This window comes from Miscanthus floridulus, chromosome 9 (assembly GCF_019320115.1).
Source record: "Miscanthus floridulus cultivar M001 chromosome 9, ASM1932011v1, whole genome shotgun sequence".
Classification (NCBI taxonomy): domain Eukaryota; kingdom Viridiplantae; phylum Streptophyta; class Magnoliopsida; order Poales; family Poaceae; genus Miscanthus; species Miscanthus floridulus.
In genome coordinates, this window is record NC_089588.1 from 4,884,857 (window position 1) to 4,945,804 (window position 60,948).

At 45.7% G+C, this 60,948-nt stretch overlaps 1 protein-coding gene and 1 pseudogene across 3 annotated transcripts; both read right to left on the reverse strand.

Annotated features, from left to right (window-relative positions):
* Positions 1–38,752: 38,752 nt before the first annotated feature.
* LOC136483318 (uncharacterized) lies at positions 38,753–51,415 on the reverse strand. Of its 3 annotated transcripts, none has more exons than XM_066480334.1 (7): positions 51,058–51,415; positions 47,291–47,615; positions 47,105–47,194; positions 46,908–47,024; positions 45,562–45,696; positions 43,604–45,467; positions 38,753–39,127 (listed from the first exon to the last, which is right to left on the reverse strand). In XM_066480334.1, the coding sequence occupies exons 2-6, from the start codon at positions 47,608–47,610 to the stop codon at positions 43,646–43,648; spliced, it is 2,484 nt and encodes an 827-aa protein (XP_066336431.1). In that variant the 5' UTR covers positions 47,611–47,615; positions 51,058–51,415; the 3' UTR covers positions 38,753–39,127; positions 43,604–43,645. The 3 variants fall into 3 exon arrangements, with proteins under 3 accessions (XP_066336431.1, XP_066336432.1, XP_066336430.1); XM_066480335.1 differs by having other exon boundaries at positions 45,562–45,669; positions 51,050–51,415; XM_066480333.1 differs by having other exon boundaries at positions 51,050–51,415.
* Positions 51,416–54,911: 3,496 nt separating this feature from the next.
* On the reverse strand, positions 54,912–58,519 carry LOC136479116 (F-box protein At5g07610-like; annotated as a pseudogene).
* Positions 58,520–60,948: the final 2,429 nt, after the last annotated feature.

Consider the following 60,948-nt stretch of genomic DNA (forward strand, 5'->3'; position numbering starts at 1 on the left):
CCGCACCCTGACACAGCGATAGCGCGACGCGCGACGCAGCATCGTAGGCTCGTAGCCCCCTCCCCGGCTCCCCCACCCGCTGCATCGGCAGCTACCGGCCGACCGGCCAGGCACCTCCCCAGCTCCAGATCTAGCCCCAAGCCCTCGAGCTCTGCCTTGGGAGTGAGCTCGATGCGCTGGCCCCAGCCCTAGGGATGCCGGACCTGGGAGTGAGCTCGGCGGGCGACGGCCCCAGCGCCCTAAGCTCCACATTCCCATGCCGGCCCTAGCCCCTAGGGACTTGTCGTGGCCTACGAGGTCACCTCCTCTCTCTTTGTCTCTCGTTTCTACGGCCGTCGCCCATCGACTTCTCCAATCTCCATACACCGTCGTCATCTCGAGCTCGGCAGCTAGCTTCGAGCACGCCAGTGGGTGACACAGCACGGCCGTGCCCATCGGGCGGCACAGCACGGCCAAATGGCCCATGGGCCGTGCCTTGGGCTGGAGGCCAGGCACGAGCACGCCAGCGGCATGGCATGACCGGCATGGTGGCCCGGTGAGGCACGACACCGCGTCGGGCAGGCATGGCACGCCGTGCCACCAGGCTAGGCCGACACGGCCCGATGGCCATCTATAGACAGACCCCGCTCTTCTAGCAATTCTTGAGTGAACGAGGCAGGATCAGGCACGCCAGGCCTAGGAGACCACAGCTGCACTAGCATAGGTTCAAGCTAGACAGGATAAGTTCTAGAGATAGCAGCAGGCCATACAGCAGCAGCAGCAGGCCATGCAGCAGTAGTAGCTCCTGATCCAGCAGTAGTTACTTGGTTTTATACAGCATGTCATCACTGCTATTGGGGTTCCTCTGCCATAGTCTACACCTCAGATTAGCTAGCCTGCCACCACTTCAGTGACTCTAGTTGTACAGCCTAGTGGGCTTTAGAGTAAGGATAGCTAGCTACTCTGTTTGCTTCACCTACAAAGCAGGTGTCCTAGTGGTTTGCTTCGCTAGTGACAGCCTAGGGTCCTCACTTCACACCTATTGTTATGGGCTTCACTCCGCCTTAGAGTTCCTCGGTGCTTGTGACTGACACCCTAGTTTCCAAGAGCCTCGGTGCCACTTCAGCGAGCTTATGGGGCAGCCTACACCGCTAGAGCTATGAGTTCCTGCTCCTGCCACAGTTGCTCTAGTTACTAGGACTACTGAGACGCTCCCATCATCTGTTGCATCATCAGAGCCATCGACTATAGTGATACCTCTAGAGTCATAGGCCGCGCCAGTCCCAGAGTAGACCCAAACCGCTTTAGCTTCACTTCCAGCGATAGAGGGTCAGACCACTCAGAGCTCAGGGTTAGAGGATGATGCTGCATAGTTCTAGATTTCTCACCACACCTCAGCGCCCGACTCGTCTGCTCCTGCCCCGCCGTCCGACCCTTAGGTTTTGGTGCTTGATGCCAAAGGGGGAGAGGGATCAAGTATGTTAGATCTATGGGGAGCATTACATCTAGGGGGAGCATATGATTTATTTCTTTTGGCTCTTTATGTGTGATACATTATGCTTTCACGTTTACTTTCATGCATTGAACTACATACGTGTGATTGTGACACTTATGTGACATGTGTGCTCTCTACTTTGATTTATATATATGTCATGTCACTTGGTTATGCTCATTTTCCTTGCTTCCGCGTTTTACTCCGATTCAAATGAGTTTTATTTCTTGTACTCATGCTTATTTCATATCTATTGAGTACACCATGTTGGCTTGGGTCATATAAGTATGTCTAACTCCTTTGCTCTTATTGTCAAAAGCTTATATGAACCAAGCATGTTGAAAACCTCATCTCTTTTACATACTCGAGGTTGTATTGTCATCAATCACCACAAAGGGGGAGATTTAAAGCATCTAGGCCCCTGGTTGGGTTTCGGTGATTAATGACAATTAAGTGACTAGGCTCTGGGTGCCAGCATCCGATCAACATCAGTAAGGTTCCAGAGAGCGTTTTTCATGACCGGACGCATTAGGCCAGTGCTGACCGGACGCAGGTCAGAGTCCGGTCAGAACTTAATGGCTCTTTCTGACACAGTGGTGGGGATAACTGACCGGAGCGTCGAGTTACCGCGTAGAGTAATGACTCAACCTCCAAATATTATGTTTTGAATGAGGGGGTATAAATACTTACTCCACTCGTCCAAGGGAGGGCTCTTGCCCATTTGTTCAGCTGAGAAACACCCTTGAGAGTGCAAAGGAGAGCAAGAGCCTAGTGAGGTGATTGAGATTTGAGAATCCAAGATTAAGGCCTCATTAGTGAAAGGAGAGTAGCAAGTGTGCATCCACCCTTCTCATTTGGCTTGTTGTGGTCAAGTGAGAGTTCGTGCTTGTTACTCTTGGTGATTGCATCACCTAGATGGCTTGGTGGTGATTGGGAGTTTGGTGATCATCCGGTGGAGCTTGTGGATGACCCAACTCAAGTTGTGAGCGGTTGTGGGCGATTCACCACGATGGAGTGTCAAAGAATCAGCCCATAGAGAGCACTTGATCCTTGCGCAGATCAAGGGGGAGCTACACCCTTGCGTGGGTGCTGCAATGAGGACTAGTGGGGAGTGGCGACTCTTTGATACCTCAGCAAAACATCACCGTGTTCCTTCTCCTCTCTTTACTTTAAGCATTATATTTGAGCAATTCATTTCTTGTCTTTATATTCTTAGAATTGTCATGCTAGAGTAGGATTGGAACCTAGGGTGCAAAACTTTTATGCGGTAGAACAATAGGAACACATTCTAGGCACAAGGGGTGAAGTGGGCTAAGTGTAGGGTTTAACTATTGCAAAGAATTTTAGAATTAGCCCAATTCACCCCCCTCTTGGGCATCTTGATCCTTTCACTATCGATTCGTACCGGACTTTTCAAAAATTGCTAAGCCATTGACTGAACTCACAAAGAAAGATAAGAAATTTGTGTGGTCACCGGCTAGATAGGAGGCTTTCCAAACTCTCAAGCAAAGGTTAGTCACAGCTCTAATGTTGGTTCAACCTGACACAACCAAGCCATTTGACATAAATTGTGATGCTTCCAATATTGGTTTTGGCTATGTGCTTATGCAAGATGGGCATGTTATTGCTTATGCATCAAGGCAATTGAAACCAAATGAAGTAAATTATCAAACCCATGATCTTGAGCTAGCAGCAGTTGTCCATGCTCTAAAAATTTGGAGACATGATTTATTTGGCCAACCTTGCAACATTTTCACCGACCACAAGAGCCTGAAATATTTCTTCACTCAATCTAAGTGGAATATGAGGCAAAGGAGATGGTTGGAACTAATCAAGGATTATGACTTGAATATTCAGTATCACCCGGGGAAGGCCAATGTCGTAGCTGATGCATTGAGTAGAAAGGCTAGTTGTGATTATATCCTATTGGAGAGGAATTTGGATTCCTTGTGTCGGGATATGCAGAAGATGAATATATCTCATGTTCCCGAAGGTTTTCTATCCATGCTACAAGTGACTTCTCACTTGTTGAGAGATATTAAAGAAGGGCAACATTTGGATGAAAACCTTGCTAGAATCAAAGAAAGGCTAGAAGACCCAAAGTACAAGAGTTTCCACCTAGACCAATACAAAACCTTGTGATTCGGAAAGAAGTTAGTTGTGCCAAACCAAGAAAAGTTGAAGAGGCAAATTTTAAATGAGGCCCATGAATCTCTTTTCTCTATCCATCCCGGAAGCAATAAAATGTACCAAGATGTGAGGAAGAGTTTTTTGTGGAAAGGTCTCAAGCAAGACATTGCACGATTTGTAGCAGAGTGTGATGTATGTTGTAGAGTCAAAGCCGAGCATCTCAAACCGGCTGGAACTCTCCAACCATTACCGATTCTGGCTTGGAAATGGGAAGACATAACAATGGACTTTATCATAGGTTTGCCAAGAACATCTAGTGGACATGATTCAATTTGGGTAATAGTATATCGGCTTACAAAGTCAGCTCATTTCATACCGATCAGGATCAATTATGCAGTTTCCAAGCTTGCAGAGTTGTATCTCACCAAGATAGTTTGTCTACATGGTATTCCGAAGACTATCATGTTAGATAGAGAGCCACAATTTACTCCTCAGTTATGGGAAGAATTGCACAAGGCAATGGAAACCACTTTGCTATTTAGCACAGCTTATCACCCGCAAACTGCAGGCCAAACTGAGAGAGTCAATTAGATCATAGAAGATATGCTTAGAGTGTGTGCTATTATTTATAGCGGAAGTTTGGACACCTGCCTACCATTTGCCGAGTTTGCCTACAACAATAGTCATCAAATGAGTATCAATATGAGTCCATATGAAGCCTTGTATGGCCGAGATTGTAGGACACCACTTAATTGGTCAGAAGTTGGAGAAAGACGCTTGTATGGCGCGAGACATGTAAATGAAGCCAAAGAAAAAGTTGACCAAATCCATATAGCTTTGAGAGCGGCACAAGAGAGGTATAAGGCTTACACCGACAACCATAGAAGGAAAGTGGAGTACAAAGTTGGTGAATATGTGTATTTGAAAGTTACACCATTCAAAGGTACTCGACGCTTTCAAGAGAAAGGGAAGCTTGCGCCAAGATATGTGGGACCATATAGAATATATGCCAAACGAGGTGAAGTGGCTTATGCACTTGCACTTCTAGATTCGCTTTTGGGAATACACAATGTGTTTCATGTATCTCAACTTAAGCGATGTTTGAAAGTTCCCACCGAAGTGGTCAATTTGGAAGAAATAGATGTGGACAAGAATCTGAGCTATAAGGAGCACCCAATTGCTATCCTTGATTTTTCGAAAAGACAAACAAGAACCAAGACCATTAAGATGCTGAAAGTACAATGGAGTCATCATTTAGTGGAAGAAGCTACTTGGGAAGTTGAGGATGTGACTAGAAAGAAGTATCCTCACCTGTTTGACCAAAGGTACCTTCATTAGCTAAGATTTTAGTTTGGGGAGGTATTTGAGTCCTTAGTGTAGTTTTGGGGGGAATAAAACTCCATTTTTCCTAGATTTTTTTATTCTGGATGCATAAAACCTATTTTGAAGAATCTTGAGGCGCGATTCTTCTAAGGGGGAGGTTTGTCATGACCCGATCATGACATGTTGCTCATCATGATCATCATATGCATTTTAATTTCATTCTTGAAATCAACCCATGCAAGAACTGAACTAAAAAGCTACTCACTGTTAGTTTTGATGGAGTGTCCATCACAAGTGGTGGAGTGTCCATCAGGCCAATTGCACATATCGATAGGATTCAGTCTCTGTTAGTGCTAGATCGAGCACCGACGGAGGATCTGTCGCCCACGATGGAGGGTCCACCAGCCCACCCCATGCAGCAGAATGAGGTGTCACTTTAGAAATCTCCCTGGCCCCACACCACCCCACAGTTGTCTAGCTCATGGAGAGCCAACCCAACACCAGCAGCCAGCTCACCCACTCATTCTCACACTCTCTCTCTAATTCATCCCTCTCTCTCTACACTCTCACACTCTCAAGCAAGAAGGAGGAAGAAGGGAAGGGATTGGAGGAGGTTGCAGCTACTCACCACCATGGAGGTCACCTAGGAGCTGAGCACCACAAGAGATGGGGGTTGGAAGAGGGAGGAGCCCTCTCATCCTCACTATTTGGAGCTAGGAAGAGAAGAAAGCAAGAAGAAGAAGAAGAAGAAGAGCTTGAGTCACCAAGGGAAGATCTAGCTTCTCCATCACCTTGGAAGGCTTGAATCCACCTCTTTCCTGCCCTTGGTAAGGATTAAATTGAGCTAAGCACTATTTCCTGCTTCACATGAGCACAACCCTAGAAATAACAAAAATGTGACTTAGAAGATGTTTGCACACAATGTAGCTTGAACCACCTACCTAGATATGTTCCATAAGATGCTAGGACACTACCCTGAACATGGATTAGACATGCAAGCATCCTAGCCCAAGAATCACATTTTGAGTTGCACAAAAACAGCACTATCGGCCAGTCGGTGGAGTGTCCGTCATTCCCAGCGGAGTGTCCATCAACACTATAGCCCAACTGTTTACACTTAAGCAGAACACTGAGTAATCCCATGGAGAGTCCATCGCCACTAGTGGAGCATCCGTGAGGTTATTTCTAGAGACAGAGAAGAAGAAAGCTACAGACCTATCCTAGCGGAGTCTCCGCCGATTTCCGCGGAGGGTCCGTCATGAATATTTTTGGGATTATTTCCAAACCCGAGAGCAGCCAGTTCGTGGCGGAGCTTTCATCATCCTTGGTGGAACGTTCCGTGAAAAGCTTCAACACTTAGAAAACTTAGAGAAACTAAGTAACCTATAGACCTAGCTAGATGGATGCTCCATCACCCATGACGGAATGTTCTGTTCCCGCCACCAAAGAGCAAAACATTCCAAAGGCTACAGACCTCGACTGACGGAGGGTCCACGCCCATTGGCGGAGTATCTGTTAGCTATACATAGACTTGATTACCAAGAATGCTAAGTCCTAAAAGTGACGGAGTGTCCATGAGATCCCATGGAGGGTCCGTCAAATTATAGAATTGCAACCCGAGGCTAGCAAAGTCGTTGTCCACCTCAATGAAGCTTCTACGACCAGTGACAAGGGTCGGTGAGGTCTGGCGATCACAAAAATCACTAAGTGTCGGTCATGACGGAGTGTCCGTGAGCCATGATGGAGCATCCATCAATCCAAACCAACACACACTAACATTAAGTTATCAACACATGTTACATGTAATCAAACCATGTTTATATACCATCAAATCATGTCATGTCATACCATTTACATTATGCATTGTACTCATCGAGCATCATGCATGTATAAGTGACAAGGCTCTCGAGGAGGTTGTTGTTGAGGAGCCGTAGGAGATTGAGTTAGTCGATGAGCCACCCAAAGTTGCTCAAGGTAGGCCCCTATGCATCCCTATGCTTTGCTAATGCATAATGGACTATGGTTATTTAATAGCATTGATATGTTACTATATGACTAGTTCAACCATGAGTTTCCTAATTGAGCTTTCATACCTTGATACCACCACACCACTCAAACATTGATTGCTTACTTTCAAGTTTTGATAATTCATGCTTAGTTTGCTTAGACTGTAGAAGACGGGATGGGTTTCTCATCTCTCGTGCGTTGTAGGGCATGTTTGTCCACTAAAGCAACATAAATGGATTATGATCCAAAACTTGACCAATGTTGAATGGATGATGATGAATGGTTGGCGAGGGGTTGTGTGGGGGTATTAACCCCTATACCCTTATGGCTAAGCTTGGGCTAGCCCAGATCGGTGGGTCCGGTCCACCAAAAGACGACGTGCGGCCCGGCCAACCTAATCGGAGTCCCACGCAAGGAGTCAAGGCGGATTTGGCGATCAATCAAGATCCTGGTCAGTTAGAATAGGAATCCTTATCCTGCCACATATGGTAATTGTAACTGGCTAGGATTAGTTTCTAGATCTGTAACCCTGCCCCCCAGACTATATAAGGCGGGCAGGGGACCCCTCTAAAAAACATCTCTCATTGACATACAGCAATACAAATCAGACGCAGGACGTAGGTAGTACGCCTTCTTGGCGGCCAAACCTAGATAAAACCTTGTGTCTATCTTGCGTCACCGTCTTGTTTGTGGCTTGCGCATCTGTCTACCGACAATCTACTACCTTGGGTATACCCCTAGGTAGACTGCCGACCATATTTCGTCGACAGTGGCGCGCCAGGTAGGGGGTGTACGTACTGCTCTCCAAGCAAACAAGATGGTCATCATCTCCGGCTCCATGGCTACGCCGAACGGCCTCACGTTCACCCTTGGCCAGATCACCTGGACCACCGGCTCCGACGACTTCATCGCCATGACCCCGAAGGAGGTGTGGATTCAGTCTGCGCCGACCACTGCTTCACCTACATCGGCTACGGCTCCGACCACGATGGATACAGCTCCGACCACGATGGATGCGGCTCCGACCATGATGGATCTGGCTCTGACCATGGTACATCTGGCTCCGACCATGCCTGCATCACCTTCAGCCACGCTGACAACTCATCATCCGCTTCCCCGCTACAAAGGGAAGCAGATCGACAACACCGACCTGCTCGACTCCATCGATCGAGTCGGCACCAAACTCGCTGAAACCCTAGCTCTGGTAAGTACGATTCAAAGTCAACCTAATGAGCAGGTAACCGCTCCCCACAACAGATCTACCCGACCAGCTTGGATTAGTTGTCCTGCACGACTTGGTACAGATCTCGTGGTCACATCTACTCCTGAAGGGCGCTCTGCTCGTCGCCGGCCAGCCTTCGCGATGGGTCTCCGGCTCTCCGAGTATGAAGCCTCAACGGAGAACTACTAGGTCCAGCCCTACGGCCTGTGAAACGCTGCCTCCAGCTACGCCTACAACCTACAACACCGCTTGGATCTGTGTCTTATGCACCGACCTCAGCCGAAGCCACGCAACTTCGTCAACATGATCTAGATTGAAGATTATCAAGAAGGATCCATCCACATAGTCCAAGAGGGCGACTCTAGCTCCTCGTCTGGCACCGCATCTAATGCATCTGTCCACACCGAGCTTCAGCATCATGAGGATGAAGGCGTCAAGTACGATCTGGATATCCCAGACCACGCCCTGGGGTTCTCACAATTCCCGTCTTTCCCACCAAGATGAGGGGGTTTGATCCATGTTGTCAGCAATGACGAACCACCGGCAGTTGGCAAAACAGAACAAGAAAGGACTGCACGCGAAGCACGCAATATTGACCAGTTTAATCGCTGACAAATCGAAGTCAAAGCAGACTAGGTGGCACGACGCATAAGGGTCCAGCCACGTGACCTCAACGATGCTTTCGACAGGGTGGGGGACAAACAGGTCTTCAGAACTCCAAGTGCCAACGTAGCCATCGCCATGGTGACAATGCAACGGCTACCCAACACCCCAGAAACCCAAGCAGTTCGCAATGAAATACAAGCCTATCTGACGGCTGCTATGGCCCAGACCGCGGAGATTGTAAACCAAGCTCGGGCTCCATCCGTCTCGGTCGAGTCAAGCCACAGCCGCCAGCACCCAAGTCGCTCACAGCCACTCAACCAACGTGGCTCGCGCAACAACGACCCATCAGACAACCGTCAAGGTGGAAACGGTGGCCATGATGGTGGCCAGGATGACAACCGCCGTCGGGACGACAACCGCCGTGACGTCCGGGATGATAACCGCTGGGACAACCGCGACAATCGCCGCGATAACCACGGTCGCAGGGCTAATCTAGATGGCAATCGAGATCGTCGCGATGGCAATAACGATCTTCGCCATTACCTCAGGTGGACGCGATCTGCACGCTCGCATCAACCAGAGAGCCGACGATCGAGCATCCCACGAAAGTTATCGCCGTATGGAATATGACACTGCCCACGGCCTGCCAGGTTTGAAGCAGTTTACTCCACACCTTCGCCAAGTCATATGGCCCAAGAATTTCAAGCTCAAGAAACTTTAGAAGTACGACGGCAAGGAAAACCCTGAATTATGGGCCATGCTTTATGAGACTGCGTGCAGATCAGCCATGGCTGACGAGCACGTCATGTCTAACTATTTCCCAGTCGCTGTTGGCCATGCGGGTCACCAATGGCTGGTCAGCTTGCCGGCAAACTATTTTGACTCTTGGCAGGAGCTCAAGCAAGCCTTCATCGACAACTTCATTGCTACTTGTGAACAACCAGGCAACAAATACGATCTGCAACGTATTCGAGATCGAAAAGATGAGCCACTGCGTGAGTACGTCTGGCATTTCTCGGAGATGTGCATCAAGGTCCCATCAATCTCCAACAATGAGGCAATCGAGGCTTTCATCACTAGCCTCCGCTTCCACGACGCCCTAAGCGATAAGCTCCTCCACAAGAGACCTGATTCGGTCACAGCGCTCCTAGCCACCGCTAAGAAATACGCGAACACCGACGACGCTAAAAAGATAATTATTGAAGAAGTAGCAAGGGTTCCACGCTCTGACCACCCCCCACACCGCGATGACTACCATGGCAACCGTGGTCGGAACGACAATTTTGACCGCCACAACTAGCGCAATGACTCCCGCGACCACCGTGACCAACGTAATCAGTGGCGTCACCACCGTGACGATTACAGGAGCAAGCGTGCTCGGGAAGACGACGGCGAGGTCAACACCGTTAAAAAGGGTGGCGGACGTCGTAACTATGAAGACGACTACGCCAAAGCATTGAAAGGGCCCTGCCAGCTCCATCCTAAGTCGAACCATACCATGGAGAATTGCCGCGTCCTTAAGTCTATCTACACGCATCAACAGGCTTCGGATACGTCCGACATGCCTAACGACGCAGGGGAACAGCGCAACGAGGATAACGACGACGACAATGCAGACCCTCATCACAAGTATGTCAAGCCAACCGATCACGTGCACACCATCATCGGAGGCAAAGTGTCCATCAAGACCAAATGAGAACGCAAGCTGCTCGCCCGTGCTTGCTTGAACGTGGCCAACACCGACAATCTCCTCACCGATCCGCGGCTCCCTCTGTGGTCTCATCGCGATATCTCCTTCAGCAGAAAGGACCAATGGGCCGCAATACCTGAGCCAGGGCATTTTCCCATGGTCCTCGATCCTTGTATCAACAAAGTTTAGTTCGACAGAGTACTAATCGACGGTGGTAGCTCCATTGATATACTGTTCAAGAACAGTCTGCTCGCCCTGAAGATAGCTCAGGCGGACCTCAAGCCGTATGAGGCATAGTTCTAGAGTGTTCTCCCCAGATAGAGCTCTATACCTCTCGGGCAGATCACGCTACCTGTGTAGTTTGGGACCCCGGACCACTTCCGCACCGACTACGTCAACTTCATGGTCGCCAACTTCGACGGCACCTATCATGCTATTCTTGGTCGACCGTCGCTCACCATGTTCATGGCCATACCTCATTACAAGTATCTAGTGCTCAAGATGCCTACCGAGAAAGGAGTTCTAACCCTCCGAGGCAACGTGTACGCAGCTTATACCTAGCGAAGATGACAGTTTCAAAATAGCAGAGGCTCACGACCTCTCTATTCGCATGGCCGAGACCGTGCTCGACGCCAAGAAGACCTCGATCGACCACCAGGAGATCCTGGAGCTCGAGGCTCCACGCAAGAACATCAAGTCCAAGGAGCACAAGGTGATCCAGCTGGTCGACGGTGATCCCAGCAAAACGGCCCTTATCGGGGCCAACCTGGATCCCAAATAGGAAGACGCGCTCGTCAGGTTCTTGAGGAGCAACGTGGATGTGTTCGCATGGAAACCTGCTGACATGCCCGGTGTACCTCAGAACTTGATCGAGCACTCCTTGAATGTCAACGGCAAGGCCAAACCTATCAAGCAGAAGCTACGACGGTTCGCTCGCGACAAAAAGGAGGCGATTAGGGTAGAAGTTACACGGCTTTTGGCAGCCGGATTTATCAAAGAAGTGTATCATCCGGAGTGGTTAGCCAACCCAGGTTCTTGTACGCAAAAAGAATAATGAATGGAGAATGTGCGTTGATTACACTGATCTCAACAAACACTGCCCTAAGGACCCCTTCGGCTTACCTCGCATAGACGAGGTCAGTAGATTCAACCGCCGGTTGCGAGCTCCTTTCCTTTCTCGATTGCTACTCTGGTTATCACCTAGATCGCTCTCAAAAAGGATGACCTAGATCAAGACATCTTTTATCACGCCCTTCGGCGCCTACTGCTACACGACCATGTTGTTCGGGCTCAAGAACACCGGGGCTACCTACCAACGCGCTATACAAGCTTGCCTCAAAGACGAGATAAAAGATGACCTCGTCGAGGCTTATGTTGATGATATAGTTGTCAAAACCAAGGAAGCTCATACCCTTGTTGACAACCTAGAACGCACCTTTGCAGCCCTTAATACATTCCAGTGGAAGTTAAACCCAAAGAAGTGCATCTTTGGTGTTCCTTCTAGGCATACTCCTCGGCAACATTCGTCAGTCACGACGGCATACGCCCTAACCCGGAGAAAGTCAAAGCTGTCTTGGACATGAAGCCGCCCAAAAAGGTGAAGGATGTTCAGAAGCTTACCGGATGCATGGCCACCCTTAGCCGTTTCATATCAAGATTAGGCGAAAAAGGATTACCGTTCTTTAAACTACTCAAAGCGTCCGAAAAGTTTGAGTGGTCGGAGGAAGCAGACGTTGCCTTCACACAGCTGAAACAATACCTTACGTCACCTCTGGTCCTCACTGCTCCAAGAGAAGACGAAATACTCCTGCTATACATTGCGGCTACTAATCGAGTGGTCTCACTGGCCATGGTGGTCGAGCGAGACGAGCCCGGCCACGTCTACAAGGTACAGCGACCAATCTATTTCATTAGTGAGGTACTCAACGAGTCCAAGACCAGGTACCCATAGATTCAGAAGTTGATCTACGCCATACTGATAACATCCTGAAAGTTGAAACACTACTTCGACGGATATCGTGTGGTGGTCATGACTGAGTACCCTCTGCGAGACATCATTAGCAACAAGGATGCGAACGGGCACATCATCAAATGGGCAATGGAGCTATGCCCCTTTTCCTTGGAATTTGCAAGCCGCACTACAATCAAGTCTCAGGCACTTGTCGATTTCATCGTCGAGTGGACAGACTTAAGCACGCCTGCCTCTCCCAGGATCTGATGAATATTGGACGATGTACTTCGATGGCTCTCTCAACATTGACGGTGCAGGAGCAGGAGTCCTTTTCATGTCACCATCCAAGGAGCAGCTCCGGTACGTCCTCAGGATTTATTTCCCAGCATCTAATAACTGCCGCCGAGTACGAAGCATGCCTACATGGTTTGCGCATTGCGGTTGAGCTTGGCGTTAAACGTCTCTATGTCTACGGAGACTCTGCTCTGGTTATCAACCAACTCAACAAGGACTGGGACACAACCAGCGAAAAGATGGATGCATACTGCAAATTGATTAGAAAGCTAGAAGGCAGGTTCTATGGCATCGAGTACATACACGTGGTCTGGGACAAGAATCAAGCAGCGGATGCACTGTCAAAGTTAGGATCATCCCGAGCAAAAATCCCACATGGCGTATTCGTCCAAGACCTGCTCACGCCTTCCATCGAAGAGAAAGATTCCACGACAGACAAGCCTCCAGACCAGCAATTGGTGGCTACGGTTCCGGCGTCAAGCACCACCGAGCCCCCTCCAACCACTCATGAGCCTGACTGGAGAATACCTTTCATCAAGTACCTAACAGATGGCAGCGATTACACTGATCGGACAGAGAACGAGCGCCTGATGCGTCGCAGTAAGCAGTACCTGCTTGTCGATAGCAAGCTATGGCGCAAGAACGCAAAAGAGGAAATCTTGATGAAGTGTATAACCCAGGAGGATGGCGAACATCTCCTGGACCAAATCCACTCTGGCTCCTACGGCAACCATGCGGCCTCAAGAACGCTAGTCGGCAAGGCTTTCCGAGCAGGGTTCTATTGGCCATCAGCAGTAGCCGACGCAGAGAAGCTAGTCTGCCACTGTGAGGGTTGTTAGTTCTTCGCCAAGAGAATCCACGTACCAGCACATGAGATCTAGATAATACCATCCTCCTGGCCCTTCGCATGCTGGGGACTGGATATGATCGGGCCCTTCAAACCGGCTCCAGGGAAATTTACATGCGTCTTTGTGCTGATCGACAAATTTTCTAAGTGGATAGAATACATGCCTTTGGTGCAGGCATCCTCAGAAAAGGCTATCACATTCCTCGACCAGGTCATCCATCGTTTCGGCATACCGAACAGCATCATCACTGATCTGGGTACTCAGTTCACCAGGAACGCTTTTTGGGACTTCTGCGATGAAAGGAGCATAGTAGTAAAATACGTCTCGGTGGCTCACCCTAGAGCTAATGGACAGGTCGAGTGGGCAAATGGCATGATCTTGGACACATTGAAGAAGAGGATGTATAGAGAAAATGACAAGGCTCCCGGAAGATGGCTCAAAGAGTTACCAGCCGTGGTCTGGAGACTTAGAACTCAGCTCAGTCGTAACACCGGCGTCTTGCCATACTTTATGGTTTATGGTGCTGAGGCAGTCCTCCCTGCAGATATAGCTTTCAGATCAGCACGGGTAGAGAACTTCGACGAAGGCAAGGCCAATGAAGTACGGGAGCTAGAAGTGAATAGCGCAGAAGAGAAGCGGCTCGATTCTTGTGTACATATGGCCAAATACCTTGCTATTTTGCGCAGGTACTACAACAAGAATGTTAAAGAGCGGTTTTTTGTGGTCGGGGACCTGGTCCTAAAGTGGAAGATGAACTAGGCTGGTGTCCATAAACTCGCAACCCCATGGGAGGGGCCCTTCATGATCAAGGAGGTCACACGACCAACGTCTTACAGGTTAGCTCACCTGGACGGTACGGACGTACCAAACTCGTGGCACATCGACAAGCTTAGACGTTTCTATGCTTAACTACTGAGATATGTACCCCTCTTGTACTTTCAATTTACTTCAATAAAGCTATTATGATTTCTCCGACCACTCTAATGTGTCACTTTGACTTTTATGGTTATTCTAACTTAGCCAGTAAAAGCCGACCACCACTCCTTCTACGGTTTTCAGAGTAGGACCTGTCTCCGGTTCCTCACAACACGTGCATGGGATCCGCTCTCTACATTACGGGTGATCGGCAGGTCCCCCTTGGTTTGACTTGTCCGTGTCTGCGTGTGCACAGGTCACGCACCTCACACTCCGACCACATGGCAAACTAGGGCCGCACAAACTTTTCAGGATGATGTGTCGAGCAAAATGGTACAACTAAACAGAACGTTATTATGTTCTCACTTAGTTACACCAACATAAGTTTCAAGCTTAAATATATTTTATACAAAGCAAACAAGCTTATAATGATATACAGTTACGTTATTACAAGCTTGCCTAAAGAGGCCCAAGTTTACAATAACACAACTATGTCCTCCTTCTACAGCTCTAAGCCTATTACATTGGCTGGTCGGGGCGCGCAACACTTACTGCTCGCTACTTCCGATATCCTACTCGAGTCTCAGGGACTCTTGTACTAGTCGAGCTAAAGGGGATGGCCCCGCTGATGCCTGGCTAGTCGAGGCCACAGGCTTCGTCGGTTGGCTTGCAACAGATGGCGTTTCCAGCTGACTTGTCGATGGCGTACCCTGTACAGGTACTGTCCCACCTCCACACAGGTTAATGTCACCAATTATCTTTGATGACAGGTCCAGCTGGGCCATCCGAAGCTCCTCCGCCTTGTCTGGGTCTACCTCCTTCAGGTATCCAGCCTCCAGGAGCTTGAGATCGATTAGGGGGTAGTGGGCACGCATCATGCTTAGCACATGGGTGCCCGTGTACTCACCCGCCTCCTTCACGAACTCTTGGAACCATCCCCATGCTTGTCTGCATCTCTCGACCAGTCCGAGCTGGGGCGTCCTTGGCTCTTCCTCTGTGAGTGCCGGGTCGATGAGGTCGAGGATGGGCAAAATGCCAGTTGCCACTTCCTGACATCGGTTCTTCCATGTGTCCCGATCCTCGGTGGCCTCGAGGCATCGTGCTTTCTAGCCGTCACGCTCTTTCATCACGGCTTCTAGATGTCTCTTGGCATTGACTTTTAAAACTGCACACCGTACAAGACAACAAATGTAATGGCACAACAAGATAAGGCGGGCAACAGAATGAGAACGGTGGTCTGGAATACTTACTCTTCAGTTCCTCCTTCATTTTGGTGGTGTGGTCCTAGAGTTGAGACTGGCTGCGCGCTAGTTTCTTGTTGTCCTCCTTTAGACGACCACACTCTGTGGTCACGCGGCTATTCTCCTCTTGGAGGCGGGTTACCTCAGCTTCTAAGCCTGCATTACAGCTGTCACTACCAACAACGCAACAACACGTGTCATACACTTGCTGTGATAAAATGATAGCTTACTTGTTTTTTCCCGCTCTTTGTTATTGAGCTGGCTGACCAGGTTCTGGTTCTGTGCTTCTCGCTCTGTCCTCTCTTGGTTGGCGGCTTCAAGTTGGTAGCGCAAGCGTTCCACCTCGGCCGCCAATTCTCTATTGTTCACCGTGATTCCCTCAATCTGGTCGAAGCACCTCTTTCAGTATTTTGCGGTCTTCATCAAGTCCTGCATATAAATAAGCTAAGTCAGATAGTTCGACTACATAACAGGGTCAAGTGGTCAAGCCAAACATACCTGGACTTCTGTCACCAAACGCTTTGCTGCTCGTTCAACTTTTAGGGTCTCTTCGACCTCTGGGATTTCTTCATGCATAACCCACTCATCGTTCCGCCAGCGCGACACATATACATGTTGTTGTTTGTCTTGGGGATGGCCTAGGATCTCTTCGACTTTGTTCTCTTGTTCAAGGGGCGGCGCTGGTCTGGAGTTTGTAGTCTTCGCGACCACTATGGCTTTCCCACGAGACGTAGCATCGGCAAGCGTGCTCTGTGCCAACTCCGGTTGCTGCTCCTCGGCTTGGTCTGGTTCCCTTGGCGCCAAGGTATCCGCCTCAGCAGGATTAGTGCTCGGAGCACTTGTACTTTGCTCGGCTGTCTTCTCAACCAGCTGCTCGGGGACTGTCGTCTGGCCGCTCGTCTGCTGAGGTTCCAGTGGAATTTCTTCTATAGTTTCCTCCACAGTCGGCTGCTGAGCAGTTCTTTCTGCCAGTACTGGTGAAGCCGTGCCACACCCGGCTAGCTGGTCAGGATTTTCGGTGGACGCCGACCTAATATACCAAAGAAAAGTTCAGAAGACAATAGTATTCAATACAAATTATAAGCTTACAACAAAGTTACAGATACTTACAGCTTGGAGGCACGGAATGACGTGGCGAAGGAGCGTCTCTTTGACCGCGCCTGCTCCATGTGCTCGGCGGGTTCCATCGGGTCTTTTTCCACCACCGGTACTGGCGCCGGGGTTTGGTGCTCGATAGTTCCCCCACTTGTCCTCTGTGTTGCAGTGGTCGGTGATGCGATCACTGCTGGCATAGAAGAGCCACCCTACTCTGTCGACCCCATTTGTCTCCTCCTCTTTCGAGGGACGAGTCGGAAGATGTCCGCATCCTCTATTTCATCGTCTGAAAGGGGGAAGATGGCCTGGCGATGTTTGTTGGCAGCTAGCCGCTTGCCAGCAGCCCTGGCCGTTGCATCCTCCCCAACCCCGAGTACCGCCCAGTCGATGTCTTCGGTCCTGGCACTGGTCTGGGCGGTTGAGCCAGCAATTTGTGGCCAATCCACACCAGGGGGCGGAGATACGAACACTGCTGCCCGGTCACGACCATTACTCTGGGAAACATAAAGGAGACAACAGTCAATTTTTTGTTACAACATAATTCTATAGGTACAAGGAAGTATCATTTACCTTTGGGGGAGGTCGGGCTAGCTTGAAGGCATGCTCGATGTCATTCAACCTGACATAATTGGGATCGGCTAGGTTGAATAGCTCCCCAATTCTGGCCTTCACTTCTATCTTGTCGAGCGCCTCTTTTCTGGTCCTCGTTGGATCTGCGCTCCCCTGGTACTCGAAGCCAGGATGTACCCTCTTCTGGCAGGGCTGGATTCTTCGGCTGATGAAGTTCCCGACCACGCTTGGACCATCCAGCTTTCCCCATGGGATCATCCCGAGTAGTTCTGCGATCTGCTCTAAGTGCTCGGGCTTCTCCAACCAGCTGTTCTTCTTCTCCGGAATCAACCCCACATCGCACAGGGTGATCATGTTCGGCTCTTCGCGGATGTAGAACCACTTCTTGTACCATTCGTCCAGTGAGGTGTTCTAGGGGCAGTGCAGGTACTGGGCCTTCATACCGTCATGCAGATTGAGGTATACGCCTCCGGCTATCTTCGAGTCACCGCTCCCTTTCTTTCGCAGACAGAACAGATGACGAAAGAGGTCAAAATGGGGCTGGAAGCCACCATAAGCTTCGCAAAGATGGATGAAGGTGGAGACAAGAAGAATCGAGTTGGGATGTAGATTGCAAATCCTAATCTCGTAATACAAGCAGAGCCCCTGAAGTAAAGGGTGCACTGGAACCCCAAAACCCCGCTTGAAGAAATCCTCGAAAACCACAATCTCACCTGGTTGTGGATCGGGGAAGCTTTCTCCTTCCGGCGCATGCCATCCTGCGAGTGCCTTGTTGTGGAGCACTCCCATGGCGATGAGGTCTTCGATGGTCTGCTCATTGCTCCTTGACTTCCACCACTCCTTCGCCATGACTCCGCCTTTCTTCTGGGCGTCTCTCTTCGCCATTAATCTGCCCTTGCTAAGGGGGTGGATGCGGTGGAGGGGGATTGGTGGTAATTTTTGGAGGAGTAGGGTTCGGCAAGAGGAAGAAGAAGGTTGCGGCGGCGAATGACAATGGGGATCGGTAAAAAGTAACTTACCAGCTCTATATTATAAATAACCAAGAGCCCCGTCATTTCGTCCGCCCGAGATTCTTGGGAGACGTGCGCACGCGCCGTAGACGGTTGTTTTCACAACCTCGAGATCTACGCCAATAAACGCGCCTCTTTGTTTCCAGTGTACGCGCCTCTTCGTTGATAATGTGACAGGGCCCACACTGACGCACCTCCATACAGACGCCAAGCGACTGTTTGCTAGAAAGAGTAAGAAGGCAGAGTGATATGTTATATCCGTCTACTTTTTTGACCAGACATGGCAGATTGGACTTGACAGAGTAAGGAGATAAATAAATACACCAAATAATAATACAAGCGGCGTTCGTTTTTTTTCGCTGCATGTCTTGAGCTCAATGATGGACCAGACCACTGCCGTGCTCGGGGACCGCCTAGACCACTACCGTGCTCGGGGACTGCTTTGACCACTGCCGTGCTCGGGGACTGCTCTGACCACTGCCGTGCTCAGGGACTGCTCCGGCTACTAATGTGCTCGGGGACTGTTCCGACCACTGCTCGGAGATCGCTTTCCTCGGCTACATGTGATTTGTACTCACATATAGTTGAGAGACATTTATTTAGACCTTGCTACAAGGCTCATACTTTGCCTTCCAGCAAGCTCGGGGACTAAGTGGGCACACTTCACCTTGCGGTGAATGTGTTTGTTTAATCGACCCTTGTCCTTTGACTGATTGTAAGGATTACTATCGTGCTCGGGGACTGTCCCGACTACTGTTCGGAGATCGTTCTTCTCGGCTACATGTGATTTGTGCTCACATACAGTTGAGAGACATTTATTTAGACCTTGCTACAAGGCTCATACTTCGCTTTCCAGCAAGCTCGGGGACTACATCGGTACGATGCACCTACCGGTGCATCTCGTATTGCTTGTACGACAATTGGGTTCCCAACTTAATTGGGAATTCTTTTCAGACCCTGGCACCGCGTGCCTACGTCACCTACTACCAGGCTCGGGGACTAAGTGGGCACACATCACCTTATGGTGAATGTGTTTGTTTTTTGACTCCTACGCCTCTGATGATCAAGGACGCTACGCTTCAAGACGCACTTACATTTCTGTTCAGAAATACAAGTGGGCACACTTCCCAGGATGGAAATCTTTTTCTTTTTTCTTAAGAGCACCATATATTCTTCAGACAACCTACTTCTCTGGCGACAACGGTGGTCAGAGATGTCAAGGACTCAAGCCTTACTTGTCGGAGAAGGTTAAAATGGCGTGTCGCAGCATAATACATGGTGCTCGGGGACTAGCTGTGGGGGTATTAACCCCTATACCCTTATGGCTAAGCTTGGGCTGGCCTGGATCGATGGGTCCGGTCCACCAAAAGACGACGTGCGGCCCGGCCAACCTGATCGGAGTCCCGCGCAAGGAGTCAAGGCGGATTTGGCGATCAATCAAGATCCTGGTCGGTTAGAATAGGAATCCTTATCCGGCCACATATGGTAATTGTAACTGGCTAGGATTAGTTTCTAGATCTGTAACCCTACCCCCCGGACTATATAAGACGGGCAGGGGACCCATCTAAAAAACATCTCTCATTGACATACAGCAATACAAATCAGACGCATGACGTAGGTATTACGCCTTCTTGGCGGCCGAACCTGGATAAAACCTTGTGTCTGTCTTGCGTCACCGTCTTGTTTGTGGCTTGCGCATCTGTCTGCCGACAATCTACTACCTTGGGTATACCCCTAGATAGACTGCCAACCATATTTCATCGACAGGTTGGGTCATGGAAAGATGGGTGACAATCTTGAATGACATAGCTTGCTAACCGATTAAGGAGCGTGTATCCATGGTAGTAAGTCATAAACATAATTGTACAAACCACTTGTCACAAATGGGGGTGACAAGCCAAGTATCTAATTGCAACCGGTCTATCCATGGATTTGGCATGAAGGTGGCATTGGGTAGATGGGATTCCATTTCCCAGGGACCTATCCGACCGTTCATGGACACCCTTGGCCGGTTTAGCGAAAGGTTGAGACATCGAGATATCCCTTATGTACCGATAGGTCGTATGGGTGATATCCCTTGTCTTTGGCAGGGTTAATGTGTACCCCTCTGTAGAGTTTCTTATTCAAAAGTTACAAGTTCTATACTTCTAGATATGGACTAGAGTTGGATGGAACAAGGACTCATGGAAGATCGAGATCCAAATGCAAATTGCTTAATTCATTTACCTATGCTATGCTTGCAATTGCTAAGTCTATTGATCACCTTTACTTTCTTGTATAAAATGCCTTTATGCAAATCCAATTGTATTCCTTGCTTAATACCCAAATGCATACTCCTTGTTTATTATATTGGGTAAGTCCTACGGAGTACAATTCAGTACTCAAATTGTGGTAATCTTGAGTTTGTAGGTAATGCCGCCCTAGTTCATGGTTTCTTCTATGCTCCCAAGTCCTAGGAGGATCAGGAGTGGTAGAGAGGCCAAGCCTCATAGATGTGTGGCCGTGTCACCCCCACACATTGTTATCTTTTGAAAAACTATGTTAAGACTTCCACTTAGACTCTGATGATAGTATGTGGTGAATGGACCATGTTGGTGTGATGAACTAAGTTTGTTTAACAACTTGTTATGTAAAACTTAAGTACTTTGGATCGTAAGATGTTCTATCTGTGGTTGTGATGTATTCTCTCTCTTTAGCTTGATCCTAGATGAAGGTTGGCATTTATTAGTACATCTTATGGGGGGTGTACCGGGATGACCGATTAAGTGAGCCATCCAATTTAATTGTCAATGGAAGACTATCATCTTGGGTACTCATATAAAAGGGCGTTGATCCTAACAACTTTACTTTCCTAGCTTAGTTGATACACTAGTTGATAGGATTGGAACCTAGGTTGCATAACTCCTTTTGTGGTAGAGATAGCAACACACTAGCAAAACCGTAGTTACACATTTAGATAGTTTATCTTCTTGCATAGGTTTTGCTAAGGTTAGAAAAAGAGGTCATAGTTTAGAAATAGTTTTTAACTTGCCTAATTCACCCCCCTCTTAGTCATCACGGTCCCTATATGCCCCTGAATATATCAAGAATATAGTTGGTAAGTATGAGGTACTTTAGAAACTAAGGAGAGATGGTTTGCCTCCACTCAAAACCCCCATTTATTATAAGCAATATTCCCTTCGTCCCAAAAATAAGTGTCGTTCTCGCTTTCTGAGGAGTCAAACATTTTTAACTTTGACCACATGCTTAGTAGCATTAGTGTTTTGTCTGATGACCGGCAGCACATTATGGGGTTACCCGAAATAGTGTTTGGTGGGCTTCGGCGTAAGCCAAACTCGATGGTGAACGCAAAGACAACGATTTATATTGGTTTAGGCCACCTGTAAAGCATAACACCTTATGTCCAGTTAGGTGAGTTGCCTTGCATTGGATTAGTGTGTATGAGATATTACAAGGGGGTGCTCCTACCTCTCTTTATATAGTCCAGAGGGTAGGCACACGGTTCTAGTCCTAGTCGGTTACAACAAAAGAGTTCAAGTCCTATTACAGAGGTAGACTTTCCCTAAACTGACTAGGTCGCCTTATCTTGCACAGGAAGTCACGCCACCTTGTCTTTGCGTCTTCCTAGCAGGCTGTGGGCTGGCCCATCTCCTTGTCGGGTAGTTAGCCCTATGGGGAACCCTTAGGATCTTGGTCCATCAAGCCCCCGAGCTCTTCATGGTTGAACTTTGGAGTCATCTTGAATCTCCTGGTCTTGGCCAAGTAGAATCAAGCAGCATCCGAGTACTCTTCTTGAGAGAAGCCATGAAGTGCTCTTGTGATCTTCAAGAATCATTAGTGTGCACTGACTAGGTGCACCCAATGGGTGTAGCCCCCAAGCCTAGAACTTTTTGGAACTCAAATAGGTGTATGGTCCATGAATCTAACTCGAATGGTGTGAACTTTCTCGCAAAGTGCACCCATTGGGTGTAGCCCCCGAGCCTCTTTCTGTTTAGCATAAAAAACTTGAGGGTCTTTTCTACAATTTTCCATCCTTTTTCAAAGAAAATTGAAAGCATCCACTGAGGATATATATTCCATAGCCCCCAAGCCTAAAACTGACTTCCCTGAGTCGATTATAGGGTCTTAGACATCCTTAAGGGTGCAGCCGAGTAACATCCCCAAGATAATGATCAATGACCGCTTGTCATTTAGTGGTTTGACATTACTCAGTCACATGTAAACAGTAGTGGGAATCTTATCATGTCTTGTGCAATGATTGTATCCACATGCTAGACTGTAGCCACTATAGAGTCACATGTGAACAATATGAAGATTCTTGTCCTCTCTGTAGTGAAAGTAGGTGCACTATAATTACCCTAGTGCTTCACGTGAACATCATCCTTGCACATCACGAGAGCACTGCCGTTGCGTAGCTCATGAATGTTGTCCGTTTTTATGTGCCCCGGGCTATAAATACCCCCTAGAGAGCTCATCCACCCACCAGTGGTAAGTGCATTGCAAAACTTAGTCTTCTGACCTCAAATATGATAGTGTCTGAGATGCCTAAGCCCTCGGGCGTAGTTGGAGTAGCTAGAGATCAAGCCTTGTATTACAACTAGAAGAATTCTTGTGATGGGAAGTAGCGGTAGGCTATTCCCAAATAGATCTTAAGCCAAATAGTTATCAGCTGCAACTAGAAGAATCCTTATGACAGATGGATATAGAGTTTTAGTCTACTGCCTCGGTTCTTCCCATTGCAAGCTGTAGACTAAGAAACCCAGATCTATCTTTGTCTGATCGTGGTGCCATGGCATCGAGGCTAGTGTTGCTATTGTGGTAGCACTGAAAGAGGTTGTATTTGTAAAAGGTCGACTAGGCCATGTACTTTTCCTTCAAACATTCGAGCCCTAGAGCTTAGTTCCTACTAAGCCATAGCTTTGTCGGTTGAAGAATCTTAAATAAAATCTGAGTTATAAGAGCCCCCAAACTTAGTTGGAGACTATCTGACTAAGTCATGGCTATTTCCTTGAATGACAAGTAAGTCATGTTTTGATCTTCAATGCTGACATGTAATCTTGACTTGGCCGAGTTACAGGCTTCACTATAACCGAGTTGCAATATATGGTGGCCATGGTGGTGGGTCAGCGTGTGCACCGCTATCGGATGCTGTCGAGCGAGGGCGAGTAGAGAGAGAGAGAGAGAGGTGGGGGACAGGCTGGTGGTATTGTTGTTACGGTGTGTAGAATATATGTTTGGACAAGAGACTGGAAGAGATATACGAGGTGGATATAAGTCGGAAGGAGATTAAAAATAGAGCTCAAATGATTTTAGTTTTCAAAATATATTTTGAAAATATTTTTGAGTACGAGTGATTTATGGATTTGAATTTTTGGGATGTTACAGATGAGGAGCCATCCAAGGAGGATCTCATTGAGCTATTACAAGAGGCTCATTCTCTCATGAACAAGAACAGAGAAAAGTTCAAGGAATTGTGCAAGAAACACAAAGCTCTTGAGCAATCCTTTGAAGAGAAATTAGCTACTAATGTGGCTCTCATAGAAACTCATGAGAAGTTAAAGGAAGCTCATTCCTCTCTCCTTGCTCAAAAGAAGGGGTCTATTGAAATAGCAAGCATAGGGGGTCACTTGTGATATACTTGATGAATCCTTTTATACCCCTATAGTTATTTCTCCCACTAACCCCCCTTGTAGCTCAACCACAACTACATCTCCTATGAGTGAAGGTTTCACTTGTGATGCCTCACTTATGGTAGAAAATGAAATCCTCAAGAAAGAGGTTAACGAGCTCACTCATGCATTAGGCAAGGCCTATGATGGTGAGGCCCGCTTGCTAAAGTGCTTGGGTAGCCAAAGGTTTTCTCTCAATAAAGAGGGATTGGGCTATACCTCCAAGAATGGCAAGGCAGCCTTTGCAACTCACAAGACAAACTTTGTGAGAGGCAAGGGTTAGTTTTGCAATAAATGCAAGCAAGTTAGGCACATAGAGCAATATTGTAAGAACAAGGCTAACAATGTATCCTCAATTAGATTTGATTCTTGCTATATGCTTTCCAAGGGTGTTAATGGTGTGAAAGCTAAGTTCATTGGTGCACCTATTGTGGGTTCAAAGAAGAAAACCATTTGGGTGCCCAAAAGCTTAGTCACCAACCATGGAGGACCCAAACAAGTTTGGGTACCTAAAAGGAATTGATCTGCTTTTGTAGGTCAATTATAAAGCCAGAGGAAGGCATTGGGTGCTTGATAGTGGGTGCACTCAACATATGACCAAAGATCAAAGGATGTTCAACTCTATTGATACAAGTGGCAAAGATGAGTTTGAGAGTATCACATTTGGTGATAATGGCAAAGGCAAGGTCAAGGGACTTGGAAGGATAGCAATCTCAAATGATATGTCAATCTCAAATGTGTTGCAAGTGGAGAGTCTCAACTTCAACTTGCTCTCAGTGGCTCAACTTTGTGATTTGGGATTCAAGTGTATCTTTGGTGTTGATGATGTGGAGACTGATAGTGTGGATGGATCAAACATGATATTCAAAGGCTTTAGATATGAGAACTTGTATCTGGTGGATTTCAACTCAAATGAAGCTCAACTATCAACTTTTCTATGGCAGAACCGCTCGAAATAACACACCTTTGAAGGCGCTCATCTTCCACTAGACACTAAGCACCCCAAAAGAGAGATACTTCGAGCAGTTCCGTCGAGCACACCCTAAGGGAGAACTCAAATAATCCACGTTTTTCCTCTAGGATCCAATAATGAGAACGAGTTTACAATACTTAGTCCATTTCATACAACCAGAGTTCTTAGAAATACATTATTACAGTACCAAGTTTAGAGTGCGGAATTTAAACAGCAGAATTTAAATAAACATCTATCGATAATATATAAGGATCCGTCTGTGCCCACTAGAAGAATCCTTCACACAACAGCTACTCCTCAAGCTGCACCTACAATAGGGGTAAATAAACCCTGAGTACACAATGTACTCACAAGACTTATCCAACTAGGGAGGATAATTTCCCGACTCCAAAGGATATGATAGGCTTATTGGTTTGTTGGGTTTCCCTTTTTGCGGAAAACAATACTAGTAGTGAATCCTTATGTATATTTCTTATTAGTAGTCATGATTAGTTCATTATCTAACCGTTCTAGGTAAGCACCTATTCTACTTTCAAGCAAGAGTTGAGCAAATAGATCCATTTCATCACCTTTCATTTTCTAGTTCTTACTACGGTGCTAGATTGTAGACAAGTCGTACCGGATTACCCGGCGATTCATGAATCAATGTGCCCAGCTGGGTACCCTAAAACACACGCCTCGCTTGTACCCCAGGCACAAGCAGGACCAACCCACCACTCTCCTGTCAAGGGGTCCAGGTCCCTATCCAAACTTGGACTCCAAGCCCCCACACCTGAGTCCTGGACTCAGTGTGATGCTTAGACCTCCACCATCCCCGCCTCCAATCAGTCGGTCTAGAAAGAGCCAGAACCCACGACAAGAGAGCAACGAGCCTTCCCTGCTCCCATAAACAAGTATGTGCTTAGGATAATAAGTCTATGACCTGACTAGAATCCAATACAACGGTCGGTCCTTAACCGACACGGACAGGGAAAACGGTGTAACCAAGTTATGCCCCGTTGGCCGCAGGACACAACCTCTTATAGCCACCAATACCCATACCATATCCCTGCCCGGTCTCCATTTCCTTTCACCATTTTATCATGAGTGATAATAATAATCACCTATTGTGAGTAACGGTAGGTTACTCATGCTACCGATAGCCTAAGCATAGCAGCTACTCGACCTATGCTAGTAGGACTTCATAGGATAGATATATTTATGCAGGTGGTTTTCATAAATGCCTGTAATGTAAATGCATAACACAGATATATATATTCAGTGCTTAATCAAAATAAGGGTTATGCACCGGGGCTTGCCTTGGACAGGCGTGGTGTTAGCAAGGTCAGCAGTTGATGGCTCTAGGGCTCCCTCCTGGATGAGGATCTCTTCCTCGTACTCCTCGATTATCTCCTCATACACCGGCTCGTCCACGATCACAAACTCTACCAACTCGTTATCTACATGCATAAAATGATGATGCAACACTTAGTAATATGACAACAGCAACTTTTAAAATAAGAATACATTTATCAAGCTACTAAGCTAGCTCTAATGACTAAGACGCTAAGTTACCTATTATTCCCACTAAACAGGTATGAAACATTTCACGTATTATCTTAGCAACTAAAGGCATCATTATTCTTATTATCGATTTAATATATATACTAAAACAAGGAGTGCTTAGCTACACCATTTCTTAACCTATTCTAAGGCTACAAAAATTACAGTGAGCACCTAATAATCTAATAAACCTACTATAAAAATTTCATTGCCAAAGCTATTACCAAATTGCCACAAAAATTCTTACAATTATTAATCTAAATAACATTAAACACTTTCAAATGATTTAATAGACCTTAGCATCAACATAGACATATATAAACTAACCATACTATCAGATAGACAACATTTTTAGGAACTCAACAGAATTTATTTCACAATTTTTGGACACCTACATGATTTTATATAATTTACTAAAGATCAGCTCAAAACTAAATTGGAAAAGCATTTACTAATGGAAAAAGTCAATTTTTGGCCCTCCAACTATGGCTGTAGTTTTTTTTTTCTAGCCCTCTAACTCGAAAACTAGACACGCGTAGTCCCTTAACTCTCAAAACCGTTTAAAATTAGCCCGCGCGCCCATTCGACCGCGGTTTCGGTCCAGTCAACCCATCGCCACGATGCGTGGGGCCGACGGTGATGACTGGACCATCCACGAAGAGCAAAAGGGAGAGCACTGGGAGCATGGAGGTTGTGGTGGGGTGAGCGCACAAGGCCCTACGCCATTTACAGAGGGAGAGAGGGGAGTGAGAGGTGGGGAGAGCTTGGCCATCCGCACGGCCCGCAACATGCAGCCCATGTGACACAGCGCACGCGTGAGCGTGGCCTGCTGGCGCGGCCTAGGCAGACGCAGCCCTCGTGAGGCGGCCCACAACGGCGAGGCCTACGTGCGCTGCCAACTTCGCAAACATGCCCCCACCCTAAGACCGAATCAACCCACAGTCCAAGTCACTATTCCTAGAGAGAGCAACTATGCAATAAAACCCTCGGAAATACCCTCCTTTACCACGGTGTGGTCCTTAGCCACCCACGCGCGCCGGCGCGATGGCAATGGCATTGGACGGCCACGTTGGCCAGCTGAGACCCACGCTGGCTCCACTAACAGGCCGACCCTCGTCTACAACCCTAGCACCTACACTAGCCTAGGTTACAGGAGCGGCGGAGCTCGTGGAAGTGGTGACCACGGTGTGCGGCCATGCGCGACAATGGCGCGACCATGCTGGCCACCCCAGTCACTGTAGGGAGAGCTAGCTAATGCTATAGCATCACTATCTTACCCTAGTTGCAGCTGTGGTGGTGGTTAGGCTAGAGGTTCCCCAAAAAGGGCTGGCCACGTGCGGGTGGTGGGCTACGGTGGTGCTCCGAGATGGCGCGGCCACGTCAGTGGCTATAGCAAGGTGGTAGAGGTGCAAATGTGGTGCGTAGGGTGAAGTGGAGGTGGAGGCGGAGCTCGTGGTGAAGATGAATTGATGAGGGGTGGTGCGGCGGTGGCTGCCCTCGGCCACGGCCGGTTCCGGCCTTAATGGCACAGCAAAGGGGGAAACTTCTAAATTGGAGTTCGTCGTGGCTCAATTCAAAGCAGGGTGGGTACGGTTGGCACGTGGACGTCTAGGCACATACATGGGCATGTGGAATTGAAGGCAAGTGCCTACGCCCTGGCACACCATGGCCGTGACGTGATGACGAAAACAGAGGCGGTCGGCGCATAAAGGCGGGCAGGGGAGAAACAAAGGACGGGAGGCGGTGAGGACGTGGTGGGTAGCTGGCGAGTACACCTTGGTGCGATGCGGCTGGTGCAACCAATGCAGCCCACGGCTAGTGCTAGCCGACGGCACATGCACAAGGTCGGTGTGGCCCGTGCGTCGCAGTGCCATAATTGGCATGGCGACGGTGGTCCGACCCCACACGCACAGCGCCCAGGCGGACCAGAGATGCAACGCGGTGCAATGGCAGGCGAGAATAGGATGGTGACGCTATGACAGCGGTAGCGGGTGGTGGGCAGCGCTGTGATAGGATGACAGCGGCGCAGAGGCACAGGCGAACACGACGGCAGCGTGCTGTGGAGCGGCACTGAGGTGGGGCAGCCGCGCGCTAGGGCTGTTGGCCACAGTGGCCAGCCAAGCGCGGCTAGGTGTGTGTGCACGTGGCCGGCGCGCCAACACTGTGGCACAGGGGCGCGGTGACCATGCCTATGTGAGGAAAACGACCGAGGTCGTGCCATGCATGCTTTTTAAAGCTTCCCAAATCAACTAATCGGTTGGCCAAACACCCAAACCATCTTTGCTATACCTAAGAGGGTATATTAGGCTACTAAAACAAGCCATAATACAACACCACTCCCTAACCCAATTTCTCTACAAAAATTACCAAACATAGCTTTGCCAATATGTTTTCAGGCTTAAGAAATTGACTAAGTCTTGTGTTGGATTTGCTTCAAATTCGATTTCCAAGCTATTAGAAATGTTAGCTAGTGATATCATTTTTCGACCGCAGGCATTTCATCGTCATCTACAAAGTTTGTACTTCAAACTTTATTCAAGTATCACATACATGTTCTATAGTATTTTTGCTTAATAAAAATTGGTTTTAAACCCTAAGTGATATAACATGACTATGGAATTAACTTTCATTTCGCACTTTCGTTGATCGTTATGAGTTATGGAAATTGATCTACACTCTTTATTACATGCATTAACACATAAACATGATGCTCATGATATGTTTTAGCAAATGATTTACAGTGTAACACCGAGGGTGTTACATTGTCTAGTCACCAAATCAAGCATGGGTTGGCTATGGCATAGAAGGTTGGCACATGTTGGAATGAAGCAATTGGATAGGCTTATCAAGCATGATCTAGTCAAGGGATTGAAGGATGTTCACTTTGAGAAGGATAGATTGTGTAGCTCTTGTCAAACCGGTAAACAAATTGGAAGCACTCATCCTAACAAGAGCATGATGAGCACAAGTAGGCCATTGGAGTTGTTGCACATGGATCTATTTGGGCTTACAACATACACTAGCATTGGTGGCAACAAGTATGGGTTTTTCATAGTGGATGACTTCACAAGATTCACATGGGTCTTCTTTCTAAATGACAAAAGTGAAGTCTTCAACATATTCAAATCATTTGTGTAGAGAAGTGAGAATGAGTTTGTATTGAAGATCAAGAAAGTGAGTAGTGACAATGGGAGTGAGTTTAGGAACACAAGGGTGGATGAGCTATGTGATGACATGGGAATCAAACATGAGTTTTCATCCAAGTACACTCCACAATCAAATGGCCTTGTTGAGAGATAGAATAGAACACTTATTGATATGGCAAGGTCTATACTTAGTGAGTATAATGTGAGTGATGCATTTTGGGCGGAAGCAATCAACATGGCATCTCATGCTAGCAACCATCTCTATTGTCACCAGCTATTGAAGAAGACACCATATGAGCTCTTGATTGGAAGAAAGCCAAATATTTCATATTTTAGAGTGTTTGGTTGCAAATGCTATATTCTCAAGAAAGGCACAAGATTGAGCAAATTTGAGAAGAAGTGTGATGAAGTATTCTTACTTGGATACTCTACATCAAGCAAGGCATATAGAGTCTACAACACAACACATGCCATAGTTGAAGAGGTGCATGATGTTGAGTTTGATGAAACAAATGGCTCTCAAGATGAATATGAAAACTTGGATGATGTGAGAGGTGTGCAACTAAGCAATGCAATGAAGAACATGAGTATTGGTGATGTGAGACCAAGAAAGGTGATAGATGTGAATGGTGACAAAGACAATGTGATCCCTCCAACAAGTGTGCAAAACAATGATCAACCTAGAACAAGTGGTTCTCATGATCAAGCTCGAGTCCAACAAGTGCAACATCAACAAGTGGCTAGTTCAACTCAAGTGATTCAACCAAATGACCAACCAAGTGCAAATGATCAAGCTCAAGTAGTCCAACAGGTTACCATTGTAAGAGATCATCCATTGGACCAAATAGTTGGTGATTTGAGTAGTGGTGTGCAAACAAGATCAAGTCTAGCATTATTTTGTGAACACTACTCATTTATGTCATCCAATGAACCAACCAAGATAGAAGAGGCATTGATGGATGTGGATTGGGTGAATGCAATGCATGAAGAGCTAAACAACTTCACCCGCAATCAAGTTTGGGAACTGTTGGCACCAAGTGGGTATTTAGGAACAAGCAAAATGAGGATGGCATAGTTGTGAGAAACAAAGCAAGACTAGTTGCTCAAGGTTACACTGAAGTAGAGGGTCTTGACTTTGGTGAGACATTTGCACCGGTTGTAAGATTAGAGGCCATTCGAATTCTCTTAGCATATGTTTGTGCCCACAACATCAAGTTGTACCAAATGGATGTGAAGAGTGCATTTCTCAATGGGTACATCAATGAGCTAGTCTATGTAGAGAAACCTCCCGGTTTTGAAGATTGCAAGAAACCCAACCATGTGTACAAGCTCAAGAAGGCATTGTATGGATTAAAGCAAGCACCTAGAGCATGGCACGAGAGATTGAGGGACTTCCTACTCTCAAAGGGATTCAAGATAGGCAAAGTTGATACAACTCTCTTCACCAAAAGGATTGGAAATGATTTGTTTGTGTGCCAAATCTATGTTGATGATATCATCTTTGGATCAACAAATCAAGACTTTTGTGAAGAATTTGGAGAAATGATGGCTCATGAGTTTGAGATGTCTATGATTGGAGAGCTAAGCTACTTCCTTGGACTTCAAATCAAGCAAATAAAGAATGGTACATTTGTGAGTCAAGGCAAGTACATCAATGATATGTTGAAGAAGTTTGGAATGGATAAAGCAAAGCCTATTCACACACCAATGGGCACTAATGGGCATTTGAATCTTGATACAAGTGGTGATGTGGTAGATCAAAAGCTATATCAATCTATGATTGGAAGCCTACTCTATGTGACCACATCAAGGCCAGATGTAATGTTTAGTGTATGCATGTGTGCAACATTTCAAGCCTCACCAAGAAAAAGTCATTTGAAGGCAACAAAGAGAATATTGAGGTACTTGAAGCATACACCCAATGTTGGACTATGGTATCCCAAGGGGGATTTGATTGGATATTCAGACTCCGACTATGCAGGATGCAAGGTGGATAGAAAGAGCACATTGGGCACATGTCAATTACTTGGAAGGTCACTTGTGTCGTGGTCATCATAGAAGCAAAATTTGGTTGCACTATCAACGGCCGAGGTGGAGTACATTTTGGTAGGTAGTTGTTGTGCATAATTGCTATGGATGAGAGCAACGTTGCTAGATTATGGAATCAAGTATGAACAAGTGCCATTACTATGTGATAATGAGAGTGCATGAAGATAGCCACCAACCCGGTTCAACATTCAAGAACAAAGCACAATGATATCCACCATCACTTCATTAGAGATCATCAAGCCAAAGGGTATATCACAATTGAGAGTGTGCGCACTAAAGATCGACTAGCCGATATATTTACCAAGCCACTTGATGAAGCTAGACTTTGCAAGTTGAGAAATGAGTTAAACATTCTAGACTTCTCCAACATGAGTTGAATGCACCCCAATACATATATGACTAACCCCTCCTCTGACCAAAAGCAAAGGTAAAATTGGTTGTGCATTGTGCATTCATACCTTACTAGTATGTGGTAGTGCATATAGACATATATAAGTGGTTTAGCTAAGTCATTCATAGAAAAACTAAATGAATTTGAAGTACATATGGTACAACTATTGCTTATGTGATTGATTGAATCTAGTGGTGGCATATGATTTGTTTATGAGCAAGTGAACCTAGTGTTTGATCTAGTTGATGAGCAATACAAGGGTTCAACTCAACTTTGACAAGATAACCATTGAAAGATGTGTGAAGAAGCTTGGCAAAGGTTTAAACCGAGTTGAAAACTTATGTAAGTTATCTAGTTCAAACCACAAGAGAAGGAAGCTCATAGAAACAATCCAAGTGATCCACAACTTTAAGTGATCCATCAAAGTGGTGTCTTGCAAACCTACAAGTGGTGTCTGCTACCATCCTACATCAAGATGATGCATATCTTTTGTGGAAATTGACGACAAAGGGGGAGAAGTAGTACAAAGATAGACACAAAAGGGGAAGATGGAAGAATTGAAGGTGATCAAATTTTTGAAGCACACAAGTAGGGGGAGCAAGCTCATAAACTTGGTCGTTGCATTTGAAATGTGCACATTCATATGATTGCTTGCATTAGCACTAGTAAATAGATATAGTTTTCAAGTGGTACCTTCCTAGCTTGTGTGGTGTATGCTAGACATAGAACTTGATTGTTGATTTGAAAACTAGCATGCATAGGCTAAGTGGTAGCTAGACTTTGTGTTTTATCAAGTGGTACTAGAAACTTGCATATAATGTTGATGTCACGGGGTTTCTAGTGTCTTTGATGTATAGCTTACCATGGTGCTAAGGATGGAAATCCAAATGATGGATCAATATTTCCAAGTGGTATTCCAAGTGATATAAACGCAACAAAGGTTTATCCTATATACCTTAGCATCATTTGGTAGCATTGCTTCTCCCAAACTTTCAAATTCAATATATGTGCAAGCTTTAATCCAAACACACTAGCACATATGTAGGGGGAGCTAATACTACCAAATCGGGTTTGTGAAACTTGTCCAAATCTTTTCAAGTGGTCAAAATGCTTGGGCAAGCAACACAAATCCAAACCAAGTTACTAACTTGCACTTGTGTAAGGTACTAGATTGGAGTTTAAACTTAATTCCTATCTTTGTAAGGTTGTCATCAATTACCAAAAAGGGCGAGATTGAAAGCCTTATGTTTTGTTTTGGTAATTGAGACAACTAGTGGACTAACCTCTACTCTAGTTTTGTGTATGAGATAGGTTAGGTCCACACCAAGATTGAGCAAGGATGGCAACCATGGAGGTGATGGTGGTGGCTAATGGTGATCAATTGCTCAATTCTTGGAAAAGAAGAAAGAGAAAAACAAAATGCATGGGCTCAAGGCAAAGGTATAAGCTAGGGCATTTTGTTTTGCCAGTCAAGATGCAATAGAGTGCGTGATCGAGTTCAGGATAGATAGCCATACTATTAAGAGGGGAACTCGAAGTTCAAAGCGGTTATCTAAGTGCCACTAGGTGGTTTAACTCTTTGCATGTGCATTAGACCTAGTGAGGACATGAAAAACCCTTTGAGAAATGATTGTGAAAATGCTAACTCACTTGCACTAAGTGGTGGAACACTTTGGAGTTGGCACATTTTACAAAGAGTGAAAGAAAAGGAGCTAGAGATAGCCATTGGGGGCCATTGGACCGAGCCAGCGAAGGTCCATTGGACCAAACGCTAGGCAGTGCACAACAACAGAGAGAGAAGGGGGCATTAGATGCTAAACATGTGTGTCGGACCAGTAGAGTGCCAGAGTCCGATGCCTAACCCTAACCCTGCGCATCTAAGTCTCATCGAACGCTGATTTTTGGTTCGACAATTGACGAGGGGCAGCCTCGAACCAAATGTGGTCACTGTTCATCGCATGGACCCCACATGTTAGTTTGAGGGCTAGTAAGCGAGGGTCATCGGACGCTGGTCTTTAGTCCGACATTGAGCGTCGGACTAGTCCGATGGGCTAAAATGCGTTCTAGAACCTCTCTGGAACGCATCGGATGACTATAGGCGATGGTCCGATGGGCATCAGACGGTGATGCGTCCGACTATACGCTAGCAGAGCCATTGGATGGCAACGATCGATTTCAAATGGCTACTTGATGAGTGTGTGACACGTGGAGCATCGAACAATGCCGTATAGTCTGACATAGGGCGTCGGACAGTCCGATGGTCTCGATTTTAGCCCAGTGAAGGGGTAACGGCTAGTAAGGCTCATGAGGGCTTATAAATAGAGGTTGGTCGGCCCATGTCTGGCTCTCTTGGCACTTTGACATATTGTATACCCTTGTGAGCCTAAGCAAACACCTCCCACTCATCTCCTTGACATTTGCTTGATCCAAAGTGAGATTGGGAGTGATTCTAGTGCATTTGCATTGAGTTGAGGCATCTAGTGGCAATAGTGATCGAGTTGAGCTGCGGGATTCTTGTTACTCTTGGTGGTTGTCGCCACCTAGACGGCTTGGAGGCAACGGAGGTTCGTTGAGCAGCTTTGGTGATTGTTGCCGGCTCTGAACAAGTGATTGTAAGGGGCTCTTGTGCTCATCCCCGCGGGAGATTCGCAAAGAGCAACTCTAGTGGAATCGTGGCTAGTTGGAGTGCACTTCTTGAGTGGTTCTTACAACGCCCGTGTACTGGGCTTGGCATGTAATGCCAATTAGCGTGTGAACCATCAAGTTGGTACTCACTACAACGAGGACATAGGTGGCCTGCAAGCAACCGAATCTCGAGGATAAATATTGTGTCATCTCACTTGCCCCGTGTGGTTTGCTCACTATCACTCTTGCAATTACATTCTTAGTCATCTTGTTAATGTGGTAGTTGTTTGACTGGTTAGACTAGTAGTTGTGTAGTTGTAACTAGTTTAGTTACTCTTGTTAGTAGCTTTAGCTAGTTGTAGCTCTCTTGCTAGTTGTAACTTGTTTGTTTTTGTGACATAGAATAGAAAACCAAGCTACTAAAATTGTGTAGGGGGCATGCTTGTTGTGAACTAGAGCTAGAGCTTGTAGTTGCTATTAGGGTCATATTTTGTACTAACCATCTTGCTCCAGTGAAATTGTGAATGTGTAGAAATTTTTTATAGGCTATTCAACCCCCCCCTCTAGCCATCTAGATCCTATCAGCCCCCGATGCCCCCTTTTGGTCCATGCATCCATGCATTGATATATTCTCTAAATACATGTGGAACCAAGTTATTTGAAAACAAAATGCTACAATGTTGTTAATTTTATCTTTACTTTACCGATATTTTGATGGTCGGATTGATCATTTATAGTAACCATCAACAATAAGCACTCGGATTGGCAAGAGGAAGCAACCACGTCAACGAGGGTTAGGACATGTTGTTGTCGAGAGGAGGAAGCGTTGGAGATGTCAAGGTGGTGTAGATTGCAGCCATGTTGTAGTCGACAGATCGGCAGAACGACGCAAACTGATCTATGATGGGAAAATAGAGAAAAAAAAACTAATATAAAGATGATCGAATAAACTAATGATGTGCATCCCTCCATGGAGATCATGGATATCAATCCCCCGGGGGCGTCATGGTGCAAAAGCTTGGAGATAGCGACTCAGGAACGGCGTCGGCTCTATGATTGGTAGGTCAATTCTCTTGTTTCCACCGACCGAGGCGGGCCGAATGCCCAGTCAAAGATTTCTCGATTAAACTCTCATCAACAGATTGATTTGCTACGATTCCTGGATCCCCTTAGTCAGTAGCCCTAGCTAGCTAAGCGAGTAGCGAGTAAGTAATGTGGCGAAGGAAGCTTCACTGAAAGCACTGCAGAGTAGAAGAGTTTTTTCAAAGAAGCAGCCCTCAGCCCACTCTTTTTTATCATAGTTGACGAATAGAGTTTCCGTCCCAGCCCAATCTCCTTTCTTTAGACCAAGAGTTTTTCAAAGCCAAAGCTTGGATAGCTAGAATATCATCTCAATGGCTTAACCCCTCTGCTCAAATCCATGTGAGAATATGAATACTGCAAATATTGCATGATCTATATTAAGCCTTGTATGCAGTTTATATAGAGTAATGGTGGTTTAGATCTCAAGAAATCCTAGAGGTAGCTAATCCCATCCTACCATAACCAGATCCATGTTGTATACTCTAACATCACGAAGTAGGAGCTCTCCGCAGATGGCTTCAGTGGCCTCCTCTACATGCTACACTTGCAATGGCTGACGAGCCAAGGGTTGTCACGACCACCACAAGGTGAGATATGGGCATGCAAGCATTGGAGACGGGAGCAGCCTAGCGCCATATAAGAAGACAAAACACGTGGATGCAGTACCAGTGAGGATGGAAAAAAAGGAATCTATATAACTTATATAGACGGAACCCATGTATCCACCTCAACCCTAAATTCCACATCAAACCACTCCAGCACACATGGGTTGAGGTGGATACATATGCATCCAAACAAGGCCTAAGAGTCATTTATTCTCATTTCTCTGCAACCACGTTAAGCCACGTCATCGCTTTTGTTTCAGTCGTTCGATCTTAAGCAGCTATCACGGTCGTAGCCATCCATCATCCTCCACCCTGGCCACTAACGTTACATTGCTTAATTAGCTACAGCAATGAAAGCATTCAAACTTCCTTCGACTAAGCTGTCTAAGCATGCGTGCTCTTCCAGTAAGCATGCAAGGTTTGCATTCACCTCCCAATAATTAACATGTCTTTTAATGTTATGCAACTTTGTGTTCCACCTCCCAATAGTTAGTGCATTCTGCCCCTCTATATTTTTTTTAGAATTATAGGGCTTAGCCCCAGTCTTAGCATTGGTTTTTTTAGAATTATAGGGCTTAGCCCCAGTACGTCTTAGCATTAGCAAAGACAGAAACATCCATTACAACATTCAGGTGGATCTCACCCGTCCAGATAAACCAGAAACATAAAAGTGAAACAGCAGCACTCCAACTTTCTAACAGCCCTCACTAAAACCCTCCTGACTTAACAAGCTAAACCAAGCACTTTTGCTACCGCCCACTCCTTCAACGAGATCACCAGAAAGCCTCAACTTCACTTCATCTGGAATGCTCTGGTCACTCCAATCTTGCGCCTTCTGGAACATGAACTTGTCCCCAAATGTCCTCCACCTGATCTAGCCAGAAAGCCTTGTCGGTCTTGTGGCTAAGTCTTTCAGCCGAGCCAGCATCACAGAAAACTCTTCTTGTCTCTTCTCTTGTGGACATAGCATGATCCAGTTTTGAAGCATAGTAGCAATTTTCAAGAGCAGTAACCTCAAGTCTTTCCAACCCAAATCCTGAAAACATAAATTGTTTCTTAGTTTCTAAAGCCCCCACAGGGCTGCAGCACAAAAGGAGTTGCAAACTAATTTTTTTTATTACTAAGCCATAATTGCCCAATAGACAAGAAATCATTGCCTAAGCTTCTATCAAACACTTCAGAAATACAAACCCACATCTGTTTTGCTACTACACACTCAAAAAAGAGATGGCGAACAGATTCCACCTCGGAACAAAACAGACAGGTCATATCCTCAAATTCTTCCTGATACTTATCTTTTGTCAAGATCTTATTCTTAGAAACTAGCCAAAGAAAAAACTGCACTCTAGGAGGTACTTCAAGATTCCACACTGCAGGAACATTTCTGCCCCTCTATATTATTTATAATGACTCAGTCGAATGAACATCCCTACCTCTCCTATTTAATCCACCCACGCTAGCTTATCAATAGAAATGTTTGATGCCTACCAAGTGCCAATACCGACATCTACCATCTTCTTATTCATCTCCTGCCTCAGATCAAGTTCCTCACATACCATGGTTATTGAGGTAGGTGCGGCAGCTTCAGTTCAAGCAGTGATGGGGCAACCATGCATTTTTATAGGTAACACAATTACTGTCTTGATGAATGTCTTTATTGAAGTTGTTCTCCCACAAAGATCCATGGAGCTCCATGCACACGCCACACGCAACCAATGATGGCCCTTGCATAGGAGAGGGGTATTGGGCTTGAACATTAGTAAACCACCATAGGTTGTCATGGGATTGCAAATGTTTGTCTGCACCTTACTGTGTGCGGACGTGTGACTATTGTTGCAGTAGCTCATAGCTGATGAGTATATGTGAAGTTCCAAGCAGACAGTGCATTCTAGCTATTGCGCTTTACACCAAACATTCTATCACACGACTACCTTGATAGTTGTTAATAATTAATTCATGTGTGTTAACTACAATTTCCTTAGCAATTAGGTGGCGTCCATATTCAATAGTTTAAGGGAAGTGACCTTCATGAGGTCACCTTTCCTATTGGTTCAATTTTACCAAGTGAACATGGACACACCTTATTCTTTGAAATTACATACTTAGGGAGGAATTATCATCTGATTATGAAATTTAAAAGCAACTGAGCAAAGGCATCATGAATTGTTGCTTCCTTAAATTGTTGCTTCCTTAAACTATTGAATACTAATGTGCTGGGATATGACAAAATTGTTTAGCCTTCCTTGCAAAAATATTGAACACTTTACAGTTAGTTCTCACTTCTCAAGATGGCAGATTAGGTTGATATGATTTTTTAATTACCCCCTCTTCAGTCCGTTTGGAAAATATCCATAATATTTGCACCATTGACTGGCAGCATCTATCTGAGAGTTCAGAGGAGCGCACACAAACAAAGTTGTACAAATGGAAATGTTACAAAAGCCACCAGTAATGGCATTGGCATGAGAGAAGATCGATATAAATGAGAATAAACATCTACCGGTTCATTCTAAACGATTAAACTACGGACTACCTAGAGATTTAAGTTACAGCTCCCACATAGACAGGGAATCATATGTATGCCTGACACCCCCATCTCCCCTTTCCAGACAAGAAGCTACAGATAGCAGGCAGCACCAGTTAGGCTCGAGCAAAAACTTCAGACCCTACACTGAAATGGAGAAAACACATAGAAGTTAAACAGCAGATACAGCAAGCAGTCAAAATGCATCCAGTCCCAATAACGTAACAAAAAAATAATCACTCAAGAATACTCCAAATACAATGTGTGGAGCGGCAAGAAAAGTGTGAGCAGAGGAAACAAGTGTCGTCAGAAAACTGCATTTTGCCGTTGCAAATATACATAGTGGCACACAAGATGTATCTGCTGTCAAAAGCATATCGCACAGCAATGATAAATATAGTTATTCCTAAGAAAATTCTGTTCATGTTGTTCATGTCCTCCAAACACCTAATCTGCACTAGAATGACTTTGCTCACTGTCAACTTCTAGAGAAAATTCTTTTATACACAAACGATAATGACACTGATATGGATGACAAGCCAATGACGAAAGTTTGATGAAACAAAATCATTCTACACCTCATGCAGAGTTAAATTTACATATTTAAGATGTCCACCAATAACACAGGAAACTGACAAAAGCTTCCACTGAGGGTCTCATGTAGCCACATCGAATATCGCTTTATGCTGACAATGTAGTCCTTTTTCTACGTTCCTCAGCAAGTGACATTGAGATAACTTTGGAACTCGTCCATCTTTTTTATGAAGCTACTGGTCTGAAGACTAAATGACTAATATGTAGAAAAGTAGTGTGTTTCCAATACAGTGCACATAGATTGTGATTACAACGACACAAGAACACCTTCCAGCCAATTATTGATCAGATTGTGGGTCAGCTTCCAGGGATGTGGTATGTGGAAGGCTGGCCTCTTAAGAAGGGTTGGGAGGAAAATTCTTGTTCGATTCATGGTGAATTCCATCCTAGTATATTCAATTTAACCATGGCAATGGACCTCCCACCATGGACTACTAGAATTTAACCTTGTTCGAAGAGGGTTTTTATTTAAAGGGCAGAAAAAATGCAAAGGAGGACACTGCTTGCCACCGGAGTTTGCCAACTCCGCATTTCTAATCTCCAGAATTTGGGCTAGGACCTCCATGAGCCCGACCGCCCATGGCGTCCTTATTTAAATTCACCGTTCTGTCAGGTCTTTTTTCTCCATGGCAATCGTGGTGGGGCAAGAACACTTTTTCTAGACTGATATGGCAACGAACGGTGGCTTAAGCTTTGCATACCAGAAGATGGGTGTCGGACATCAAGGGGGCTCTAACATTAGAGGTCCTGGTGGAGTACCTGCAAATCTAGGACTAAGACATCCCCGATCATCATCAGTGGCAGCTTACGAGGTCTGGTTCTTATTCGAACAAATCAGCTTACGAGGCATTTTTTACTGGGACCATCATTTTTGCACCTTGGAAGCGGGTTTGGAAATCTTGGGCCCCTCTCCGTTGCAAATTCTTTATTTGGTTGGCCATTAAGGGCCGCTGTTGGACAGCTGACCGCCTTGCAAAAAGAGGACTTCCTCACCCGTTTGTTTGCCCCCTATGTGATCAAGCTGATGAAACAATACAGCATGCCCTGGTTGCTTGTGTTTTCGCAAGGCAGGTTTGGACAGCTATCTTTCATGTGTTGGCTTGCTTCCCCTTGCACCGAAGCTAGCGGATTCTCGTTTTTCTAGCTGGTGGTGCAAAACAATCAAAGGCTGTTCCAACAGAGATACGAAAAGGGCTGAATTCACTCATCATTCTGGTTGCTTGGGAGTTGAGGAAGCATAGGAATGCTTGTGTCTTTGAGGGTGCTAGTCCTTGTGTTCAAAGAGTTTTAGCTGTAGTTTCTGAAAAGTGTTTGTTGTGGTGTTGGGCTGGAGCTAAGGCTCTGCAACAGCTTCTTAGTAGGTTGCTTCCTATAGCTGTTTAGGCGTTTTTTTGGGCAGTGGTCATCTGTTTTGCATAGTGTGTGGCGCTAAGAGTCCTGTAATTGGTTAATTGGGGGAGCAGGCTCTGCCCCTCCTCCGTTGTTTTTATTCTCTTCTTAATGAAATGGCACGCAGCTCTCCTGCGTCGTTCGAGAAAAAAAATTATTTCTGGTCTTGCACCACGGCTGTTTGCTCTGGTGGCTAATAAGAGGACAGTCTTTGACGCTCTTACTCACCTGATATGGACCTCTGATATTCAAGGAGCCCTGTCTGTTAGTGCCGTTGCCGAGTAGAGCTTCAGATCTCCTCTTGCATGTGATTTTACAGCCAGAGATCATGGATGTCAAGGGCGTTCACTCCTAGGGTAGCTGGCCCTCGACTACGGAGTTCGTAGTCTCGGTCCGTCTTCTCCGGCGAGGTTTTCCCCTCTGCCGTAGGCTTGGGTTGAGGGAAGAGAGGGAGATTCGATAGGTAATATCTTTCTTAATTCTCATTGTTCAGCGTACAGGAAAATATAATGGCCAACCGGCCAACAAACTTGGAAACAAACGATCCTAATTTCCAGGCCTAGAATATCTCCTAGCCACTGGTCACGCTCCTGCCTTCCATGCGCGTGGTGATCGCGGCCTCAGTCGCCGCGTTGATCGCGGCCTCGCCTGCCGCTGCTGCGCGCGCCGCTGTCCTGCGGACATCACGGGCCCTGCGCTGCCGTGTGTATGCGCGGCCCCACATGACAATGGACTTTCATATTTGGCTCCTCTGTGCCACTGGGACATACTCTGCTAAAGTGCTAATTCTTCCTGAGGATCTCTTTCAAGGTGCTATATTGTTCAGAAAATGGGAAAAGAAATATTTTCAACCGTCTAATTGACGAATAGTCGTGATTAGTCGTCTATCAACTCGATTAGTCGAATCTAGTCAACCCTAGTCGTCGTATGTGCCAGGATCGATATACTATAGTATGTAGTATAAGGGCTATATAAAGAAAGAATTAAGACAGCATGGATGGTCAGTTGGTAACTTGTGAGATCCAATTTGTGAAGTGCCTGAAACTCCAGAGCAAAGAGCAGCTAAATAGAGATAAAAACAGAGCACATCAGAGGAGGAGCTGGGAGCAAGAAGAGCTAGGAGGTAAGAGCAAGAAGTGAAGATGGAGTAGGTACAAGCTCATCTTCAAAATCCCTTGAAGCAGGAGGTGTGAACCAGCGTGGGCGGTGCTTGAAGGCTGAGGCTTGCCAGCGACACCTGACTGACACAGGGACGGGAGCCAGACTGGTGACTTCCCCCACGTGAGCTCCTGGCCAGGAAGGGAGGATGCTGCCACAGCTTGGAAGGGAGGAGGCGGCTATGGCTGGGTAGGGTATGCCAGAGAGACCTCACGCCCATTCGAGCTCTGTAGGCAGTGGCTACAGGCTGAATTGAATGGGAGAGTGAGAAAGAGAACAGAGGAGTCCCCTATTGGGCCGAAAAACGATGGCCCCAAGTGGCCAACATACCAGATGCCAACCCATGACGATTTTTTCATCTGCCTAATCAGGCGATTGCTCGTCTATGCCCAAATCGGACGTTACTCTTAATTAGTCGACGCCTGATCGGACGACTTGATTTCTAGTTGCTGTAGTCAAGTCGGATGTCATAATCGTGCCAGGGGACCGATAAGGCCAACTAGTCGCAATTAGTCGGATGAATTAATAACAAATATAGGAAGGGCAGGCCTGGTGCAGTGGTGAGAGCTGTCTCACTGAGTCACCAGGTCGTGGGTTCGAAGCAGCCTCTCCGCATATTTTGCGGGGGAAAGACTTGTCTCGGTTTATCCCTTCCCCAGACCCCACTCATGTGGGAGCCTCCGGCACTGGGTCTGTCTGTCCTTTTTTAATTAATAACAAATATGGAAGTCCTAGGTTCCTGGAAAATGTCGCTTTTTTATGTAGTTGATCGCACAAAAGATATACTAGATTGAATTAATAACAAATATGGAAGTCCTAGGTTCCTGGAAAATGTCACTTTTTATGTATTTGGTCGCACAAAAGAAATACTGGATTGCCGATTGTTTTGCTCTGCAAGTTTGGCTCCACCTCTTGCTGATGCTTGGTCGACAAGTGCTCTCCACAACAGGATGACGGGATGAGACTTATTTCGATAATTCGTGGGACAATGTAGCTGGGAGTGTTGAGGGACAGGTTCGGAAGGGTCTCAATTCAATCATTATTTTGGGAGCTTAGTTGATTTGGAACCACCGAAACCATAGTGTTTTTAACAAAGTTTCTCCTAATCTAGCTGAAGTGACTTCACTCTCTAGAGAGGAGATGAAGTTCTGCTACCTGGCAACGGCTCGAGGTATTTCATACCTCCTTGCCCTTGCTCTAAGGGGGGCATAAAGCTCTAGTCTGGTCAAGGTAAAGTTGTAAATGTCCTGGGCGTGTGAGTTCAAGGTATTTCCAGTCCTGTCGGGGTGTGTGGGTATGTTGTAAACTGGTAACTTGTAAATTAAGTTTTCTTTAATAATATGACACACAGCTCTCCTGCATTTTTGAGGAAAAGAAAAGGAAAACTTCCGTAATTCAAAAGATTATCTTACTTCGGAAAAATATAGCATGGAAATTTAAATATAGCATGGAAATTTAAAGTAAGTAAAAACGTAAAGGTACCTGCTATAAAATACATACTCCAGATGCAGTAGTTACTTTTGTCTACAAAATAGCTTCACAAGTTGCCTTGTTGTGGCCTGCTTGCTTGCACCTGCTGCAGAGCCGTATTACCGTGGGGACCTTGTTGGGGTTAAACCGCTTCCTTCTTGGTTTATCCGATGTTCGTGGCTTGGGAGGTGGAATTAAATTTGCCCCGGCACTAAAATCAACAGTATCCATATCAGGTATTGGGAAGATCGTTCCTGAATAAGTCATATGGTAGCTCTCTATTCTGAAAAACTTCGAGCAGTAGTCATAGAAAGATCGCCCAATCCTGTTGAACACAGCAACAGCATGCAAGCATGGGAGGCCAGAAAGTTGCCACCTCCGGCAGGTGCATTCCCAATTTGCAAGATTAACGACAAAAATTGCATTGCCCCGCACTTCAAACACAGTTTCGGAAGAGCACAGAACAGTCATTTTACCAGCCTTCATCATCTCCTCCTGTGCTTTGTATTCCATGGAAGGCGTCAAAGGTCCTGACCATGCCTTGCAAGCCTCACGCCTTGTTTCTATTATCTCCATTATTTTTGTTCTCAATGAGTCAATCATCAGCACAATTGAACCCTCCTTCTTGGTTGGTATCCAGTTATTGAAGGCATCAACAATGTTTGAGGAGAAATGATCATATCGACAACCTCTGAAAATGGCATCAGACCAATGCTCAGGCTTGCTTGCTATGATCCACTCAGCAGCTTCAGTGGATATATTCCTAATGCTCTCAATGGACGCATTAAAATCCTCGATACTACACGCTTGAGCAGCACGAGTAAAATCCTCAATCATCCCCTCTCTTATTTGTTGTGACCATGGCCCCTTTCTCAGCTCTCCTTTGAATTCCTCCATGATATGATGCAAACAGAAGGCATGATGGCTATCTCCAAAAACTTGAGAAACAGCAGCATCCAGACCCTTTTGTCCACTGGACAAGAATGTCATGGCATTGTAAGCATAGCTCTGATTTTGGATAGGAAATTTCAGCTGCATTAAGAACCAAACCCAGCTTTCATAGTTTTCATCCTCAACCACACTAAATGCCACTGGAAAGACACCATCGTCTGCATCGACTGCAGCGGCCACCAGCAACTTGTACTCATTTGTTGCTTTCAGTGGAACCTTATCAAGAAACAATAGGGGCCTGCACCCATTTGCAAAACCATGCAAAGAAGCATGAAATGCAACAAAAAAGCGACGGAATTTTGTATCCACCATTGGAGATAACAAAGCAATACTTCCTGGGTTGGACTCTGTAAGCCTCTCACAATACCAGGGCAAATGGCTGTAAGTCTCCCTGATAGCATGATACAGTTCCTTCTGCGCTACTTCTTTACCTCGCCAGACCTGTGAATAGGTCAGTGTAACTCCATATTGTTCATATATTTCCTTGACAAGGTCCTTTGGCTTCAACATCGGATTATCATGCAGCTTCTCCTTAATAACGGTGGTCAGCCATTGTCTTGTCGCTCGACGCTGGCCTTCTCCATTTCCTCCTCCACATGTATGCTCATCTGTCATTTTCTTGATTACAAACTTCTTGTTACGAGATGACTCAGATGCATGCAATCGCCACGTGCAGCCCTCCGCAACACATTTTACCGTGACACGAGTAGTTTCATTTTTAATGAACCGGTACGCAAATCCTTTCCCAATGGCATATTTGCACAATTGAGCACGGAAATCCTTCACATTATCAAACTCTTGACCAACACCTTTGATAATGTCATCCCAAAACATAACAGGATTGTCAAGTCCATGCTGAGGATCTGCAGTGATCTCAGAACCAACATATGGGTCACCTGAATCATCAAAAAGGCCAATTGGTTCCCTGCAAAAACCATGAATAGTTGTCAACATCTATGAAACTATTCTTTTTTGTACAACATTTTGGAGTACAAGGCATTAGATGGCAACAAAATTACCGAGGTACAAGAGCAAGATTTTGCTGATCCAGAATGCCTGGTGCGGTGGAAGCACCTCCAGCTGGGGTGGCAAAGGCAACATCGCTTCCAAATTCCAGTTGGAAAACCCTAATTTCAGAAATATGATGATAGCGACTGAGAATTAACAGCATACAGTTACAAAACAGAACTGCTGACTAATCAAAGAAGCAAGTAATAGTTCAGACATTACAAGACTGTAAACAATAAAATGGCATGTATTAATGAGGCTGAAAATTCAAGATAAACTAGACCAGAACTTAGCATTATTTTGCCAAACTATGAAAAGCCCATGCTCCCATAAGAATCAAACTATGAGTACTTGAGATGGCAAAGATTTAATTATAATAGAAGCAACTAGGAAATATTTTTGGCAGTCAATACACAAAATCATTCTTACAAAATCTGAAAGTGAAAATGTTGAATCATCTGCAAAACAACGCATGAAGCTCCTTGTGCCCATGATACTCTATTGCTTAGCAGTTACAAGTTATAACAACAAAACAAAAGGAGAACTATGTTGTAAATATGCCTACATTGTAACTCCATAACCATATTATGTAGACCATTGATACAGAAATTTAGCTAACTATTCAGTCATATGCTCCGTAAAATAGCCAAAAATACAATATAAATCAGCATATGGGAAAGAACTTTCAAGTCTACAAATTCTGATATCAGAATATCATGCATTTGACACAAAGTGGCATTGCTGGCACAAACAAGAACTTTATCAACTAAGGCACGCACTGAAATGCTAATATCCAAATAGGCATATTTTCATTTGATTCTGGAATAAGCTACTCTTCAAATTGAAGGGAGCTAAAGTAGATACCTTGTGTGTTCCCTAGGCATTGTATTTTCTTTTGATCCTAGAAGAGGCTACTCTTGGAATTAAAAGGGGATAAAGTAGCTGCCTGCGTGTTCCCTTAACATGCATTAGATAGTTACCAATGCATCTTTCTCAATGTAACCAAAATTGCTTATTGTGCGTAACATTTCAAAGGTTCTATGAGGTTGTTTTATAGACAAAGGAAAAAATCACGGTTGTTCACTGCCCCCTGGGTAGGACGTTATTGATCCCACACTTATCAGAACTGCTACAATTGTTTTTATTAGTCTTGGTTGTCAAGCTGGTGCTAACCTATACCGTTTTAGAGCTGGGTTGGGCCTCCGCTTCCAGAGCCATTTGTATATATAATATACAAGAACATTTCTATCCACTTTATGAATGAAAGGAAGAACTGCATTTTCTTAAAGATCAGAAACATCCCAGAACAAAGAAGGCATGCCAAGATGTAGCAGTTATATGAAGATCAATTCTGCACCTGTTGTCATCGTTTGCAGTAACAATTGGTCTTGGCTGTTTCACATTATTGGCACTAGGTTGGACTGAAGTGCCAGGAGCACTGGGAGTCGGAGTCTTCTTGTTACTTTTGGATACCCTAAAAGAGAGAATATGTCATGATAACAGTATAGGGGTTGCAGATAACAACATAAAAACAACTGGCACAGTGCAACCTACTTCTTTTTGGAAGGTGGCCTTTTCCTTTTGTCACCAGAAGCATTAGAGCCAGGCTTAATTGCAGAAGCTCCAGAGTAGGTAACAATACTCCTGGTTATTCAGCACGAGAAAAGCATGAACCATGTCAGCGTATGCATTGACTCTTCAATATGAATCACAAAGCAATAAGGTGCAAAAAAAACATACCTGTTTTCTACTCTACTAATCAAGAAAACTTCCACTTGCGCGGCGCTGGTAGTAAAATCAACCATCCTTTGTAAATCTCGATCACATGATATTGTGATGAGTGTTCTGTAATTATTTGGAAGGAAGTACTTCAATGACATGTCAGTCACATCAACATGGAACACCTTGGACACCTCATCCTTGAAGCTCTCCAGTGGCATATCACGAGCAACATCAACAGCATGCGCCTCGCCTCCTTTGTATGTCAAATTACCATTGGGGCCAGAAGTGAATTCTCCACCATATTGGCAAATGGCTACCACAATACCCCCATCGGCCATGCTTCCTGAGTTGTTCAGTGGTCAGTATAATAAACTACAATAAACATAAGAAATGTAAAGGAAATTTACTTTCTACAAAACTTCTCATATGTAATTTATGATGCAGTGAAAATGCACTATGTCAAAGGGTGCACAGCTATTCTGTGAGCATTTCAAAGGCCATTAGCAACATACAACATCTCCCACTAGGGTACCTGGAACAAGTTTTTTTTCTAGGCAAAGGCATAGAACACACGGTTACTAGGTAAAGAGAGCACATGATTGGTAAGCATGGAGCTGAAACTGCAAATGGTAGTTCATGTGCATTTATCTGACGCAGGCACCACTGCTAAAGCTATATAGCCAGCAGTAAATTCAACCTAACAAAAAGCTCATGGAGCAGTATGACAGTTCAGGTTTTAACAAAATCTGCTCAACTTTTAAGGTTCGCAAAGATTGTTAAAAAATCAAAAAATAAAAAACAGGCATACCGTACATGGATTTCAACCTGGACGGATTCATACTAGCATTGTTCATTAACCTCTGGAATTCCTAAGCCCTTTTGTCGTGCTTCATGGTACCACAAAGTACATTCGAATGTGCCACGAAAGCAAAGGGGAATGCATCTTTGCGCATCTCGGTTCCACTAACATAGCATCACACCGACGGGATGGTTTCCTTAACCATATCATGGAGTGCTTGCTCTTGAAGCTTTAAAATTTACCAAGAAACTCTGAGAAACTAAACACTTTGAATTGAGATAACTGAACCGAGATATTCACAAGGAAAAAAGTGTCCGAAGGCTGAAGCTGCACTGAACTCGTGCAGAGGGAACGGCAGGGGCATGTCATTTCGTTCCTAATTGCAAGGGCGAAATGATAATACAGCTAGCACAAAAGCAAAGCAAGTAGGCAACTCATCAGCATGGAACTTTTGGGGGGAAAGGTAGTAAAAGAGAGAAAAGGGGGCATTTTGCTCAAGAATACCCTAGAATTCGGACAAATCGCAACAAGACTGCGAATAGAACAGGGATGACAACCACAAAAGAAACGGCTAGGCAGTAGTAGGCACGGCGAAAAAGAATAAACTTCAGAGGATGCAACGCGAATACGCAAGCCCACACGAGGATCCAAATAGAAATTACTTTAGACCAACTGAAATGAAACGGAACAAAAAAAAAGATGGCTCTTTGTCACCGAAAAAGGAGGATTGGGAATGAACCCCCATGGGGGAAACAAGGGGCCGGATGGAAGAGCTTAGTTCAGTCGAACCCCCTAGGAATCTGGTTGCGTAGAAGGATTTACTTACAAATGAGAGCACGAGGAGGAATCAGCCCAGGTTCGGATCCACGGCTTCCCCGAGCAGTAGAGAGAAGCGAGGAGTTGCTCCAGGTGGAAGGAGGCGGGCGCGCACCGCGGCAGCCTGGAGGGAAGGGGAAGGGGAAGACGAAGCAGGGTTGATTTGCTAGGGCTGCGGATGCCAGGGGTATTCTTGATATTTTCCCCACCGGAGAAAATCTTCTCTGGTGCTTTTCACAATTTTACCACTTTTCATTTTAGTCTGAACAGATGACAGACGCCAACAATCGCGTCGCGCAGGGCGATTCTCTCTCCAAACCGTGACCTCCACTAAACTTCATCTAGTAGGCCGGTCCAGTGGCCCATCTCAGCCCAAACATTGTGCTCGTCTATCGTCTTTGATCTTTCCCCTCTGGCCTCTGCCACAGTCTCCATCACCGAAGCCCTGAACCCCTGATGCGCTCGACGCTATCCGCCTCTCTCCTCGCCACGGCGCTCGCTCCAGCCTCCAGCATCCGCAGCCCTAGCAAAATTGCGGCATCCGCAGCCCTAGTAAATCAACCCTGCTTCGTCTTCCCCTTTCCCTTCCCCTTCCCTCCCGGCCGCCGAGGTGCGCGCCCGCCTCCTTCCGCCTGGAGGCAACTCCTCGCTTCTCTAATGCTCGGGGAAGCCGTGGATCCGAACCTGGACTGATGCCTCCTCGTGCACTCGTGGGTAAGTAAATCCTCCTACGCAACCAGATTCCCGAGGGGTTCGACTGAACTGAGCTCTTCCATCCGGCCCCTTGTTTCCCCCGTGGGGGTTCATTTCCAATCCTCCTTTTTCGGTGACAAAGAGTCGTCCTTTTTTTGTTCCGTTTCATTTCCATAGAATCAAAGCAGGATGGATAAAGTGGCGCCAAGCATCTGGTGTCCTATGTGACAAAAGGATACCACAGAAGTTAAAAGACAAGTTTTATAGGACGGCGATTAGACCTGCTATGTTGTATGGTGCAGAATGTTGGCCTACGAAAAGACGACATGTTCAACAGATAAGTGTCGCGGAAATGCGTATGTTGCATTGGATTTGCGGGCATACAAGAAGGGATCGAGTTCGGAACAATGATATACGTGATAGATTAGGGGTAGCACCAATTGAAGAAAAGCTTGTCCAACACCGGATGAGATGGTTTGGATATGTCCAACGAAGACCTCCAGAGGCACCGGTGCATAGTGGAATCCTAAGCCAGGATAGTAACGTGAAGAGAGGCAGAGGAAGATCGAAGTTGACTTGGGTAGAGGCAATAAAAGGAGACTTGAAATGATGGAATATACCCAAAGACTTAGCCTTAGATAGGAGTGCTTGGAAAACAGCTATTCACGTGCCTGAACCTTGATTGCTTCTGCTAGGTTTCAACTCTAGCCTACCCCAACTTGTTTGGGACTTAAAGGCTTTGTTGTTGTTGTTGTTCATTTCAGTTGGTCTAAAGTAATTTCTATTTGGATCCTCGTGTGGGCTTGCGTATTCGCGTCGCATCCTCTGAAATTTATTCTTTTTCTCCGTGCCTACTACTGCCTAGCCGTTTCTTTTGTGGTTCCCGTCCCTGTTCTATTCGCAGTGTTGTTGCGATTTGTCCAAATTCTAGGGGATTCTTGAGCAAAATGACCCATTCTCTCTTTTACTACCTCCCCCCCCCCCCCCCAAACAAAAAAGATTTGTCCAAATTCTAGGGATTCTTGAGCAAAATGACCCATTCTCTCTTTTACTTCCTTCCCCCCCCCCCCCCCCCCCAAACAAAAAAAAAGTTTCATGCTGATGAGTTGCCTACTTACCTTGCTTTGCTTTTGTGCTAGCGTCAGTGGTGGAGCCGGGATTTGAAACAAGGGTAGTCTAGTAAAAAAAATCATATGCAATATGGTAAAATAAAAAAAAATCGGTATATAAGACTACAATTTAACCAAATTGCTCCGATTTCATTCAATTCTATAACAAGAAATTTCAGTCAATTCTATGCTTCGATTTCATTCACAAGAACAAATCTCTAACCAATAATAACGAATCACACACCAATTTCACATATACACAATCCCTAAGCCCAAATTTACAGTCCAGTGTTCACTGTCAAAGCCTAGGGTATGAGATTTCAGATTTGGGAAAGCTCAGAACTTCAAAAGCACACTCACTGACTCACTGGTCCAGGGGCGCTGGTGCGCTGCTCTGCAGCTTGGTGCAACCAGCGGCCGGCTTCAGCGGCGCGCAGCCTGCTCGGCGCCTGGGCACCCCAACGGCTGTGCCGCAGAGGCTCGGCAACGACGACTAGCGCCAGCCCCAGCCGCCAGGCGGGGTGGCGGCGGGCGGCTGGCGGGTGCTGGCGCTCTGCGCTCGGGCAGCTCGGCCTCGGTGCTCGGGGGCGGCGGCGCTCACGCTGGTGGAGTCCGCCGGGGCGCCGTCCGCCTCACGGTCGAGCGTCGCAGACTCGCGGCCTCGGGGGCTCGGGGACGGGGGCAGGTGAGCCTGGGACTCGCGGCCTCGGGGGCTCGGGACGGGGAAGTGGGCTTCGCTCAGTTCTTTCTTGGCCAGATTTTTTATGGGCTAAAAGATCAAAAATACTGAGTAATAAAAAGTTTTTGGCTAGATTTTAGGGTAGTTCTGGTCCTACCTGCACTGCCCTTTTGCTCCGCCCATGCTAGCTGTATTATCATTTTGCCCTTGCAATTATGAACGAAATAGCACTGCCCCTGCCGTTCCCTCTACACGAGTTCGGTGCATCTTCAGCCTTCGGACACTTTTTTCCTTGTGAATATCTCGGTTCGGTCATCTCAATTCAAAGTGTTTAGTTGCTCAGAGTTTCTTGGTAAAGTTTAAAGCTTCAAGAGCAAGTGCTCCATGATAGTTAAGAAAATCAGCCCGTCGACGTGATGCTATGTTAGTGGAACCGAGATGGGCAAAGATGCACGCCCCTTTGCTTTTGTGGCACATTCGAATGTACTTTGTGGTACCATGAAGCACGGCAAAAAGGGCTCAGGAATTCCAGAGGTTAATGAAAATGCTAGTATGAATCTGTCCATGTTGAAATCCATGTATGGTATGCTTGTTTTTTTATTTTTTTATTTTTTAACAATCTTTGCGAACCTTAAAAGTTGAGCAAATTTTGTTAAAACCTGAACCGGCATACTGCACCATGAGCTTTTTGTTAGGTTGAATTTACTGCTGGCTATATAGCTTTAGCAGTGGTGCCTTCAGATAAATGTTGTATGATCCTGAAAACATTGCACACCCATTGAGAAAATAATTTGCTTTTCAATGGTTAAAAGACACGCAAAGCTGACATCCCATTTATAATACCTAGTAGAAGAAACACATAAACTACTGTAGAAGAAACACATAAACTAGAAAAAAAAACTCTGATGCACAGTATTCGCCTGGCTCGTAATCCACATATTCCATAGCCAATCGACTACTGCCCTGTTTGCTTGGACTTGTTTGGCTTATAAGTCATACTTTTTTAGCCAACGAACAGTATTTTTCTCTCACACCGAATCAGTCAACGGTACTTTCAGCCATGGCTTATCAGTCAAACAAACTCAAACGAACAGGGCCTACGCACTCGGTAGCATCAAATGCTAGCGGATGAGATACCTAGTAAAGCCCTGTCAGACGAGTTGTATATAGTATAGAGATTTGTTAATGAGCTTATTGATCTAGGTAAGTTGTTTCTTTTTTCGTTGTTGACTGGTTCGTAGTGAAATTCTTCGTAGTATAAAGTCATGTTGTTGCCACAGCAGGAGCTTGGCATAAATTGAAGCATTAGGCAAAGTAGTAGAATCAGTATCATGCCAAAAATTGTAGAAACTATTTTTCATTTTGACAAAAGAAGGGGGTCTACCGATGACGGTAATGGAGCAACACGAAACGAAGAAATGAAGTTGTATACCTCGTACCCTCGTTTTGGCACATATGCAAACAGAGAGGATCAATGCAGCACGACCACCTAAATAATTGAAGCTAACTATTCAGACGTAATTCTGCCCTTCCATGGATACATACATGCAACGCAATGTGTGGACATATATTTGTGCTATCTGCAGCCTGCAAATAAACTAAGGGCATCTCCAAAAATTCTTAAAATACTCTCCTAATCCTTGATTTTTTGCAAGATTAAAAAAACACACCTCTCCGACAACTCTCAATCTCACATGCCAATCTTTTAGCACTCTAAAAAAAACGACCCACACGCGTATATCACTCCTTCGCGGCGCTTCACCTACTGCCTCGTTTCACGGGGTCGCCTCGCGCGCGCCGGAGCGGAGGCCGCCGCCGCACTCGACGCCGCTTCACCAACTAGCAACTAGCACGAGCGCAGGCAGAGTGAGCCGACACAGCCAGGCCGGAATGATGGACTCGTCCTCGTCCGCCGAGCGGTGGTGCAGGAGATGGCGCAGGCCGGCGCGGTGGTACAGTCGAAGCAGTACGGCGAGAGGACGAGGGAGCGGGCTCGGGAGACGCTGCGACTGCATGCTAGGGCATGCCGGACCTCGCCGTGCTTGCATCAGCAGCACCAGGATGTGTACGTACCCTTGCTAACAGCAGCAGCAGGCCAATGCACCATTGACTCATCTCTATGCAACGAGGACGTGCTCAACGGCAACGCCTCAACCGCCGACTGGGGATCTGTAGAAGCGTGCAGGGCAGCGGCGATGTAGATGCGACTGTTGTTCCAATCTCGCGCGAAAAAAAATAACCGCGAACAAAATCGTGTGTGTGGGACTAAAATTTTGGCATCTTGGAATTGAATTATCAGGTACTATTAGAGATGGCCTTATTTATTTCTTTCAATATTTTTTTGAAAGTTGAAAAACACTATGTTTTTGGGACGAAGTTATTGGGTACTCTTGATAAGTGCAAGTTTAGTCTGCATATCACCACTACAAAAATAATTTTGCGAGACATTGCCCAAATATCATCCGAGGCCTTTACAAAATCCAACTGCATCGGTTAACGGAGGCGATCATTTTATTTACCGAGGCACCAAAAAATGACGGTGGTGAAATCGATTTACGGAGGCGTTCGTTTTATTTGCGGAGGCAGTTGGAAAATGCCCGCTCCGTAAATCGATTTATGGAGGCGGTCGTTTTAAAACAACCGCCTCTAAAAATAGTTTATTTTTGGAGGCGGTCGTCTTAAGGCAACCGCCTCCGTAAATCGATTTACGGAGGCGGGCATCTTAAAATGTCCGTCTCGGTTAATGATTGCAACAAAAAAATAATTCATAACTTTTTCATATGAGTTTGAATGAAGATAAATTTTATATCAAAATTGTAGCTCTCGATGAGATATACAACTTTATAGTTGAAAAGTTTTTGAATTGAAAGCGTTTAGGGTTCCAAAATATTGTTGTAAGTGCACAGATTTTGAAATTTGAAATTATTAAACGATCTCGGATGTTGACGGGGTATATACAAAAGTTATAGTTATCAATAGAATCTACAACTTTGTAGTTGAAAAGTTTTTAATTTAAAGATGTTTGGAGTCTCAAATATGTGTTTGAAAGTTATAGATTTTGAAATTTAAAATTTTGAATTTCTAAACGATCTCAAATGTTCACATAGTTAATACCAAAGTTCCAGTGGCCGACCTGATCTACATATTTAATATTGATAAGTTTTTGATTTATAGTCATCTGGAGTCTCAAATATGTGTTCTGGGTTTGTTGAGTCTCAAATATGTATTTGAAATTCAGAACATGAAACCAAACCTTTACACTGACGATGACGCTGAATATCACTTGCATATATAATATAAAGCATGTAAGTCTCTAGACAACCAGATATAGACTGATGGTTAGACTCAACAAACCCAGAACATGAAACCAAACTACTTGCGCATATCAATGGATCAAAGTTCGGGTGCTCGGCTGAAATGCCCGAGTGTCGGAGAGACCCCTAAAAAACTGCAAAACAAAGATTTTGGATGTCTCTGACATCCTTTCCTAGGTGAAATGTAAGAACTCTAATTAACAGTGATTGAGGGGATGAGGGCTGGGCATCGAGTACACTTTTCACGAGTTATTGTGGCCCTTACATTTAACACTCTACTAAATAACAAGGTGAAGAAAAGCTGCTGCATCATTTCCAAATCCAAGTTGATATCAGGAAAAAGCTAGATACCATAGTCATCAGTTGATATCGATACCAAGCTGCAGTTTGCGAAGCCGGTACCTGCACAAAGAACAGAGTACTGTGAACAACTATGCTAACTGTTTGAAGGGAAAATGCCAAAAAATGCAAAGTAATATTTATGAGGACTGTATTAGGCAACTACCCAGTACTGTACTTTATGATATTATACGCACACCCAGAGGTTGTCTATAGGCAATTTCTTCATCAAAGCCATCACAAGTTTAACTCTCAAACAGTCAAACTCAAATGTGAAGTTGGCCTAACAAAAGTATCCTTTGCCGTGTTGCACAGTTTCAGCTAAGTTGTCTATATGAATTCTTTTTCAACTAACTAACTAACCCCCTAAAGGTGTGAACAGTCAAAAAGTCAACTTGTCCATATTTTGCAAGCCTTGCATCCGTTACAAACTCACAAAACTCCGTGTGTGAACTAAAATGACTACCATGACAGCACAGCAAAACACATACAACAAAAACGATGTTTCACAATAAACATGCTATAAGAAGATACTATAGAATTTTTAACCAAACATGATGCATAACATACAACAGAGCCATTACATGATGAAGCTCTAACCCAACTAGGACAGGGTCCAACCACTCTGTTAATTACTATATGTTATGTACTGCATAAAAGTGGTGAAAATAAAAAGAAATTATAATAAAAGAGTTAAAAAAAACTTGACACCTGGGGAAAGCGTCCTCTGAGATATCTTATTAAGAACAAATCTTAACCACAGGGTCAAGAAAAGGCCACAAACCCCGGCTATTAAATAGCACAGCAAATGACCTTTTTTGTGAAAAATGGAGAGTAGCAAAGGTCCAACACTAGCTCCCCTACTACTACTGGACTATATATGTGCATGTTCTCATTCTAATAAATAAATAAAAAGTTGAAAGAAAAGTGTTGTATAGTTTAAGTTCTCCCAACTATAACTTCCAAGAAATTTCTAATGTAACTTAAGAATGTCACCAAAGGCTGGTGTAAATTTTTTGGCATGGTAGTGCCTGTATCAGCAACTATTATTACAGCCATAAGCCTGCGGGAAAAGGCAACTGAGGACAAAAGTAAAACAAGGGCATGCCAGTCGCCCTAAAGCTGATTACCTGGATTCAAACTAGGTAAAATACAGTAGATTGTCTTAATCCAGCTGTGTACGTATATCTGTGAGTATATGTTTTTTTTTGGAAGGAATATCTGTGAGTATATATAAGTGGAAGGAATTGAGTAGAGAGGTGTGGAGAAAATTGTAATCTGAACCTATTCCCTGAATCACCGGTTCTACCACATCCTCTCTCACCTTGCGGGCCTCAGTTCTCCTGTGTTCTACCCGACTCTCTGTCCAACTCTATTTTATTTAATAATACAAAAGTTCCAGCTCAATGAAAGTTGGGGAAAGAATTATTGACTACTACGAGTGATTTCTGTAAGCAATAAAGGGCCGTCAAGGGATGGGTAACATTAACAACTAAATTGTAGCTGGTTGTATCCCTCGAAGGGCATGCCATTATACCACCCTACCATCACAAAACAGTAGCTAGCAAGACATGATAGGAACATAATTCACACTTATAAGATACAAGAACAAGACATCTCACACATAATTATTTTAAGTGAGCCTATTTTACACCATATGACGGACAAAATTAAAATGCACCAAAGCATTCAGTAAAAGTGATCACGAATCATGTATATACCCAGATAAAGATTAAAAAAAATTAGGTTCATTAATTTTCTGGTGCGATTGAACTTATTAAACAAGGCTCTTCAAAAGGTGGCAAAGAAGAACCATTATTTCACAAGGTAAAAACAGAGCAAATCACAATTGAAGATTTTAGACTCATACCACGATTCATATAAACAAGGAATTGATGAAAAAAAAATGCAACCAACTTTAAGCTAAAAAATGTCCCAACCAAGTTACTAATTTGTCATTTCAGTTGGTTCAAGCCTGGGTGCATTGCAAATTTCCGACCACTATGCATCTGGTTGAAGAAATTTATATTTATTAGCTATGCAAATATTAGCACCATATAGTGCAAGTAACATATATGTCAATGGACAAGAAAAACTAACATTAATATATGGTGAGCTAACCCACCCTCAACATATGTAATTCTGCCAAAGAACACTGAAACAACAAAACAGTGTATCAAGAGTTCATCAAGCAGCCAAGTTACATATATGAATATATAATTAAATTCCAATTGTTAGTCCAGCATTAAAAAGGACTTGTGGTATTCCACAGACCAATTATAGGGAAAGAACTAAGCTTTTGGTATACTTGCAATGTAAATGCATGCTATTACCTGGAGCATATAGATTCTTCAATGGATGGACAGTCCTGCATTGACTAAGAGGACTGGTTTCGAAAATCTTTTCAAACTGCATTGACTCAAGATGGACCATGAAGACGCCTCTATACGTTGACACAAATATCTGATTATCATCCCCTGCAAGCCAAAGTACTTTCCAGTACCCTCCCGGTCTCAGACCAAGAAGCCTGTCTAGTTCAATTGTTCGTCCACGCATCCATCGAGCACCACCATCAGAGTCGGCGGTCCTCTCCCACACCCACAGCTGAGCTCTGAGGTCCGCCGACATGACGATCAAACTAGGACCACCACCCTCTGCTAACGTACACAAGTAGATACCATAATGGTCTTCATAGGCACTCGGTGGCACCTCAATCACAGGTAGGTTCTGGCTGCCTAAATCAAACTGAAGGATGTGAACCTGATTGCCAAACAGAATCCAGTAAAGGGTGTTCCCAACCATGACGTTTCCAAGGCCAACAGTGGACCAGGATTTGAACGCCGCAGAGACGACATCGCCCCACGCGCCGGTCTCCGACGAGTAAACGCAGATGTGTGCAGTGTGGCGGTGGATTTCGTCCCACGCCAGAGCGAACTTGAAGGGTCCCTTGTCGCCGGCGGCACAGATCACCGCCCCTTTCATGTACGCCCCGTTCTGGTTCCGGTCAGGATCCAAGAACCGCGTGATGTCGAGGAAGTGGTCCTCGCCAGTGTGACGGGGTTCCACACCAGGAACTCTCGGGTGCCGTGGCCGTAGCGGCTGTGGGATAGGACCACGCGCCCGTGGCGGCAGCCGTGGGGTACCCAGGCGTAGCCACGGCTGCTGTCGTCACTGCCGCCGCCGTCGCCGGCGCCTTGGCACTCGTGCCGGCACGGAGAAGCGCTCGGACGGGGCGGGGTACCGCGGATCCGAGATGGACCTGAAGGAGAGACCTTCGTCGTCGCTGCCGAAGAAGACGCCGAGGGGTCTCCAGTGGTGGGCGCGGAAGCGGCGGATGAAGCTGGGGTCGGTGACGAGGCAGCGCCAGCGGGTGCAGACGAGGGACGCGCGGGGGAGCGAGGACGGCAGCGGGGGCAGGCGGAGGAGGATCTCGGAGAGGAGATCGTCGAGGTCCATCGGGGAGGCCTCGGAGAGGAGGCCTTGGTCGTCCATGCACATGGAGGACGCCGACGCCCGACGGGCAAGGGCCAAGGAGAGCGGCGGCTGGCGGGCTGAGGCTAGTCTCCTCCTGGCCCTCGACTTGACTTGACTGTGTATTTATCAATTATACTATCATCGTTATTGGACTCAAAGGTCGTATCCTGATCCGTATCCTACAATTGTATGATCCTAGGATCCTAAATTTTAATAAATTTCGTAGTATCTCGATCTTAGGTAAAGACTCTATACGTTTCTACATAAAATTTGTAGTATCTTAATACTATGAAATTACGATATCATACAATAATTGATATAGATGATTTTTAAATAATTCACTTATAGATGAAATACTATTTAAGGTTGAGGGTTGTTGAAATAATGTCAAGAATTACAGTTAAATATATAAAAAAGTGATATTATATAAGTTAATCAAAATCGATATTATAGCCTTCAATCCATAAAACCTATTACAAATTTTACATATAAAATCACTACTGGATTCAGGCGCTTTGTCGAGTGCCTGCAGCACTCGGCAAAGCCCCAAATACACTCGGCAAAGGCTTTGCCGAGTGCCGCACTCGGCAATGGCCACTCGGGAAAAAAATGGCCGGCAAAGCAGCCTTTGCCGAGAGCCATTTGTCAGGCACTCGGCAAAGCTTTTGTCGAGTGCCGAGCTAGCCCTCGGCAAAGAAAACGAGCGGTCACGGCCCAGGAAACGGTGACGGCGGCTTTGCCGAGTGCCAACCCGGACGGCACTCGGCAAAGATTTTCATTTTTTTTAAATTCTTTGCCGAGCGCCGCCCGGGCTGGCACTCGGCAAAGTTTTTTGTTTTTATTTTTTAAAATTCTTTCTTTATCGAGCGCCGCCGGGGATGTCACTCGACAAAGTTTTTAATTTTTTTTAATTTCTTTGCCAAGCGCCACCCGGGATGGCACTCGGCAAAGTTTTTAATTTTTTTTAAATCTTTGCCGAGTGCTATGGTCATGGCACTCAGCAAAGCTGAAAAACGGGTTGCTACATTTTCCAGCTTTGCCGAGTGCAGTGACTATTACACTCGGCAAACTGACCAAAAACAGTGTTTTTTTCATTTTTTACATTCCATCACGACAAACATAAATTATCACATATATCTCACATCCATCCAAACATGCACCACATATTTATCACATCCATCGCATATATCACATTCATCACATATATCACATACATCAATCCAAACATCTATCGCATATATCATAGTTATCCAAATATACCACTAGCGCATGACAAGTATATCAGAAATCCATCACCAAGTGAACAACGAATGCAAATACAACTAATGCTACTCATCAGAAAGGTGGAAACTGAGTGCCTGGTGAAGGAAAAGCTGGATCAGTCGGAGGCGCATGAGCTGGATTATTTGAACCCTCCGACTGAGGCTGCACAAAGGAGAAGACATTGCATGTGTTAGACAAGATTACTTGATAGCTAATCTAGGTCATACAAGCAAAGCACAAGCGAAAACTCACAGGAGTAGTTGCAACTGCAGGAGTCGGCAGTGGAGCGAACAGCCAAGGTGGCACAGCTAGACTCGTATGTTGCCCAAGAGTCTGCATGAACTGCATCATTTCCGCCATCCTCTGCGCCTGGGCCTCTCGCGTGGCCCGCTCGGACTGCAGCTGGGCCGCCAGGTCCTGACGTTGCCTTGCTTTTTCTTTCCAGCCGGGCCTGCAATATTTCACTCCAATGTTTTAGTAATGCAAAGCTAATTAAGGTGTGTAAAGATCAATCTACGACGAGTAAAATAGGAATAACCTCGAGTGCGTCGACCCGTTGCTGTGAAGCGCTTGGCCGTGGCCGTATGGCCGGGCCTTCACTTGTGCTCCGTGCTCGGATCTGGGAGAGAGAGGGAGTAGAGATCGAGTCGATTACGCCGTCACCAAGCCAGTACTGCCCATGCTTCTTGCCTCCACCCACCCTCATGACGATCTCTGCATCAAAGTCTTGGGTGCTCGGGTCGTACTGTGGCCCATGGACCGACCTTGCCGCCGACGTGTACTCACTGATGCGGGTGTGGACGCTCGGGTTGGTGTATGCCTCGGGCGGGTCCTCCGAGTTGTAGGAGACGGCGAACGTCGCCTTGCCCTTGTGGGACATACACCATGCCTGGAAGTCGAAGCATTGCTGACCACCATATGCCTCCGACTACGAGAAAGACAGCAAGATGATTAGAAATCAGGCATAATTGAGCGTCAGAATAGATAAATGAATTCGCGTACCCATAATTGTTTGTATCCAACGAGGTTGCGGTTGCCTTGATGGTGTGCTGGACCTTGCATCTACAAACGTCGCTCCCGGGCAGCTTCGTGCGTCTCGGCCCACGCGGGCGTGAACCACTTGTCCACGATCATCGCCCAGCACTCGGGATACGAGGAGCACCACCAGGGACACATCTACACATCATCAA

Bases quoted from the DNA above. Each gene is read 5' to 3' on its own strand.
- LOC136483318 (XM_066480334.1), bottom strand. From the start codon at position 47,610: ATGGCCGATGGGGGTATTGTGGTAGCCATTTGCCAATATGGTGGAGAA. The intron at 47,195-47,290 runs GTATGTTTTTTT...CTGAATAACCAG, and splicing joins ATTAGTAGAGTAGAAAACAG to GAGTATTGTTACCTACTCTG. The intron at 45,697-46,907 runs GTGCAGAATTGA...GTTAATTCTCAG, and splicing joins ACTGCAAACGATGACAACAG to TCGCTATCATCATATTTCTG.